General features: G+C 53.6%; 4 protein-coding genes across 6 annotated transcripts; 2 read left to right on the top strand and 2 right to left on the bottom strand.

Moving 5' to 3' along the window:
- Positions 1–25,721: 25,721 nt before the first annotated feature.
- LOC310923646 (class I histocompatibility antigen, F10 alpha chain-like) lies at positions 25,722–29,281 on the top strand (the record flags this gene model as incomplete). 2 transcript variants are annotated; one of them, XM_083885567.1, is made up of 8 exons in its annotated part: positions 25,722–25,806; positions 26,819–27,082; positions 27,427–27,702; positions 27,961–28,233; positions 28,312–28,419; positions 28,518–28,553; positions 28,673–28,705; positions 29,236–29,281. In XM_083885567.1, exons 1-7 carry the CDS (start codon positions 25,740–25,742, stop codon positions 28,684–28,686), a joined length of 1,038 nt encoding a protein of 345 aa, XP_083741693.1. In that variant the 5' UTR covers positions 25,722–25,739. The 2 variants fall into 2 exon arrangements, with proteins under 2 accessions (XP_083741693.1, XP_083741692.1); XM_083885566.1 differs by lacking the exons at positions 28,673–28,705; positions 29,236–29,281 and having other exon boundaries at positions 28,312–28,622.
- Positions 29,282–37,298: 8,017 nt separating this feature from the next.
- LOC310923649 (uncharacterized protein) lies at positions 37,299–47,033 on the bottom strand. Of its 2 annotated transcripts, none has more exons than XM_083885570.1 (2): positions 46,834–47,033; positions 37,299–38,588 (listed from the first exon to the last, which is right to left on the bottom strand). In XM_083885570.1, the coding sequence occupies exon 2, from the start codon at positions 38,559–38,561 to the stop codon at positions 37,641–37,643; it is 921 nt and encodes a 306-aa protein (XP_083741696.1). In that variant the 5' UTR covers positions 38,562–38,588; positions 46,834–47,033; the 3' UTR covers positions 37,299–37,640. The 2 variants fall into 2 exon arrangements, with proteins under 2 accessions (XP_083741696.1, XP_083741695.1); XM_083885569.1 differs by lacking the exon at positions 46,834–47,033 and adding an exon at positions 39,346–39,440.
- Positions 47,034–47,298: 265 nt separating this feature from the next.
- On the top strand, positions 47,299–48,939 carry LOC310923648 (C-type lectin domain family 2 member B-like). The gene is made up of 5 exons (XM_083885568.1): positions 47,299–47,605; positions 47,971–48,066; positions 48,168–48,346; positions 48,444–48,544; positions 48,655–48,939. The coding sequence occupies exons 1-5, from the start codon at positions 47,488–47,490 to the stop codon at positions 48,767–48,769; spliced, it is 609 nt and encodes a 202-aa protein (XP_083741694.1). The 5' UTR covers positions 47,299–47,487; the 3' UTR covers positions 48,770–48,939.
- Positions 48,940–50,516: 1,577 nt separating this feature from the next.
- Positions 50,517–55,017, bottom strand: LOC310923645 (class II histocompatibility antigen, B-L beta chain-like; the record flags this gene model as incomplete). Its single annotated transcript, XM_083885565.1, has 4 exons — positions 54,914–55,017; positions 54,255–54,447; positions 53,478–53,653; positions 50,517–50,533 (listed from the first exon to the last, which is right to left on the bottom strand). The coding sequence occupies exons 1-4, from the start codon at positions 54,996–54,998 to the stop codon at positions 50,517–50,519; spliced, it is 471 nt and encodes a 156-aa protein (XP_083741691.1). The 5' UTR covers positions 54,999–55,017.
- Positions 55,018–69,356: the final 14,339 nt, after the last annotated feature.

Raw genomic sequence — 69,356 nt, 5'->3', positions numbered from 1 at the left:
TGCCCAACATGGCCCTCTGGTCCGGTTTTCATGTGGGAGGAGCGATGGTGGCGGGCCGTCCGACTGGGGAGAGTTTAGCGTGGGGTGGCCCATCTGGCTGCATTTAAAGCACACCATCACATTAGCTATTGCGGTCTGAATGGCTGCCTGGATTTGGGCTAAATGTTCTTCTTTCGCGACATTGTTAATCATGGCTGTGATACTCGATCCAGCTGATAACGATTGCAAAATTTCTTTAGTAGCCAAATTACATTCCTGGCGTAGACACTCTGCTACAACCGGGCCTTTTGCCTCCATGGGTAAGGCCAAGGAGTCGACCGCCGCCTGGAGTTGGTCCACAAATTGGGTAAAACTCTCACTCTCACTTTGTTTTATTGGGGACCATGGCGCCAGCTTGGCTATCACTCTACAAGCCATGCAGATGGCCTCTCTGGCCGCGCGGGTGGTTGCTGCAACCTCGCCTCCCCGTAAATTCTGAGCCTGTGCTTGGGGGGTGATCATTGTCGGGTCTGTGCCCATCAACCGTTGTAATCTAGAGCCTTGCAATGGGTGATCTGCTCCGGCTACCTGGGCCAGCTGCTTTGCGCTGTTATCTTCCCACTCTTGTTTAAAAACAATCATTCCCACTCCATCAAAAATCAATTTGCATGTTTGTTTTATGTCAAACGGGAGCATATCATCATTTCCAAAGACACTATCTATGGGAGTAGAGACCATGGCAGAATTAATGCCTTTGTCTGCAATTGCTTTGACAATTGCCTGTAAATCTTTGGGGTTTACAGGGGAGTAGGTCCTTTGCCCTCCATCCGTCACTCAGACCGGGAATGCCAGGGTGGTCGGCACAGGCAATTTGTATCTTCTTCCAGTTTGTAAGAAGGACTTCTCTTTTTTTTTCCCTTTTGACTAAACCAGGGGAGATTGGATTTTTGATTTTGTCTGTGCTTGCTCCCTCACTTTCTGAGTCTGAATCTGTGGTAGACCAGCAGTCTAGTGAACCACTCCAGCTTGTATCTGAGTCAGAGGCGGAAGTCGACTTACTGGATGGTTCCAGGCTCTGATACCTTTTTGTTGGACTCCGCCCCATCTTGCCCCTCCTATGGGGGGGCTGTTCTTTCCCCCTGAGCTCGCCCCGCCTTCTGCTCACAGAGACTCTTGCCTTAAAAGGGCATGTTTTGCGGCAAGCGCCCTGATTGGGCCTCTGTCCTTTACTCACATCCCCTACCCCTCCGAGGTCAATTCTGCTGTTCCTCTTCTCCCAATTTCCTTCCCCTTTCCACTCGTGCGCGCTCACAGTTTCCGAGGGCCCCTCATTGCGACCACTAGTGATGTCTGTGCTCCGCCCTTCATTTTGCCGCTCGGCACCATTTTGTGGGGCATAAGGTGGGGGTCTGTCCCAAGTTCCTTTGGGCTCTAATTTACCTATAGCTTGTTTAAGCTCATCAATGGGCCCATCCTGCAATAATATTTGTTGTTCTATGGGCAGGTCGCGGACAGGGAAACATTCAGGGATGGGACTGAGTGAACACGAGGGCGATTGGGGCGCTCCTGCTCTTGTTAGTCACTAGACTATATAGGATCACCACCAATCATGGTTTGCGTAGTTGCCCCAGCTCCCAGCCTCGGTGTGGCAATCAAACATTTTTGAGCAGCTTTCCATGTTTCTTGCTCTTTGTAGAGCTTTTTGCAAAGCCTGCACAGCTCTCCCCCACGATTTAAGGTTCTTTGCACTACCCGAGGACATCGTATCCTCAGCTAAAGCCTTGGTGCATTTTTCCCACACTTCTGGGTGGAGTATATCCACCGGTCGGTCAATAACACCAGTTTGCAAAAGCCTAGTAACGCCAGAAATAAAATCTTTAGGCTTACAATCAATACCCTATTGCTTATGTAACTGCAGTATGACCTTCGCAAGGGCTTCCATCCTCCTCGCTGGTCTGGGAGCGTTCTCCCTTGCTGGGCTGGTCCAGGCACTCTGGCCCCCATTCACCCGTCCAGTCAAACTTCCCGGGTTTCGGCACCACTTGTTGCCTCCTCCGAGGTGTGGCGGCCTGGGTCAGGAACAGCACGGCAACCACCCCAGGTTACTTGGGCCAGGAGCTCACAGACACCAATGTGGTGGATGGCAAATGGCGTTTATTCTCAAGTTGCATAACAACACATAACCTGTGTTCATGTCGTCACTTCCACTTGCTTACATAACTAGCCTGACTGTTGGCTAACTTGACATAACAGACAGCAACACTTACGGGGGAAGGGTGGCCCTATCTTACTGTACAGTGTGATATCTTCCGTCTGCTCGTCCCTGTCTACCACACTGGAGAGGCTGTCCTCTTCGTCACCAGGAGCGCACCCTAAGGCTGCTACAACTGGAGGCACATGGCGTGCCAAAAGTTTTTCAGGTCCATGGGAAATCCACCAGGGTAGAAAACTCCTCCACAGGGAACTCAGGGAACGCTCACCACGCTACTGTGACTTTGGTCTGCTCTCTGGCTGCCCCACGTTGGGAACCACTCTGTCGCAGTGCCTGCCTGTGTCGCTTGCCTTGGCCAGCCCTGGCACCACGGCAACACAGGGGGTTCTTCAGCGGGAGCAGAATCACAGCTATGGCGCGAGTGAATGAAGAGATGGGACTCTCCTGAGGATGAAGCAACTGGGCTTTATTGAAGGGGTCCTTCACACAGGGCCGTGCCTCAGAAGAGACCCCGAACACCTCAGTGCAGCAGCTTAAAAGGGTAGGCGTAGCTCAGGGCAGGGCAGAATATGGGACCAATAGGGAACAGGTAGGGAGTGGCTCAGGGTATAACAGACACATACAACAACAAATCATATAGAATTAGGAGGGGAACTCCTGGATCCTGTCCAATCACATACCACGTAACCGCACACATGAAAGGCAAACCGAAACAAAACGCTGATCACGCTTAAAACCGGCCAGGCCACCAACCTCGGAACCGGGGTGCCACGCAGAAAATAAAGCCGGTAGCAAAACCTGACAAACTACCGATGCATAAACGAAAAGGGAAAAAGACCAACAAAACGAACACAAATCCCCACTGGAGTGCAATCTTCCCAGGGAGAGGCAAAACAAGCACCCCCCCACAGGGGCCACACGACCTAAGCTGTTCAGGCTGGAACTGCCTGATGGCTCCCTAAAGTGTGGTGCAAAGCCCCCTAAAGAGGCGCAGCGCCATGAGACTGAGTCTCCCAAACGTGCCCACAGCAGGGCGACACTCACCTAAGCTCTGGTGACGTGGGTTGAAAGGCGGCATGTGGGGGGCTCCTCCACCGAGGAGAACTTCCCTGGTGCTGGAAAGCTGCTCTCCTCTTCTGTCAGGAGCACACCCTACTAGAGGGCTGCTTCTACTGGCAGCATGTGAAGTGCCGAAGGCTCCGGAACGCGCTGGAGCGACAGTCTCTCAAAAAGCCTGGAGCATGGGGTCCGTCGATTCACGGGCCAACCGTGTCAGCCCCCACGCTGCTTCGGTGACAGGAAGTGGCAGCCCCACGTTGGGCACCAATCTGCGGCGGTGTGTGTCCTCCAACGCTCGGCCAGCCCCGACACGCCCCCACAGGATCTATAGTCAGTGGGATCTTGGCTGCCCACCAGTCCTGCCACGATGGTAGAGGAAGAAAGACGGGACCCTCAAAGGCTTAACTAGAACTTAGGTTTATTGGGCAGGAGGGAGGGAGCCCTCACCCGAAGACCAGTGCCTCAGAGAGACCCTGAATCTCAAGGGGCAGAGGGTTTTATACAGTGGGTGGAACTCAGGGTGGGTAGACATACAACCAATGGGGTATAACTGGGGAGTGTCTGCTGACATAACATGCATTGGCATCAATCAATGAACACGAGGTAGGAGGGAAAAGCTTGCAACCCAGCCAGTCCCCAGAGATCTCCCATTGAAGCTTCTGGACCTGGGGGACAGGTCCTGGAGTGACTGACAGGGTAGGAGGGTTTCCTAACGTGATGGACAGGTACCCAAGGAGGGAAAGGCAAACCAATGAGGGGCTGTATCTGGGGAAGGCTGGGGGAGAAGCTTACAACTTGTAACAAAAGGGGAACTAAAACTAGAACTGCACTGAACCAGGGTACAAAGAACAACTGTCTTACAATAAAACTCATTATGACAGTCACACCACCACAGGGTCTCGGCCGCCCGGTGTCACTGAAGGAGCCACAGCGAGGGACGGGCGGGGCGCGGCCCCATCGAACCCCTCCAGCTCCGTGACGAGTGGTGACCCCGCAGGACTGCGCCAGGGCCGGGCGGAGGCGGCAGCCGGAGCTGGGGAAGCGGCTTTGAGCGGCGGAGACGAGCGGGGTGTTCCCAACCAGCTCCACTCAGCCCTCGGGCACTGGGCTGGGGCCGCCGCGAGCTTTTCAACCCTGGCCACCAGTTCCACCACCTCCTCAGGCCCAGGAGCCCAGAAACCCCGGGAAATCAATCCCAGGCACTAAAAACCCTTCTTGTGCACAGTGAGGGCCATGGAGGGTCCTTATGAACTCCCATCCCCTCAGTCCCCCCCGGGCACCGCGGGGCATTAGCGCAGCTCCCGCGGCTGTCCCGGCACCGGCTGCTGCCACAGGGCACGGGCTTGTCGCACTTGGGTATTAAACAAATTTGGGGAGGAGGAGGACAGCCTCAGAACCCAGGGCTTTGCCCTCGGGAACTTGGAGCTGCCCGAGGGGGATAAAGGATTCTCTGCACACACCGATGCCCCCGGCAGCGGCTCTGCCCCGCCAAGAACGGGGCTGTGTTTGGGAGAGGTGGGATGGCTGGGATGGGCTCTGCAATGAGACAGCCACATGTTGGCATGAAGAGCTTGGGGCGATGGGGTTACTGAGGAGCTTTTGGGGCACCTTCCAGTCCTGAGAGATGAGTTACTGGCAGGGGGGAGACACCTGGCTCTGACACTGGAGTGGGGCCCTTGTTAGGGAAGGATGTATGTTGGGGCTTAGATTTCTTTTTTTTTTTACTTATAGAATTCTTTCCCATGAGTTGCTAGAAGACTAATTACTGGGTACTTATGGGTACTTTAACTTCTGGGTGCAGAACAGAGGGGCCAAAGGAGAGCACTTGTAGCACCTGGCTACACTTTTTTTTTTCTCTGGCAGTTTCTCTCAAGGGGGAAGATTCTTCGAGTTTTGAGGCAGAAGAAGAATGGGGGCTAGGGGCAGCTACATCGTCTCTTGCTCTCGGCTTTCAGAGAGAGGACGGCCAGGCTGCTGCTTGCTGTGGGAGGAGTTCACTGTAGCCACTAAGTCTGGTCCTGGGAAATCTACCACCATCTGCTCGTGTGCCCAGGAATTCTGAGCTCACCTCCTCCTGTCCTGCTGGAGCTGGGCCAGCCGTGCCCCTCCATTGCTGCTTCTTCAGTGCTGCTTTGAGGCTTTTCTCTATGCTGGTGGCTTGCACCTCCTGCCTGCTGAGACCTTCTGCATCTTCATCCACAGCTCTGGAGTTCCTGATCCATCCCTTCCATCCCTTCAGCCACAGCTCCGCAGTTTCTGATCCATCCCTTCCATCCCTTCCCGGCTCGGACAAAGCCGCCATTCCCGCGCGCTCCCCGAGCCCGCCCCACAGCGCCCCCTGCAGCCGCGGGGGGATCATCGCACCTGCCCCGCCCACCGGGAGCCACCAGCGCCCCTGCTGGCCGTGCCCGGAACTGCACCAAAGGGGAAAGTGCCGCGCACAGGGAAGCTGTTCCTGGGTTCTGCTTCTGTTTATTGTTAATGCTGTGCTTGGTGTTGTTTGCCTGGTTATACACACCAGTAAAGAACTGTTATTCCAATCCACTTACCTCTGCATGAGAGCCCCTTTATTTCAAAATTATAAATTGTGAATTAAATTTGAATTAAATTGTAATTCGGAGGAAGAGGGTTTGACTTTTCAATTCCAAGGGAGGCTCTGGCTTTCCCTGGCAAACACTTGTCTTTCAAACTGAGACAACACCATTCTCTGAGTTAGTTTTAATATAAAAGTTAGTTATAATAGTTATAATATAAAAGCATTTCAGCATTGTGCAGTCTCTGTTTTAATATTTTGCTAAGGCCTACAACATAAAATCATTTATTGCAGTGCCATTTCTGTAGACTATACAGTGCACACATAAACTGATAGGTTATGTTTCATCAAAAAGGAGCTGAAAGGAATTATAAATTGTAGGGTATCAAAATCATTGTTATCAATAACAATATGCAAAAGTCTATATATAAATGCAAAAGCCAGTATTTTGTCATTTATGTTGTCATTTCTATTGTAATTTATATTGTCATTTCTACTGTAATTTATAACCCGGGTCGGCTTCCTCTCCTGCAAGGCACTGAAGGGGGCTCATTCACCCCCTGCCCCCACGTCTCTGAGTGTCCCCAAGTGTCTCTAAGCATCTTTGAGTGCCCTCAAGTGTCACCACTGACGTCACCCTAAGAATTCTCATCAGGATTTGGGGTAGTTTCAGTCAAAATTCCCAGAAAATTCCCCAAATTTGTTTCAGACACCACACAGGGAGGGGACGAGTGACACCAGCGATTCCCCGATGGCGTCACCGCCCCGATGACGGGACGTCGCTGTGCCCGCAGCAGCCTCGGGATGTTCTCGATGGCTCTTTGGCACCGCTCGGCCACCGGGGCCATCGTGTGTCGGGTTTTTGGGGTGTCCTCACTGAAGACAAGGGCGATGGGCAGTTGTAAAAGCAAAGTCCTTTATTGCACGGCTAAATCAGCCTATGGAGGCAGAGGTTGTCACAGCTCGAGCCAGTAAAGTCCCCATGGACCCAGCAGGAGCGGTGGTGTCTTATCAGCACCAGTGTGCAGGAAGCCTTCTCATATAAAGTTTCATAAAATAAAGAACATAAAGTTTCTGATACAGACTGGCACGAGACCAGCGTGAAATGAGCCCCCTGAAGATGTATCAAGCCTGAGGGTTGGCCTGAAACGTCCCAGAGTGGCTTCATAATATTTGCCAGACGGCTCTTCAAGTGTGTTTTGTAATGCAAAGGTTTTAACAAAAAAAGTTTTTAAGAAAAGACAAAACATTTTACAAAAGATAAAATGACAAACAGTATGGAAACAAAAGCCAAGCACAGGTGTCAGAGAAGCCTCTGACCCCTGGCTAAGACACCTCAAAAAGCACCTGAGCACCTCTGAGCTCGTTCTCAAGTATAAGATGATAAAGGAGGGACAATTTGCCTTGCTGCCAATAGAAGCAGCCACAGGTCCTGGGAAACATCTCCACAGCCCAACCAGTGCCCCTGTGCTGGCTCTGGGCCAATGCCCCTGAGAAGGGCACAGAACTTTCTAGCTCGGCTTCCTTCTATGTTCAAAGGTAAACCAAAACTTTTTTCCTTAAATAGAATAATTTCCTGGGGTGTGGAAATGCATTCCTACAAGTTTCTAAGTCCCAAGCAGAAGCAGCAACAGCAGCAGTGACAGCACCCGTAGTCTGTGTCCCCTGAGTCTTATCAGCGTATATATATTTTTATATATATCTATATATCTATCTATCTACTGTCTTATCAGTAGCAGCCACAGAAACAACAACAGTGGCACTTGTGATCGGTCTCCCCTGAGCCTGCTAGCATTCTCAAAGCAGTGCATTTTATTCTATTTTTGGCCAAACAGGTTGAAACAAGAGTCCTGTATTGCCTTGTTGGCCCTATCCTGAGCTAAGATTGACTTGCTACTACATTTGTAGTATCTTATATAAATTCTACTCACGTAGCTCTGTCTGTTCTATCCAGGAATGTTTAGCAAGGCTACATTGGTTTTGTTATGATTAGAATTTAACTAACTTTGCAAAAAGCAATGCAGCTGAACTTTAAACTAGACTTTAGGTCTTTTTCTTGCTAACTGATCCAGGCTCTTATTTGCTAAGGCACTTAAAAATCCTCTATTTATTTAAAACTAAACTTTCATTTCTACCTCGTGTGTGGATTTATGTATTTTAGTTTCTCTGAAGGTTCTAACTCAGTCCTCACATTTCTGGGCACTCCAGGGCCTGTGTGGATTTGGCCCAGGGGGATTTATATGCCAGCATCTCCCCTCTCTCTTTGAGCCATACAGACGCTCTTGTTTGCTTTACTGATCAGTTGTCAAATGCACTGGAGCAAACAAGGCACCATTATCAGCACAACTATGATGATGATGATTAAAATGTATAGACCCATTCTCAAAAGCTCTTTCATCCTTCATGTTAAATTCCATTTATCTAATAGACTATCTATCCAAATCCCATCATCAATTCTAATGTTTGATACACCTTCTTTAAGTTGTATGCTTTTATGAATAGATTCTGAGAGACCAGAGAAATCCATACACCTCCCTTCAAAATCTTCACACCCATGTCCACGTGCTACAGAGGGAAAGTCAATTGTGACCCTGTCTACCATCTTTAACATCTGTTAACACATCACTTAATGCAAGGGAGGTATTGAATTGCTTACTCAGCCAACACCCCAGTCAATCCAGTTGCTTTAGTGCTACTGTTGAACTGAGTTGTGCTAATAAAAGAGATGCTGAGAACCTTTTTCTAAAACCCCAAGGCTGAAAATTACCTTTGCAGTCCAAATTGCATTGATGGATAAGCCTGTTTCCTTTTTGTCTCATGATGGCAAACATTTGTGCATCAGGTGTTAGCAGAGTAAGTCTCCCCAAGCTCCACGGCCCACCTGTGATGTGTGCTGGAATAGCAGGCCAGGCTCTGTTTCCACAAATGAAAAACATTCCCTGTGGGAACTGAAAGGGGCTATCATTAAATGCAGACTGAACTAAAGAAGTATGGTTACACCTATTAATCTCATTTTTGTATACAGAGTGCTAAGGACAAACATCCTTAACCAAAAATTGATCTTTCCCTGTAGAGTTAAATCTGGCATGAAAAAATCCTGTTTACAGAACCAAAGATCTCCAATGCTTCAGGTTCACGAGATGCCTCGGGAAGGTGAAGAACCCACCAGTTCCATGCACCTACTGGGGACCAAAAATCCCATGTGGATGATCCTGGGAGTGTACCTTGAATGGCTCTGTCAGTTTTCTCTGGAACTGGCCAAGCACCCACTGGCACACCAACTAGACAGGTGGAAAATGGCTTTTCTGGGGTTGTATTGGACAGACACACGGTATCTAAACCTGATGCACTGGCTAAAGTCACCCAGACATTGGTTTTAGGTTGACTAACTGGCAAACTTGCATTACTAAAAGCAAGCAAATTACTAAAAGCAAGCATGCAAAAACGCATAACATTTGATTGAACCCCTTATTTCCCTTAAACTATTCTCTAACAAAGGGATTCTACAACATTACAGATCCCCAAGTGTTGGTCTTTGGTTGATCGACAGGTAAGGTTGCATTGGTGAAGGCAAACAAAATAGGAAGATATAAACATGATACCTGATTTAACTTCACACTGTTTGATTTAAGGCACTTTCTTTTTCATTTTTAATTTCCAAGCACATCTTTCAGCACATTCCCTTCTTTGGTTCTTCCACAATTTTCACCCAGGACCGGCAAGATAGAAGGCAATTAATTATTTTGTTTGCATTCAACTCAGCAAATCTGAATCTCTTTTGATTATGTCAAAAATTCCCTCCTACATTCCTCCCTAAGAATAGGAAGATGGGGGCTGTTTTCTTCATTGTGACCCACTGCAACTAAAAATTCAATGGCCTTGTGCTTTGTTTGGGATTCTAAATCATAACACCATGTACACCACACTTGTGCCAACAGAGCTCTACGATACCAACGATTCCCACACTTTTTACACTGATACAAACCCCAGGGTTCACAGATCTGGCACGTGGGACAAAAGATGTCTGCCATCAGCTACAGTCTCTGTGCTGTTGGAGTCCAGGGCATCCCTCTGGGTGCCCTGGGAAGTCACAGACCTCGGTAGAGAGGCCTGGGACCCAAAAAAGAGGGTCTGGGGTCTGTGCAGGGGGGTTTGCCTGGCACAGAGCCCAGGAAGACACAGTCTTTGATCTTGGTCCATGTGAAAAACATCTAACACAGAGAAGAATTGCAAGTCACAAATGTGTGACAGAGAGTAGTGTAGTTATCACTGTGCAGAAGATTTTGTAGTTATGGATTTTTAGAATGTAGATGCAAAGGGACAAGATGGTGGTTTTAGGGCGGTGCCCTGGGTTCTTCTTCTTCTCCCTTGGCATCCATCTTCTGCAGTGACATGGGCACAAAGTAGTTTCAGTGGATTGGATCAAAGTAGACATGACCCTGTTAGTATAGGTGATAGACATTGGCATAGAATTGTAAACAATGGGTACGTAGTTATCTGTATAAGAGGTAGCGACCTCCCATCACAGAGGGGAGTCGCCTTGTGTCCGAGCTGCTGAGAACACCATGGCCGGACACAGGGGAGTCGCCTTGTGTCCGAGCTGCAGTGGACATCATGGCCGGACACAGGGGAAGGGGGAGTCACCTCGTGTCCAGGCTGCTGTGAACATCTTGGCCGGACACAGAGAATTGTAAGATAAGAACTAATAAACAACGCGAGAAACCAGAAAACCAAGACCTTGAGACTCCTCAACATTCTCGCGCCGAACACCGAGCACCGAGCTCAGCACAGAACACAGAGACACAGAGTCAGACAACAGACCCTAAATCCTTCAGAGGTCCAGAGGGAAAATCACTCCCTTCGTGCCCACACGAACCACCAGCCAGCCTTGGAATCTCGGGTGAGGAAACAACCGGATTAAAACCCTGAGATGTGCAGCTCACGTCTGCGTGCTGCTTCTCTGCTCTTGGGGTTGTCAGCGTGTTCCTGTGCTTGATTTGGCTTCACGTTCTCCACTGGAATCCACCTGGGTCCTGCACCTGCAGAAACACAACTTCTTCTTCACCTTCTTCTTCATGGGTTTGGGTGGTTTCTTTGATTGGTTCATAAAGTCCGCATTGCAGACCTCAGGGGATGGGTCATTGGGCCAGAAATAGAAATAATTTGAGTGTCACTTTTTCACTGGATGATTTGTCCTTGGAAACAGCGGGTAGAGATAGACTCTCCATTTTGTGTTTAGTGTGTTAGTGTGCAGAACTCACGGCCTGTGAGGCTGTAATGCAGATAAGAATTAATAAAATCCTGAGCCCAAACACCAAAACTGAGTCTCCCGTGCTCCAATCCCGGTGCTGGCAGAGGCTGAAAAGAAGCCGGAACCTCGGCAGGGCTGCTCCCCATGGCAGGCTCACGCGGATGGTGGGGGTGCTGAAAGCCTCTTTGGCCATGCTCAGGGGTCACCCGCCCCCACAGCTCATGACTCCTGCTGTGGGGGGGCCACAGGGACCCCGCCAGTGGCACCCTGGGGCCGCGCACCTGTCAGTGCCAGGGGGTCCCTACGAGCCCAGGTAAGTCACCAGCAGGATGGAAGGGGCCCCTCAGGGGTTCGCTGGGACCGGCCGCGGGGCCGTTCTCGGGTTTGGCGGGGCCGGAGCGGCTGCAGCTCCTTTGCATCTCTTTGTGGTAAAACCGTCCAGTGGTACCTTTGCAGTGGTTCTCCTCTATTGATGGCTGGAACCAAAAAGACAAATCGAGGAACATCCTCTGGATGCAGTGGAGTGTTGAAAAAACAATCTTTTAAGTCAATGACAACAAGGGGCCAGTCTCTGGGGATCAGTGAAAGAGAAAGAAATCCAGGTTGTAAATGCCTCATGTCTTCTATCACTTTGTTCCTCAAGTCATGAAGCAATCTCCAGGAATCAGAGAAGTCTTCTTGTGAATAACAAACACTGGGGAATTCCAGGCACTATTTGTGGGTTTGATGAGGCCTTTTTGTACCTGTTTGCTCACTAATTTTTTGACTGCATTCAATTTTTTTCTGTTCAAGAGGCCACTGATCTATCCAAATGGGCTGATTGGTTTTCCATGATAACTTAATAACAGTAACCTAATGATGAGTGGCAGGCATCGCTGTGGTTTCAATTAAGAATCCACTTCCATCTTTGTTCTCCACTGGGACAACACGTCTCTCCCCCATACTGTTAAGTAATCCTCCACCACGTAGGGACGGATGTCTGCTGTCTTTCCTTCAGGACCTGTGACAGTAATCATGGATTCACTTTGCTTACATGCTGTAGCTCCTCCAAACCCTCTGAGAAGACACTCAGGTGGCACCAGATTCCAATCTCTCGGCCAAAACAAACGAGAAATTGCAGTGACATGTGCCCCTGTGTCCAGCATGCCTGTAATCTTAACTGTTTTATCACCGTATGTCAGACTGCACTCCAGCTCTGGCTCTTCATTGGTGACATGTTTTACCCAGCGGACATTAGGTGCTGGGCTAAAGCCCTCAGAAGGTGTTTCTCTGTATCCAGCTCCCTTATTTATATTCATTGGCCATGCAATAGCAATAGCTATTGGTGTTTTTGGTTGAATTACCACTGGAGCCTTGTGAGCAAGAGCTAAAACCCTCAGCTCTTTGTTACAATTTGCTGAAATGACAGTTGGAATAACTGAAAGCCCAAGATCTCTGTTACTGTTCTGGCCTACAATTAGAAAGTCTTGTCTTTGCTTTGAAACACCAGTAACTGCTACGGGAAGGCATTCATGGCAACAGGATTTAAAAGAATATATCAATTTGGAAGTTGCCAGTTCACATCGTGTCCCTGGGCGTAATAAGTCGGGGTGGCTTGGGCGATGGCTGGTGGTGTCACAAACTGCCCCTGGCTCGGGTTTTCCCCAGGTACCCTCAGGTTGTTCAGGTGTTCCCGTCACTGAGCTGCCATTACATGTTTTGCCACACGACGGCGCTGTGCGCTGTTCTGTGCACGGCCCCGGAGTGTCCCCGATGGTTTCTTGGCACCGCTTGGCCACCGAGCGGCCACCGGGGCCACCAGGGCTAACGGGGCCACCAGGGCTAATGGGGCCACCAGAGCCACCACAGGGACTCGAGAGGAGGTTGTGGATGTCCCCAAGTGTCCCCATCAGGTGATCCATGTCCAGGCAGGTGCTGCCCTCCCACAGCCACTCGACCTTGACCGCCACAGCCACTAAGTCCTCGTGGACATCAGCGGACGCCTCCTTTTCCTTCAGGGCCAATTTGATGTTTCCCAGCCGCTGCTGCAGCATCCAGAGGGACTTGAAGGCTCTGGAAGACAGATCCACCAAGCACCCCACCAGCGCCCAGGTTGCCTCTGCCCGCTGTCTCCTCTCGGTGGCCACCCCCGACTGGCTGAGAGTCACCATGGCCTTGACCACCTCCACCACCCGGGCCCTGTGCGTGTAGAAACGAGGCCAGCTCCCAGGCCATTGATGGCTGCCGGGTCGTGTCTGACAGAATGTTCTTAACTCTCCTCCAGCCGGCAGTCTCGTCCTGCAGGTCCCCAGCCTGGGCGGTGGCCTCGGAGGTGTCCCCGTCCTCCCAGGTACGGAGGAGATCCATGGCCTCCTCCAACAGCCACATTGAGCTCTCCCAGACCAGAAACCTCGACTCCTGCCAGGCTCTGGCCACGGCTCTCACATCGTCCCAGGTGGCCCCCGGGGTTGTCACGAGGGCGGCCATGGCCTGGGAGGTGACATCACTGCGCTCCAGGGCGTCCCGGAGGTGCCAGATGAATTTCCTCAGGGTTATGCGGAGGGACTCTGGGTACACGAATGGGCTCCTGTCCCATGGCACGGTCATGAGGGTCGCCAGCTCGCCCACATCAGCCACAACAGCCACCAGACCCTCCAAATCCTGGTGAGGCGACGGGGAGGTGACAGGGACTTTGTGGCCTCCTGGGGTGGCCCCTGTGCCCTCCCTGGAGGGCTCAGCTGTCCCCTCTGTCCCTTTGCCACCTTCTTGTCCCCTCTGCCAACCCCTGCCACCCCCTGCTGTCCTCTCCTGCAACCCCCCCACTGTCCCCCTTGCCCCCAGTCCTCCCAGGACCCCCTGACACCCAAAACCCCTCTTGGAATCCCCCAAACCCCTCCAGGACCCTCCCAACCCCACCTGGGACCCCCCGAACCCCCAGAACAAAACAATTCTGCCTGGCACACCCAAAACCCCTCCTGGGACACCCCCCAAACTCCCTCAGGGCCTCCCCAACCCCACCTGCGACACTTCCAAACCCACCTGGGACCCCCCAAACAACCCTCCAAACCCCACCTGGGACCCCTCAAATTCCCCCAAACCCCAATAGGGCCCCCCAAACACCCACAGGACCCCCAAAACTCCACCTGCAACCTCCCAAATCCCACCCAGGACCCCCTGAACACCCAGAACCAAACAACCCCTCCTGGGACACCCCCCCAAAACCCCACCTGGGACCCCTCAAAATCTCCCCTAGGGCCCCCAGAACCCCCCGTGTTCCCCCCTTTCTCCTCCCACCACCCCACACTAGGATTGTCACACCTTGCAGCCATCCATGATCGCTGGGGACACGGCAGGGACGCCTCGGGGACACTCTGGGGACACTCTGGATGTTATAAATGCATATTGTATGACTGGCTTTTGCAAATATTAAAATGAATACTATATCTGTTATGTTAGAAAGTTATGCTGTATTAATATAGTCTCTTTCAGTAGTGCAATAAATACAGTTTTTAGGCTATAGCAGATGCTTTTTGTAAATAATTTAAAGAAAAGTGGCAGAGGCAATTAAAAAATTCCTCACATCATCCTATCTTCATAGAGATAACAACAATGACACCAAAGAACTCCAGAAGGAAGAATTTACTGCCTCCTTATTAAGGGATTTGCTACTTTGTGGAGCCACTGGAAAGATTTATTTGCAAGAAAGAATGGTGGGGGAAGAGAAATTACAATTAAACCTTTTTAACTAAAGTCCAAAGAAGGGTTTAAATCATGTCCAAAATTTATGAATATGCAATAACCTATGATATTGAAAGGAAAGATCCTTTGTTAGCCTGTGTGCCTTGGTGTGGGATGCCAGGTACCCAAACGTCTGTAATCTCTTTTGCTTCATATGCCTCTTATTGTCCTATTTTTTATTATTACACTTTTAAAATTTTAACAAAACTGAGCCATGTTTTTCACAATTTGGGGGCTCAGTTCAGGATATTTACCTCGTCTCTGACGCCCCAGGGGATCCAGAGCAGGAGGGGCCCAGCTGATTTTAGCAGCCTTGCTCTGCTTCCTCTGGTGTAGATTGGAGATCACAGGTTAAATACCCCCAGGGCAAGGGGGAGACAATAAAGCAAAAGGAAAAAAAGGGATAAAGAAGCTCTGGAAGAAGCCGTGGTATTTTTGCTCCATAAAAATCTTGTGCACAAAGACCTAAGAAAGAAGAAAGGACTGTGAGTATTTCTTAGGGGAGCAGGTTACGGGGTGTGAGATGTGAGTTTGAGACGTGGACTGGGGTTCCCAGCTCTACAAAGCCAGTCTGGAGCTCCCTGAGCTGCGTGTCTGTCCTTTGGCCAGAGAGGAGCCAGGACGGAGGCGAAGCCAGAGATGAAAGGACTGAGAGAGACCCCGGGGTGGGGACGGGGCCCCAAAGAAAGGGGCTGGGCCCCTCTGAAGGAAGGGAGCTGGGGGTTTGCCAGTACAACCCACTGAGAAACAGGATAAAAAGGAGGAGGGGCCCTAAATATTTTTTTTTAGCCAGGTTGAGGGTTTAAAACTAACCCCAAAAAACCCAAGAAACTTGGGCTTAGAAGTTGCTGAACTGAGGTTTGAAAAAAAAAACAAAAAAACCCAAACAAACAAACAAAAAACCAAAATAAAACAAGAAATTTGTGCTTAGAAGCTGCCAAATTGAGGGTTTGGAAAAAAAAAAAAAAAAAAAAATTCGGGCTAAGAAGCTGCTGAACTGAGGGTTTTGGGAAAAAAAAACAAAAACAAAACAAAACAACAAATTTGGGCTTAAAACCTGCTGAATTGAGGGTCTGCGAAAAAAAAAAACAAACCCAAAGCCAGGAAATTCGGGCTTAGAACCTGCCGAATTGAGGGTTTGCAGGGGGGGGAACCAAAACAGGAACTTTGGGCCTAGAACCTGCCGAATTGAGGATTGGAGAAAAAACGTATTTAAAAAACACCAAGAAATTTGGGCTTAGAAGCCGCCCCGCCCTCCCCGGCCCCACCGCCCGCCCCAGCCCCGGTGCCGGCGGCCGCCCCGCCGTTTGTATCGGCCGCACCGGTGGCCGCTCCGCCCGGGGCTCCCCCTGCGCCGGCCCCAGCCCCGACCGCGCAGTCTGCGATCGCTGCCCCGGACATGCCGGGGGATCTGCCCGCCCCAATCCCGGCCGCACGGCCCGCGGCAGCTCCGCCACAAACCCCGCCCGGCCCGGCCCGTCCCGTCCCGTCCCGGCCGCTCGGGCCGCCCATCCCCTGACCGCTTGTCCCGGGGCTGCTCCGGCCGGCCCCGGCCCGGCCGCTCCGCCCGTGCCGGGAGCATGCGCAGAGACTCCGTGCTCAGGCTCGGCCGCCGCTCGTCCTCTCGGTGGTTCCGGCAGCAGCTCCCGCCTACGCCCCCCCACGCCTGGAGGACTCAGCCCCGGGCCAATCCCCGCCCCCGCCCCGCCCTCTCCGGCAATCCCAGCACCCCCCGCGCTGGGCACCGTTGCCTTGGGAACCGCCGCTCCCGCTGGGCGGGGCCGGTTTCCTTTGAAAGGCCAAATCCCGAGCCCGCGGAGCCACAGCTCGGCCACGGGAAGGGCCTGCGGGACGGGCAGCGCGGGCTTTGGGCAAACTTTCCCCGCTCCTCCCGGAATACAAGTTATACAATATGCGGGTGATCCCTCATTATCAGGGGAAGCTGAAGGTGAAGTTGGGGAGGCTGCCATAAAACTTCTGAATTTTCTGGGGGGAAAAGGACTCAGAGTATCAAAGGGGAAACTGCAATTTGTAGAATCTGAAGTGAAATATCTCGGGCACTTAATAAGCAAGGGCAGCCAAAAGCTAAACCCCGAGAGAATTGCAGGAACTTTATCTTTCCCCCCTCCCTCTTCAAAGAAGGAAATCAGAAATCTACTCGGATTATTGGGATATTGTAGATTATGGATTGAAGGCTATACACAGGCAGTCACATTTTTATATGGAAAATTGACAGAGGGAGATAACATAAAGTGGACCAAGGAAGATGATGATAAATTAGAAGGACTGAAGTCAAAACTGGCCTCAGTGCCAGCCTTGAGCTTACCCTCATTAGAAAAACCCTTTCATCTGTTTGTGACTGTGGAAAGTGGAGCAGCTCATGGAGTTGTGGCTCAGGAGTGGGGAGGAGGGAAGAGACCAACAGCTCATTGATCAAAGGTGTTGGGCCCAGGGAGCCACGGCTGCCCAGAGTGTGTTCAAGCCACAGCAGCTGCTGCAGTTCTGGTAGAAGAGAGCCCCAAGCACTCCTGGGGGTGAACTAATTGTGTGTGCACCTCATGCAGCCCAAATGTGTTAAACCAGAGAGCTGAAAAACGGGTAACAGAGTCTGGGGTGCTGAAATAGGAAGCAATCCTGATAGACAGTGATGGCTTGACATTAGAAGTAAACAAAAGTTTAAATCCAGCTCAATTTTTGTATGGAGAACCAAAAAGTAACCTAACACATAATTGTTTAGAAATTATCCAATACCAAACTAAAGTATGAGAGGATCTCAAAGAGCAAGCCGTTTCAGAGGGGAAACAATATATGTGGATGATTCTTTCAGGTGTTTACAAGGAAAAAGGATGTCAGGGTCTGCTTTGGTGGATGGGAAAAACATGCAAACCCTGGAAAAAGGAAAATTACCTTCAAACTTGTCCGCTCAAACTTGTAAACTAAAAGCTCTAAAAAGGTCACTGGAATATTTAGCCAGTGAGAAAGGAACCATATATACTGATTCAAGGTATGCTTTTGGGGTAGAACACACCTTTGGAAAAATTTGGGAAGAAAGAGGATTACTTAATTCAAAGGGAAAGGGATTATTGATACATGAAGGACTCACTTTAGAGGTTTCAGAGGCATTAAAACTGCCTGAGGAGATTGCTGTAGTGCAAATTAATGGACATCAAAAGGGAATGACCTCGGAAATAACAGGAAATAATTTGGCAGATCAAGGAGCTAAGGATGCAGCAGAGAAGGGGATCCAAAGGGTTGTGTTAATTTTGACCTCAAATAAGGAAGAATTAGAAACTCCAAAGTTCAGTGAAACAGAAGAAAAGGAATTAAGTAAAATAGGAGGAAAGCCAGATGAATCTGGGAAATGGAAACTTCCTGATGGGAGACAGTTACTTAACAAGCTGCTCACTAGTTAAATATTACAAAACGTGCATCAAAAAAAATCATTGGGGTTCCCAAGCTTTGTGTGATCATTTTCTAAGGAATTATGGGTGTATTGGGATTTTTGGATTGGCAAAACAAGTAACTGAAAGATGTATAATCTGCCAAAAGGTAAATAAAAAGGTAATGAGAAAAACAACATTAGGAGGTGGGGAGTTAGCTCTCCGACCATTTCAAAGTGTCCAAATAGATTTTACTGACCTTCCCCAAGTACAGAGATGGAAGTTTTTATTAGTGATAACAGACCACCTGACTCATTGGGTGGAGGCTGTTCCCACTGTCAGAGCCACAGCCAATGTGGGATGTAAAACCCTTTTGGAACAAATTATTCCCAGGGATGGAATGGTTAATAGGATAGACTCGGACAGAGGAACACATTTCATGTCAAAAATCTTACAGCAAATAACTCAAGGCTTGGGGATAAAATGGGAATTACACATCCCATGGCACCCACAGAGTTCAGGCTGGGTAGAGGCAATGAACCAAACTTTAAAGAGAACTTTAACTAAATTAATAATTGAAACCCAAATGTTGTGGGTAAAATGCCAACCTTTGGCTTTATTGAGGGTTCAGACCCAACCCAGGCCAGACCTGGGAGTGTCACCTCATGAGATGATGTTTGGGTTACCCTTTCTGACCACCCAACATGACACAGCCACCTCTGACCTCGGGGAAATGGGTGTTAAGAAATATGTCAACACAATTGCAAAAACCCTTGAAAATTTACAGTTAAAAGGGATAATCCCACAAACCACACCTTTAGACTTTAAAATCCACAACATCCATCCAGGGGAGTGTGTACTGGTGAAAACATGGAAAGAACAATCTTTAACTCCAGGATGGGAAGGTCCTTTCCAGGCATTGCTGAGCCTGAGGCTGTGACCCGGAGCAGGGAACGAGGGGGGATCCAGCCAGCAGCACCAAAGGACCCCTGGAGGAACCGAAGGAATGGACTGTAACATCCAAACCAGGGGACACCAAATTGACTCTTCAGTGGGGACTGGGGGGTGATGAACTGGGAGGACCCGAATGATCCAAGGGAGGTACAAAGAATCAAACCTAACTGGGAAATAAGGCCAAGCTTCTATCAGTGGTTTCAAGTGCAGCCTGGACAAGTTCTGAGACACCTCTGACACCCTCCTTGGGGAGGAATGCTTCCACTTCAAACAAAAAGAGGAGCAAGACTGTTTCAGTCAGAGCATTCTCGTATTTTGGCCTTAGTCTGTGACTTACACAAAGGAAAAGAGGAATTAAAACCTCCATCAGGGTCATACCATATACCCTGTCTGATTCATCACAATAACAGATATGCTAGCTGGGTTAAATGTAAATGTTTAAATTATAAAAAAATTGCTACTGTAATTCACTAAAGTGACACTCTTATTGTATGAAGTGTCAAGTGCCAAATCTATTCCCTACCCTGGTAAGAAATAAGAACGGTTGAAATGGTAATTTTGGTCTGTGAATGGGAATTACTAGTGCCTGTTGAGTGGGAAATACCTGAGGAACAGTGGGAAAACTACAGTTAAAAAGTGTCACAAACGTTTTGCCTGGAAATTAACAAAGAGGAATTGACAATTGACAGTTGAAATAGAGGACAAGACCGGGTGGCCGCTGTACTGGCCACCAAGAAGATCATCTACTCCTGCTGTGGATACAACCCCACAGGCCTGGGAGGAGGGGGGATAAGCCATACAGGACCTCTGTTATTCCTTTTCCTGTCACTCATTTTCTGTCTTTTCCCTTACAGGACACCAGCAAAGTCATGTCACAGGTGTTACCGAAAGCTGTACATGGAAAGACACAGAGGTTTCTTTTTTATCCCTCACACTCATGTCAACAGCCACTGTTATAACCCATCCAAGTTGGTAATTGTGTGCACAATGGGAAAAAATATTGGACTGCAGAAAACTTGGGAACAAGCGGTAACAGGCTGGGAACTGAATGTCCAAAAGGGGAGAGATGGATTTGTTTCACATATACAATTGGGAATAAAATCCAGGATTTGGTAAACGAGCAACTGGCAAGCAGAAAGACAAAGCCAGCACAGCAATCTAACTCTGCAAATTTCACTACAAGGTTTGTATACAAAACTGGAGCAGCAACTAGGAAAAGAAAAAGATACCTTGAGACTGGGGAAAAATCTGTTTGTGGAATTGGGGGAAAGGATAAGTGAGGAACTCAACATAACCGACTGCTGGGTCTGTGGAGGGGCTTTGGTGTCAGAGGAATGGCCATGGAAAGGCAGTAGCTCAGGCCCGGTTGAACTCCTTAAGTGGAACCAGACAAATACAAAAGGGGAAAACCAGCCAGAAGGGTGGATTTTAAGCTCAACAGCAATAGGGGAAGAATGTCTGGAGCACTGGGAAAAATTTCATTAAAGCAGTAGGAAATAATCCCTGTAAAAGTTATAAACTTAGCAATAGAACTTTCACATGGTGAATCCCAGAGGAACCAACTTGGTATTGGACTCAAAACAAAATGAAAGAGGGGAATTGTAGATATAATAACAAAGTTGGAATTTTTTGATGTAATGATAGAGGAAAAAAATCCTTATTTTGGGATCTCAGAAATATCTAAATTTTGGGAGAATATAAATTGACAGGGAAATGATTACTGGAAAGCACCAGATGGCTTATTTTGGATATGTGGAAAGAGAGCACACCCAAGACTCCCCTCTAGGTGGAAAGGGAGCTGCACTTTGGGAACTATACAACCAGGATTCTTTCTTTTACCAGGATCAAAGGGAGATCAATTAGGGATACCAGTTTATGAGGACTTAAAAAGAAATAAAAGGGATGTAATTGGAGGATTCCAGAAATGGGGGGATGATGAATGGCCCCCTGAACGCATATTGGAAACATATGGGCCAGCCACCTGGGCACAGGATGGGAGCTGGGGACATCAGACCCCAATTTATGTGCTGAACCGCATCATAAGACTCCAGGCTGTTGTAGAAATAATAACAAACAAAACTGTTCTGGCGTTGGAATTAATATCAAGTCAACAACACCAAACAAGGGCCGCAGGATATCAAAATAGGTTAGCTTTAGATTACTTACTAACTGAAGAAGGGGGTGTTTGTGGAAAATTTAATACATCAGATTGTTTGAAAATAGATGACAATGGGGTGCCATCCTGGATATGGTCAATGATATCAGAAAAATAGCTCATGTACTGGTTCAAAAGTGGGAATCAATGCTAAAAACCAGCTGATGGGATAACTATTGGGAATAAAATGGCAGAGAAAGCTAAGATTTTTGCTTTTATGTGCTACTGCTGTTCTGATATTTCTCCCTTGTTTGATCCCATTTTATTTGGCTGATCACAAATGTAGTTCAAGGCCTGCAAGTAGTAACAATGCCCACAGACCCAAAATTGACTACATCTGGAACAGCACAAAAGATCATGGTACTAAAGAAACAAAACAATATAGAAGACTCCTTTAAAAAAGCAAAATTGATCTGTGAAAAAAATGAGCAAATAATGAAGACCAGAAAACAAGGAATATTGTTCATGCCAAATGAGTTATAAAAAGAAAGAGGGAGGATTGTTATAAATACATATTATATGATTGGCTTTTTCACAAATATTGAAATAAATACTATATGTGTTATGTTAGAAAGTTATATTGTATTAATGTAGTATGTTATAAATGTATATTATAAAGTTGGCTTCTTGCAAATATTAAGGTGAATGCTATATGTATAACAACTTTGCTGTAAGGATATAGTTTTTATTTCTGCTGTTAGCAAAACTTAAATATGGTAGTGGGATGGCTGATATGGAATTGTGCCTGTAACTGGACGGCCTGTTTGGTTGGGATAACATCCAGCAAACATGTGATGGGGCCCCTGCTGCTGACGTGCCAACTATCAACACCTGTGGGAGGTGGGGACTAAGGCCCAAGCTGGAGGTCATAATGAAGACACAGCCCAGAAACACACATGCTCTAAAGAGGTGAACCCAAGCAGGGGCCATGCTAAACAGTTCCTGGAATATGGAAACTAGTTTGTGGAATTCAACAGACAGATGCAATAGAAAGGGTATTTAAAGAAGCCTCTGAAATAGCAAGGTGTTGACTGGGCTGAATGCCAAGTCACCCAGCTGGCCCTACTTTGTTTTTTCTGTCTCCTAATTGTCTTATTTTTTATTAGACCTACTTTCTTAAAATTTACCAAGAAAGTGAACCTCGTTTTTCACACAGGGACACTCCAGATCTGTGTCCCCAGTGGTCTCTGGTGTCCCTTGGGGACAGAAAAGGGTCTTGGGGGCATCTGGATCCGTGTCCCCAATGGTCCCCAATGTCCCCTGGGGACTCAGGAGGGATATAGGGACAGCTGGATCCATGTTCCCAAGGAAGGGAGAAGGGACACGGGGACACAAGAGGGACATGGGAGCACCCAGATCTGTGTCCCCAGTGTCCCTTGGGGACAGAAAAGGGTCTTGGGGACACCTGGATCTGTGTCCCCACAGGGTCCCAGTGTCCCTGAGGAACATGGGAGGGACATGGGGACACAGGAGGGCCTTGGGGACATCTTGGATCTGTGTCCCCAAAGGTTCCTGAGGGACATGGGGACACAAGAGGGTCTTGGGGACATCTCAGCTCCATGTCCCCAAGGGTCCCTCTGTGCAGCCCGGGGGGGTGACAGGGAGGCGACAAGGACCCACCTGGGGTGTCACTGGTGGCCGAGGGTCCGGTGTCACTGGCGGGGCTGGACTGTGCTACCTGAGGGACAGCTGTGACAAGAGGGACATGGGGAGGGGACATCAGGGCCACCGGATGGCCCAGTGAAGCCATGGACTGTAACCAATGATATTCACTCAAAGGTGTGTGCTGGAGGCATGGACAAGATGGAGGCACCAATCAAATAACATGTGGTGGTGTTAACATTCATTTTAGAATGTACAAATATAATTTAATGTAAACAGTAAACAGCTTCTGCCAAATCATATTGGTTGGTTGTCCAGAGGTCCTGAGCTCCCGCATGTTGGTGACCCATGACGTGGGTCAAAGTCGGTGTTTCTGTGAGTCTTGTGTATGCGTTCCTAAAATCGTGCATTTTTATTCTGTTTTTAGCCAATTAGGTACTGTCCTGGGTTGCAGTGTAGGATGTAAACAAAGTATTTATTCTATCACGATCTCCATGAACTGTTAAACCAGGTGGGGCAGTGTTTTCCCAGGCCCCTCCTTTGGGCTCTTCTGCTCATGGCCCATCAATGCCTTGCCCAGGACTCACAGGGAACTCCCTCCAGGAGCTCTCTCTGTTTAATGGGCCATCAAGGAGCCACTGCACGACTCCTCATCCCATTGGGAGATGCTCCCAATGCCCAGGGGGAGGAGCCAAGCATTCCCACCTGGAGAGAATCTGGGGTTTGGGACAGTACAAGCAGCCCTGACCCACTGGATTCCCAGAGGACCAGAGCTCCCAGACCTTTCTACAGGATCACTGCTTCAGGAAGAGCACTTCACCTGGACTGCTCCCACCATCCTGCTCAGGTTGTATTCTGACTCTGTCCGTGGTCTTTTGTATTATTGCATTTATTTTATTTTTTTTTATTTTACCTTTTTTACCTTTCTTGTTATTAAATTGTATTTCTGACTTGGACCCTCTCACTCATTTTGCTTTCAAACCACGACAAACACACTACAAAAAGAGACTCTATTAATACAGCACGAATTTCCAACATAACCCATAGAGTTATTCACTTTAATATTTGCCCAAAGCCAATCCTATAATATGTATTGATCACAACCCGAAGGAAAGGGAGAGGAGAGAGGGCGAGAGGAGCGCGGGGGTCCCGCAGGGCGCGGCCCTGGAGGGTCCCAGATGGATCCCTGAGGGATCCCGAGGGGTTCCAGGAGGGGATCCCGGGCAGTTCCCTGGAATTCCCCTTTTCCCTCCCCCCGCGCTCCCTCGGGCACTTTGGCGTCTCCCAAACTGCGCCGGAGCCGCGATCGGGGGCGGCTGCGATGGCTCCAGCGCTGGGGCTGGGGGGCTCCTGGGGCTCCTGGGGGAGCCGGGGGGCGACGGGAGTGGGACTGCCCGAGACCGGGACCCCCCTGAACCGCCTTATCCGGGCACGGGAACGCCCTGAGCCCCATTTTGGGTCCTGGGGTCCCCCTCCATCCCCTTCCCCAGCACCGGGACCCCCCTGCACCCCCTTGTTGGGCACCGAGATCCCCCTGAACCCCCATTCCTGGGCACCAGGACCCCCTTGAACCCCCAATTCCGGGAGGGAAACTCCCCCTGAACCCCCATTCCCGGGCACGGGGACTCCCCTGTCCTCCCTTCTCCAGCACCGGGACCCCCCTGCACCCCGTTATCCGGGACCGGGACCCCCCCGCACCCCCGTCAGTGCTCTGGGACCCCCCTGCAGCCCCTCCGCGGCCATCCCGCATTTCCCAGAGCCCAGACCCGCCTTTTCCTCGGCTTTTGGACCCCCAGATCCCCCAAATTTCTCCGTCCCCCCAGTTCTCCATTCCCGGCGCTTCCTGGAAGGGGGTTCCAGGGGGTCCCAGGGGGTCCCAGCGGAGATCCAGTGGGATCCAGATGAATTCCCTGGAATTCCCCTTTCCTCCCGTCTCACTTTCCCCAAACTGCGTCCCCGGGATCCGCTCGCCTCTCCCAGCCCCAGACCCCCCTTTCCCTGACCCAGGGACCCCCTGGACCCCCATTTCTGCCTTTCCCAGCTCCCAGACCCCACTGCCCTCAAAACCGGGGACCCCCAGACCCCCCAATCTCTGCATCCACCCCCTGCGCGTCCTGTGGGGGGTCCTGGGAGGTCCCGGGGGGATTCAGGGGAATTCCCAGGGTTTCCTCTGTCCCCTCCCCGCGCTCCCCCCGGTCACTTTCGCGTCTCCCAAGCTGCGGCACCGGGACCCGCCCGGGGATCAGTGACTGCCCCCGGCCCCGGGACCCCCCTGACCCGCCATTCCCGGGCACGGGGACCCCACCGCACTTCCATTTCTGGGCGAACCCCCTTCCTGGGCACAGAGACCCCCTGAACGTTCATTTCGGGGCGCCGGGACCCCCCTGAACCTCCATTTTCAGGTGCCGGGATCCCTGGAACCCCAGAATCCGGGAAGGGACGCCCCTGAACCCCATTTCCCGGGCACCGGGACCCGCTGCATCCCGTTATCCGGCACCGGGATCCCCTTCAGCCCTTCCCGGGCCTCCCGCCCTTCCCAGACCCCAGACCCGCCTTTTTCTTTCACCTTTGCACCCCAAGATCTCTCAAATTTCCGTGTCCCCCCCAGTTCTCCACTCCCGGCGCTTTTAAGGGGGTCCCAGGGGGTCCCAGGTGTTTCTCAGAGGGCTCCAGGGGGGTCCAGCGGGGATCCAGAGGGATCCAGACGAATTCTCTGGGATTCCCCGTCCCCTCCCTCGGTCTCTTCCGCTTCCGCGTCCCAACCCGCGAGATCGGGATCTGCCCGGCGACCGGTGACGTCACTCAAACCCCGGGCCGCAATTGGCGAGTGTGAAATAGCGGCGCCAATGGCGGGGCGGGAGGCGGCTCTGGGGGCGGGGCCGCAGCGGAGCAGCGCGATGGCTCCAGCGCTGGGTCTGGGGGCGCTCTTGGGGCTCCTGGGGGACCCTGGGGGCGCCACGAGAGGTGAGTGGGAACCCCAAAACCGGGACCGCCCTTAACTGCAACTCCTGGGCACCGAGACCACCGTGAACATCCATTCCCGGGCACAGGAACACCCCTTGACCCCCAGTTTGGGTCCTGTGACCCCCCTCCATCCCCTTCCCCAGCACCGGGACCCCCCTGTACCCCCTTATCGGGCACCGGGACCCCCCGGACCCCCGTCAGTGTTCTGGGACCCCCCTGCACCCCCTTTTCGGGCATCCCGCTTTTCCCAGACCCCAGACCCGCCCTTTTCCTTCACCTTTGCACCCCCCAGATCCCCCAACTTTCCGTGTCCCCCCGTTTTCCGCTCCCGCCGCTTCCCAAACGGGGTCCCGGAGGGTCCCGGCCGTCCCAGGGGTCTCGGGGGGGTCTCAGGGGGATCCAATGGGATCCAGATGAATTCCCTGGAATTCCCCCTTTCCCCCGTCCCCTCCCCCAGCGCGTTCCCTCGGTCTCTTTCTCTTTCCCGTTGCCCAGGCTGCGCCTCCGGGATCCGCCGCCTCTCCCAGCCCCAGACCCCCCTTTCCCTGACCCAGGGACCCCCTGGACCCCCATTCCTGCCTTTCCCAGCTCCCAGACCCCACTTCCCTCAACACCGGGGACGCCCGGACCCCCCTTTCCTGGGCACAGGGACCCCCTGGATCCCCCATCCCGCCTCTCCCAGTCCCTTCCTTGAACCTTGCACCCTTCCCGGCTCTCCCGGTTCTGCTTCCTGACCCTTGGACGCCCCCAGACCCCCCAATCTCTGCATCCCCCCAGTTCTGCACCCTGTGCATGGGGGTCCCAGGGGGCCTGGGAGGGTCCCCGGGGCTCATGGAGGGTCCCTGGGGGGATTCTGGGCACTGGGACCCCCCTGAATTTCCATCTCTGAGCACAGGGAATCCCCTGCACCTCCTTAACCTGTACCAATCTCCCCCTGCATCCCCTCTCCCAGTTTCCCCTTTCATTGATCCCTGACCCCTCAATGACCCCCCAAATCTCTGTGTCCCCCCAGTTCTCCACTCCCTGCGTTACCTGAATATGGTGGTGTCAGAGCCCTCCCTGGGGATCCCCCAGTACATGGAAATGGGGTTTGTGGATGGGATCCCCATCACACGCTACGACAGCGAGCGGGGCCGGGAGGAGCCACTGACACAGTGGATGAAGGATGGAGCTGAGCTGGAATATTGGGATAGGAACACCCAGATCAATGTGGGGAACCAGCATGTGGCTGCTGTGGACCTGGAGACAGCGCGGGACCGGTACAACCAGAGCAGGCGTGAGTGGGGGGATCTGTGGGGCTGGGATGGGATCTGTAGGTCTCGGATGTGGATTCACAGGGCTCTAAGGGGCTGAGATGGGGATCCATTAGGATGATATGGGATTTCCTGTGATCCATGGGCTTTGGACATGGATCCATGGGGCTGAGATGGGATCTGTGGGGCCAGGTTGGGATCCCTGGGGTTCCATCCCGTGGGGTTGGGATATGCATCCATGAGGTCCAAGGGGCTGGGATGAGGTTCTGTGGGTCTCCATCAGACTCTGGGTCTCCATAGGGCTGGAATGGGGCTCTGTGGGGCTGGGACACAATTCCAGGGGTCTCTGTGGGTACAATCCCCCCAGGTTTCCACACCATACAGCGGCTTAAGGGCTGTGACCTCCTGTCTGACGGAAGCGTCCGTGGATCCTACCGGATTGCCTATGACGGGCGGGATTTCATCTCCTTTGATCTGAGATCCGGGAGATTCGTGGTGGCCGACGGCGCTGCTGAGATCACCAGGAGGCGCTGGGAACAGGACGGGACCATGGCTGAGATACAGATGAATTACCTGAAGCACGAGTGCCCTGAATGGCTCCGGAAATACGTCAGATACGGGCAGAAGGAGCTGGAGCGCAAAGGTGGGTGGGAATTTGGGATTTGGGAATGGAGGATTGGAGAACACAGTAATTTCTGTTGGAATTCCATGGGTAGATGTCACTCCCATCCCGTTCCCATGGAATTCCATGGGTAGATGTCATCATCATCCCATTCCAGTGGGAATTCCATGGGCAGATCTCACCCCCATCCCATTCCAGTGGGAATTCCATGGGCAGATCTCACCGTTATCCCATTCCCATGGAATTCCATGGATGCACCTCACCATTATCCCATTCCAGAGCCCCCTGGTGTCCATGTGTCCAGAAAAGAGGAACACGGGACGCTGATCTTGTCCTGCCACGCCTACGGATTCTACCCCAGGACCATCGCAGTCAACTGGATGAAGGGGGATGAAATGTGGGATCAGGAGACGGAGTGGGGCGGGATCGTTCCCAACAGCGACGGCACCTTCCACACCTGGGCCAGGATCGAGGCGCTGCCGGAGGAGCGGGAGCAGTACCGGTGCCAGGTGGAGCATCCCGGAATGCTGGAGCCCGGGATCTTCGCTTGGGGTGAGGCTGGCAATGTGGGAATTGGGAATTCCCAGATGGGGGTTCCCCTTCCCCTCCTCACCATCCCGCATTTCCCAGAGCCGACATCTGGTGGGAATCTCACCGTGGTGGTCACTGTGTCCATCATCGCTGCCATCCTCATCCTCACTGTCCTCATTGGATTCATTGTCTGGAAGCTCCAATCCGGTAACACACGGGATGGGGGTCGGGAAGGGGCACGGATCCACCCGGCACCGTTCCAGGAATCCTGTGCCACTGACGCTGATCCCACTGTTTTTCCCCAGGGAGGAGGGACAGGGATGGATACAACATGGCAGCCAGTGAGTCCCAGTGGTGGATCCAGCTCTGGATCCCCTCTGTGCAGATCCCAGGATGGATCCTGGGGTTAATCCTGGTGTGTGATCTGTGCTGGAATCTCATGGATCTTCTCTTTCTGCAGGAAAAGATGTGTGAGCCAACGGCTTGACTGCAGGTGTGGAGCAGGATCAGGGTGGGATTCCAGAGGGAGACTGTGGCAGGATGGACAGACTGGGATCAGGGAGGGATTGTGGATCAGAGCAGGGGTCCAGAGCAGGATCAGATGGAATTGGAGAGTGGGATTGGGGCTGGATTCTGGAGCGGGATCTGGTGGGATAGATGGGGCAGGATTGGTGTGGGATGGATGGAGCAGGAACAGGGCTGGATTCTAGACAAGAATCAGGTGGGATGGAATGGAGCAGGACTGGGGCAGGAGGGACGGGGTGGAATCAGGTGGGATTCTGGATCAGGGCAGGATTCCAGTGGGGGATCAGTTGGGATAGATTGAGTGGGATCAGGTTGGGATTCCAGAGAGGGATTGGGACAGGATGGATGGGGTGCAATCAGTTGGGATGGATGGAGCAGGATTGAGGTGGGATCAGGTGGGATTCTGGAGCAGCTCCTGCTCTCCATGGGCTCCAGCCAGGTCCATCCTGTGGGATGGGGACAGGGACAGGATGACACTGTGACCCTCTCTCATCCCAGCAGGAGTCACTGCCTGAGCAATCCATGGAGCTGGATCCAGCCCCTTCCTCTTCCCAGGAAAGCCAAGAGCTGCCAGCAGAGCTCATCCTGCTGCTCCCACCCACCCCACAGCTCTTGCTAACAGATCAGTTTCCTGTTTTCCAATATTTCAAAGCCCAGATATTCCCAATGCAAGAGCCCTCTTGCAAATATTATGAAGCCACTCTGGGAGGTTTCAGGCCAACCCTCAGGCTTGATACATCTTCAGGGGGCTCATTACACGCTGGCCAAGTGGTAGACTGTATCAGAAACTTTATGTTCTTTGTGTTATGAAACTTGATGTTCTTTATGAAACACTCTGTTAGAAGGCTTCCTGCACACTGCTGCTGATAAGATGCTGCCCCTTCTGCTGGGTCCATGGGGACTTTACTGGCTTGAGCTGTGACAACCTCTGCCTCCATGAGGCTGATTTAGCCGTGCAATAAAGGACTTTGCTTTTACAACTGCCCATCGCCCTTGTCTTCAGTGAGGACACCCCAAAAACCCGACACACGATGGCCCCGGTGGCCGAGCGGTGCCAAAGAGCCATCGAGGACATCCCGAGGCTGCTGCGGGCACAGCGACATCCCGTCATCGGGGTGGTGACGCCATCGGGGACATCGCTGGTGGCATTTGTCCCATCCCCATGTGGTGTCTGAAACAAATTTGGGGAATTTTGACTGAAACTATCCCAAATCCTGATGAGAATTCTTAGAGTGACATCAATGGTGACACTTGGGGGCACTCAAGGATGCTTAGGGAAACTTGGGGACACTCAGAGACGTGGGGGCAGGGGGTGAATGAGCCCCCTTCAGTGCCTTGCAGGAGAGGAAGCCAACCCGGGTAATAAATTACAATAGAAATGACAACATAAATGACAAAATACTGGCTTTCGCATTCATGTATCAACTTTTGCATATTGATCACAATGATTTTGATACAGTACAATTTATAATTCCTTTCAGCTGCTTTTTGATGAAACATAACCTATCAGTTTATGTGTGCACTGTATAGTCTACAGAAATGGCACTGCAATAAATGATTTTATGTCCTAGGCCTTAGCGAAATATTAAAACAGAGACTGCACAATGCTAAATTGCTTTTATAGTATAACTATTATAACTAACTTTTATATTAAAACTAACTCAGAGAATGGTGTTGTCTCAGTTTGAAAGACAGGTGTTTTCCAGGGAAAGCCAGAGCCTCCCTTGGAATTGAGAAGTCAAACCCTCTTCCTCCAAATTATAATTTAATTAAAATTTAATTCATAATTTATAATTTTGAAATAAAGGGGCTCTCATGCAGAGGTAAGTGGATAGGAATAACAGTTCTCTACTGGTGTGTATAACCAGGCAAACAAACAACACCAAGCACAGCATTAACAATAAACAGAAGCAGAACCCAGGAACAGCTTCCCTGAGCGCGGCACTTTCCCCTTTGGTGCAGTTCCGGGCACGGCCAGCAGGGGCGCTGGTGGCTCCCGGTGGGCGGGGCAGGTGCGATGATCCCCCCGCGGCTGCAGGGGGCGCTGTGGGGCGGGCTCGGGGAGCGCGCGGGAATGGCGGCTTTGTCCGAGCCGGGAAGGGATGGAAGGGATGGATCAGAAACTGCGGAGCTGTGGCTGAAGGAATGGAAGGGAGGGATCAGAAACTGCGGAGCTGTGGCTGAAGGGATGGAAGGGATGGATCAGAAACTGCGGAGCTGTGGCTGAAGGGATGGAAGGGATGGATCAGAAACTGCGGAGCTGTGGCTGAAGGGATGGAAGGGATGGATCAGGAACTGCGGAGCTGTGGCTGAAGATGCAGAAGGTCTCAGCAGGCAGGCAGTGCCAGCCCACAGTGTACAGAAAAGCCTCAAAGCAGCGCTGAAGAAGCAGCAATGGAGGGGCAGGGCTGGCCCAGCTCCAGCAGGACAGGAGGAGGTGAGCTCAGAATTCCTGGGCACACCAGCAGATGGTGGTAGATTTCCCAGGACCAGACTTGGTGGTTACAGTGAACTCCTCCCGCAGCAAGCAGCAGCCTGGCCGTCCTCTCTCCGAAAGCCGAGAGCAAGAGACAGCGTAGCTGCCCCCAGCCCCCGTCCCTTTCCTGCCCCAAAACTCGCAGGATCTTCCCCCTCGAGAGAATCTCCCAGAGAAAAAAAAGAAGTGTAGCCAGGTGCTACAACTGCTCTCCTTTGGCCCCTCTGCTCTGTACCCAGAAGTTAGTTTAAGTACCCATAAGTACCCAGTAATTAGTCTTCTAGAAACTCGTGGGAAAGAATTCTGTAAGTAAAAAAGAAAGAAATCTGACCCCAACATACATCCTTCCCTAATACGGGCCCCACTCCAGTGTCAGAGCCAGGTGTCTCCCCCCTCCCAGTAACTCATCTCTCAGGACTGGAAGGTGCCCCAAAAGCTCCTCAGTAACCCCATCGCCCCAAGCTCTTCATGCCAACATGTGGCTGTCTCATTGCAGAGCCCATCCCAGCCATCCCACCTCTCCCAAACACAGCCCCGTTCTTGGTGGGGCAGAGCCGCTGCCGGGGCCATCGGTGTGTGCAGGGAATCCTTTATCCCCCTCGTGCAGCTCCAAGTTCCCAAGGGCAAAGCCCTGGGTTCTGAGGCTGTCCTCCTCCTCCCCAAATTTGTTTAATACCCAAGTGTGACAAGCCCGTGCCCTGTGGCAGCAGCCGGTGCCGGGACAGCCGCGGGAGCTGCGCTAATGCCCCGCGGTGCCCGGGGGGACTGAGGGGATGGGAGTTCATAAGGACCCTCCATGGCCCTCACTGTGCACGAGAAGGGTTTTTAGTGCCTGGGATTGATTTCCCGGGGTTTCTGGGCTCTGGGGCCTGAGGAGGCGGCAGAGGGACCCGCGGCCGGGGTTGAAAAGTTCGTGGCAACCCCAGCCCAGTGCCCGAGGGCTGAGCGGAGCTGGTTGGGAACACCCCGCTCGTCTCCGCCGCTCAAAGCCGCTTCCCCAGCTCCGGCTGCCGCCTCCGCCCGGCCCCGGCGCGGTCCCGCGGGGTCACCGCTCGTCACGGAGCTGGAGGGGTTCGATGGGGTCGCGCCCCGCCCGTCCCTCGCTGTGGCTCCTTCAGTGACACCGGGCGGCCGAGACCCTGTGGTGGTGTGACTTTCATAATGAGTTTTATTGTAAGACACTTGTTCTTTGTACCCCGGTTCAGTGCAGTTCTAGTTTTAGTTCCCCTTTTGTTACAAGTTGTAAGCTTCTCCCCCAGCCTTCCCCAGATACAGCCCCTCATTGGTTTGCCTTTCCCTTCTTGGGTACCTGTCCATCACATGTTAGGAAACCCTCCTGCCCTGTCAGTCACTCCAGGACCTGTCCCCCAGGTCCAGAAGCTTCGATGGGAGATCTCTGGTGACTGGCTGGGTTGCAAGCTTTCCCCTCCTACCTCCTGTTCATTGATTGATGCCAATGCATGTTATGTCAGCAGACACTCCCCAGTTATACCCCATTGGTTGTATGTCTACCCACCCTGAGTTCCACCCACTGTATAAAACCCTCTCCCCCTTGAGATTCAGGGTCTCTCTGAGGCACTGGTCTTAGGGTGAGGGCTCCCTCCCTCCTGCCCAATAAACCTAAGTTCTAGTTAAGCCTTTGAGGGTCCTGTCTTTCTTCCTCTACCATCGCAACACGGCAGGGCTGGTCAGCACTAAGATCCCACTGACTATAGATCCTGTGGGGGCGTGTCGGGGCTGGCCGAGCGTTGGAGGACACGCACCGCCACAAGACTGCGGTAGACAGGGACGAGCGAACGGAAGATATCGCGCTGTACGGTAAGACAGGGCTACCCTTCCCCCATAAGTGTTGCTGTCTGTTATGTTATGTCAGCCAATAGTTAGGCCAGTTCCATAAGCAGAAGGAAGTGATGACACAAACACAGGTTATATATTGCCATGTAACTCATGAATAAACACCATTTGCCGTCCACCATATTGGTGTCTGTGAGCTCTTGGCCCGAGTGACCTGAGGTGGTCGCCGTGCCGTTCCTGAACCAGGCTGCCACACCTCGGAGGAGGCAACAGACCCCTCGGTGCTGCCCCGACCAGCCCTCGGTTCTGCTCTTTTAGTGTCGGGGAGCGGCCACTGCCAGTGCGGTTTCTGTTATTTTTTATTCTATTCTCTACTGCTGCTGCTTCTCGCCACTCTCGGTGCAGTTCTTCCATGACACGGGCGGCGCGGAACCCTCGGTGCGGTTCTTTTCTTGTATTTTATTCTATTCTCCATGTTCAATTCTATTCACACCTTGCACCCGCCTTGGCGCTGCCCTTCTGCTCACACCCGGCAGTGCCCATCCCACAGAGCGGCTCTTCAGTGACACCGGGCGCCAGGGAGCCCCCAGTGTAGTTTTTTATTCTATTTTACTCTATTCTCTGTATTTTATTGCATTCACCCTCTGCCCGTGCTTCGGTGCAGCTGCTTCAGACACGAGCAGGAGAGATGCACTTGGTGCAGCCCGTTGATTGCATGTGAGTCACTTCTATTTTAGCCTCTCCTTTCATTCCCACCTCCCCCGTCTCGCCGAGCGACTCCTCCATGGACCCGGGGCGGCACAAACCCCTCGGGGCGGCTCCAACAGGGCCCCGCCCGCCGCCGCTCCCCGAGGCCTCCCCGCTGCTCCCCGGGGATCGGACACCGCAGGCGGCCCCGGCTCCTTCCTCTTCCTCTTCTTCCTCCGGGCGGGATTGAGCCCCCGCCGCCGCCCGGCTCCTTCTGCCGCTCCTGCCCGGCACGAACCGGCGGTGCCGCTGACGGGGCCGCAGCGCGGCTGCCCCGGGACTGCCCCGCGCCTCAGGGCCGGGCCGAGGAGTGACCGCACGGCTGGGGAGGGACCCCGCTGGACAGGGCAGGGTCTGACCCCATGGACAGATCCCACGCCACAGCAGGGCAAGGCTTCCTGTCCCTAAAGGGGGAAGCAGCGGCACAAACTGACCGTAACTCCCATCCCTTCTCCCTGCACCGCTGGGCAGAGGAGGGAGGGAACCGGGAATTGTGGTGAATTTTCACATTCGTCGTTATGAAGCAGAATCACAAGTGGAGCTCCTCCTTCAGCTTCAAACGGGGGACTCCAACTTGGGCTCTGGGATTTCCATAACCTCAAGGTGTTACTTGGTACTGGACACTTTAGTTTAGGCAATATGAGGCCCTTCTGCAGCAATGTCTCTCTGTTTATTGTCTATTTCCCCCCAGCCCTTGTCCCCCTCCCGGAGGTTTGCAGGAGGAGCCGTCCCACAGCCCTTCCTGCCCCGGCACCCGCGGCCGCTCCGGTGCCGTCAGGCCCCGGCTCCAAGGGAAACCACAAACCCCTCTGGAAATAAACCCGCTCTGGGGGAAAACCCTGCAGGGGGATTGAATCCCACAGACAGCCAGGGCTGAGACTTGGAGATTCCAAATGCTCCAAGGGGCCGGAGGGAACCGCGCTGGGGCCTCGGGGCCTCCCTGGCGGCACCTCCGAGACCCCCGAGCAGAGCGACCCCTCCCGCCCCCCAAAATCCACAGGTTTGGGTCAGCTGAGGAAAAGAGCTGGAAAAAGGGACTGGAAAGGGGGTGGACCCCGAGGGGACCCTCAGCCATCGCCCCAAAAGGAAGAGTTTTCTTCAGGAAAGCTACAGGAAAATCCAACAGAAACCTGGAAGAAGCCGGGGATGGGGAGGGGACTCGGAGCCCAATTGGGGAGAAAAGTTTAATTGGGGCAAGGAAAGTCTTATTGTGGGGAGAAAATGTGAATGGAGAGGATTTGAATGGGAGGGGATGATCTGAACTGGGGAGAGAAAATGCAGTGGGGGAGGATCCCCCAGCCCTCGGCTGTGCCCTGAAGGGGCTGCCAGAGGTTCCCCTGCTCCGACCCCCCAGGCTGGGGATGTGGAGCTGCCGCTGCACCCCGGGAATGTCTCAGGATAGAAACTCCATTCAAGCTTTCATGGTCCCAGTCACTCCCAATAAGATCCCAGTTGTCCCCAACATGGTCCCAGCTCCTCCCAGTCATGCCCTGTATGGTTCCTTTCACTCTCAATCCCTCCCAGTAGGAGTCCAGTATGGCCCCAGACACTTCCAGTATGAACCCACTCACTCCCAGTCACTCCCTCTAGGATGCCATTTGGCCCCATTGTGGTCCCAGTTGCACCAAGCATGATCCCAAAATGAGTCCAGTCACCCCCAGTATGATCCCAGTAACTTCCAGGCATTCCCAGTATGAGTCTGGTTTGATCCCTGTCACTCCCTGTATGATCCCTGCCATGCCCAGATCCTCCCAGTATTATTCCAGTCACTCCAAGTGTGACCTTGTCAGTCCCAGTACGATCCCAGTATGATCCCAGCTGCCCCCTGCATCTTTCCAACTGCGCCCTTTCACCACTGTTACGGTTCCAGTCACTCCCAGTATGATTCCAGTCACTCCCAGTACAATCCCAATCATGCCCAGTATATGCCAACAGCACCAAGTTGCTCTCAGCATGTTCCCAGTAGTCCTCAGTGCGGTCCCAATAAATCCCAGTATGATCCCTTGTGCCCCAATTCTGGTCCCGCTGGGTCCCAGCCCTGGTATATCCTGGTGTTCCAGTCTGTCCCAGTCCATCCCAGCCTGTCACATTCCATCCCAGTCCCTTCCCGGCAGCCGCCACTGTTTCCCGGATCCTGCGCCCCCCCGCACCCCCCAAGAAGCTGACGGGGATCGGGGGCTTCGTGTTGGGCTTCGTCTTCCTGGCGCTGGGGCTGGGCCTCTGCCTGTGCAAGAAGGTGAGGGGGGGTCCCGGGGGTCGTGTCCCCCCTCCCCCAGAGCGTGTGTGCCCCCCCGGGGCCCCCCAGCCCAGTGTCACCCCCTTTTCTCTGCCCACAGAGCTCCTGAGCCGCCGGCGGCCGCAGCCCCTCCCCATGGCCTTGGGCCCGGCCGGGACTCCCCGCTCCGTCCCCGAGATGATTTTGGGGGCCTCGTGTGTCCCCCCAGCCCCGCTGTCACTCTGTCCCCACCCAGCTGCTCCCAGTGTTCCCAATAAAGCTTTGAAGTTTGCCCTGGTCTCGGGGAGCAGCTGGAGCAGCTGCCCCAGAACCTCCCCCAGGGTCTCCCAGCACAGCCAGAGCCGCTGGGCCTGGGGTCCCCAAAGCCCTCAGCAAGCCCCAAGACCCTCCCAGGAACCCTCAGCTCCCTCAAACCCAGCATCCCCCACAGCCCCTGCAAGTTCCCCCCATGGCACCGGCCATGGCCATGGCCCCACATGTCACTGGCCATGTCCCACCCTGTCCTCACCCGTGGCTGTCTCCCCACAATGTTTCCATCCCTGTCATTGTCCCCCACGTCCTCATCTGTACCCGTGTTCCCCCCGTGTCCCCATGAATGACCATGTACCCCCCAAATATCCATGTGTCCCCATGTCACTCTCCATGTCTATGTCCCCTGTCATCCCAACCATGTCTTAGTTCGATGTCCTTATTTTTACCACAGTGTTGGATATTTTAAATGAAGAGAAATGAAAAGCAAATGAAGGCCAAAAGAAAAGGATTTCCCTGTCTGTGCCAGCTGAGGATCCACATGCTTAGATGGGAGGGAAGTACCATTTTTGGAGGGGTTTCCACTGCAATCTCCAAAATCTCGGTCTTTGCCCCAGATCATCACCACTTGGCTGTGGAAGACACTCTTGGGCAATAGGAAATCAAAATCATGGAATCCCTGAGGTTGGAAAACACCTCCAAGACTATCCAGTATTTATTGATGCCCCCATGTTGGAGTTGAGACGGCCATGAACTCAGAGTGCTTCAACAAAACTTCAGAGGCCTTCAAGTATCAGCACCTTGTTATCTAGAAGTTCCTCACACCTTTTCTATGTAGCAATCCTCCAGGCAGCTCCACACAGCTCAGGCTCTTTTTCTCCTTCTTCTCTCTTTCTTTGGCAGTTCCAGCTCACTGCTTCCTGTCCCTAGAAAAGCCACTTAACCCTGTCTGTCCCTCATGCAGTGGCTCACCTTATCTGTCCCTTGCCCAGCCTCCTGTCCCTTCCTCCTCACAGCACGGCCAGGAGATGCCAACTGACTCTCTACCAACTCACTCACTTTTGTATCACACCCATAGCTGTGAGGGCAAGGCTGTTCTCACTCTTCAGTAATTAACACAGCTGCAATATATAGGGGCAGGATTGCCCTTAGCACTACATCTGTCTCCCCATACCCCCAGAAGACAGAATTGAACACAAAAGATTTTCTGGGGTTGAAAGACAACAAGTCTGCTCCCCCCAAGGAATTCCCAATGTCCGTCTGTGTCCCAATGGATGTTCCTGTCCCTGTGTTCATCCAGGTGCCCACAGGGAGACAGGAACCAGTGCAGCCCCCCCAGCCAGGTGTCTTCCCAACACGGATCACCAGGACCACGGATCACCAGGGCTCTGCCCAACGGGGTCACTGGGGACCATCCAACGCCGATCCTCCCATGGGGGATGGAGCTGGAGCAGCGCACGAAGCTCTTCCCGCACTCGGGGCACTCGCGGGGCTTCCCTTATGGTGCCTCTGCTGGTGTCTGGTCAAGTTAGAGCTCATGGAGAAGCCCTTCCCACACTCAGGACACTCGTAGGGCCTCTCCCCGGTGTGGATGCGCCGGTGCACAGTGAGGTGTGAGTTGCGCTTGAAGCCCTTCCCACAGTCGGGGCAGCGGAAGGGCCTCTCCTCTGTGTGAATCCGCTGATGTTTGAGGAGATCAGAGCTGGTCTGACACCTCTTCCCACACTCAGAACACTCGTAGGGCCTCTCCCCAGTGTGAATCCGCTGATGTTTGAGGAGATCAGAGCTGGTCTGAAACCTCTTCCCACACTCAGGACACTCGTAGGGCCTCTCCCCAGTGTGGACACGCTGGTGCTTTCTCAGCTCCGAGCTCCATCCAAAGCTCTTCCCACATTCCCCACACTCATAGGGCCGTTCCCCAGTATGGACTACCTGGTGGCGCATAAGGTTGGTGCAGCTACTGAACCTCTTCCCACATTTCCCACACTCAAAGGGCCGTTCACCAGTGTGGATCTTCTGGTGCTGGATCAGGTGGGAGCTCTGGCTGAAACACTTCCCACACTCCCCACACTCATAGGGCCGTTCCCCACTGTGAATCTTCTGGTGCCGGACCAGGTCAGAGCTCCAGCTGAAACCCTTCCCACATTCCAGGCACTTGTGGGGCTTCTCCCCTCCATGAGGCTTCTCCACCAGCTCTGAGCTCTGGCTGGATCTCCGGCCGCCCTCCTGGCACAGGGCGGCTCTTTCCTCCTCGCAGCTCCCTGGGCTGGGTTTGCAGCCCCTCCTCCTGCGGGATCTCCAGGGCTTTTCCTCCTCCTCCATCTGGGCACTCCTTGGCAATGAAAAATCCTGGTTTGGGGAAAAAACAAATGGAGAGCACCTTAGAATGGGGGTTCCTCCTTCCCCAAGTTATTCTCAAGAAGTCAGTGGGCACCTTGTGTCTGTGAAAACCTCCAAAACACCAAGATTCAGCCCAAAAGTCCTCCAAACATCAAGACACAGGTAAAAAAACTACCCAAACACCAAGACTCAACCAAAACCGCTTCTAAAATATAAAGATTCAGCCCCTTGCAAAAAACCAAAGCATCAACATTTAGCCCAATAAAGCTGAGAAACATCAAGATTCACCCCCACGAAAATCGTGGATCCTCCTCCTGGTCACCTGCTGCATGTGGGGGGGGCAACACTCCTGGGGCTGGGGGGAGGCTGCAGGTACAGGGAGGGGTGGAACCTTCTGCTGCCTCCTCCTCCTGCTCCTCCTCCTCCTGTGTCCCTACTCCTTCTAACACTCCATTTCCTCCTACTATTCCTCTTTCTCCTGCACAATCCCACCTTCTCCTCCCATGAGCATCCTTTGAACATTTTGTTCTTCAACCCTGCTTCTCCTTCCCTTCCCCTCCTGCCCCAGGCCCAGCACCCACTGCCAGCTCCTTCTTCCCCCCCAAACCCACAGCATCCCACCGGAGGGGCACGGATGGAGCTGGGGCAGCTCGGGCTGGGGCAGCGCTGGGCTCTCGGCCGCTCCTGCCCGCACTCGCTCCCCACTGCAGCCGCTCCCGCCACGACAGCGCGGGGGGACTGAAGAGAGAAACAACAAGGATGACACCTCACCACCTGAGCCTGGGGCTGGACAACTGGGCTCCAACATGCAAATGGACCAAAACAGCAAAGTTTAGGACTTCGTGACCAGTCGTCCATGAGGAGACCATTTCAAGTCCACCTTGAGTGTAGCCCTGGTCAAGCTCCTGCCCTGCCCAAGGTCTGCCCTAAAGAGCTTTCAATAAATATCTGCTTTATTCTCTAGCTCTGTCCAGTCTCTGTTTCAGGCCAGCCTTCCCAAGGCATCATTCTCCCAGAGGTAATTAAGGACATGGACAGCCAGAGGGGCAAGAAGGGAAGTCCAGAAGGGATTTAGACAGCAGGGGATGGATGGTGTTGGTGTGCTGGGAAGGGTGAGGGGGAAGGGGAGGGTGCAGGATTACAGTTAAGGCAAGAGGCAGCAGGAGGAATCTCTGTGGTGAGAAAGAGGATGATGGAAAAGAGCAGGAAGAGAAAAATACTGAGGACTGGGACGTTTTCAAGCAGGGTGTAATGCTCAAACTCTGGGAGCTGATGCAGATGGTTTGTAGCCCCGGTTGGCAGGAGAGGCAAACAAGGAGGTCAGGATCCCAGGGGGTTTCTCTGTGCTGGGGAGCGGCAGGAGCGGGCGCAGAGGGGCGGCACCGGGAGCACGGGCTGGGGGCCTGTGGGGAGCTGCGGGGCCGGGCCGGGCTGTGGGGCAGCCGGGGCTCAGCGCCGGGCGCTGCCTGACCCCACCACCCCCCGGGCAGGGCCGGCACTGGCCCCCGGCCCCCAGGAGGCTGCGGGACGCCCCGGCCGCTGCCCGGCCCCGTGGAGCTGCCGGCCCTGCCCGCCGGGGGAGCCGCCTTTGGACACTGCGGCACCACAGGCACCGGCTCTGGGATACGGGCTCTGCAGGGCACGGCCAGCACAAGCACCAGCGCCAAGGAAGGAAGGAAGGAAGGAAGGAAGAGCTGGGAAATGTGCATTATCCCTGCAAGGATCCAGATCATCTTTGAAGGATCTTGTTTGGGCCCTGCAGAAAGGAATGATTGTGCAGAAAGCTCAGCAGCTGTCAGAGGATGAGCACCCACAGGCACTCAGGGGGGCTGCACGAGGGGCACAAGAAGCCCCTGCAGCACTTGGGCACAAAGGCACAGCAGGTGAAGGCAAGAAGGGAGCAGGAAAAGGCCAAGCTGAAGGCAAAGGCCATGGCAGAGTTTCCACAGCCCCTGAGGGATGAAGCCCAGGGCCCAAGGGGGCCCCAGCACCGAGGGGACGGGCTCGGCCACAAGCACCTGGCACAGGCATTGCCCTCCTCGGCAGGGGAGAGCCCACCCAAACAGCCCCTGCCAAGGAAGCAGGGATCCATCTGCAGCCCACAGGGACACTGCAAGCACACACAGCAGCACCCTCAGCAGGAGCAAGTCCAGCCCTGCACGGACATGGATTCCTAGGGCTGCCACAGCTCCCATTACACCAGGGACCCACCACACTGGAGCCCTTGACAACATTCAGCCTGGGGCTGCATCCACACCAGGCCTTTCCTCATACACACAGGGGCCTCTCCACCCACTCTCAATCTCAGACCTAAGGGGGGAAAATGCCAAAAATGTCTTTGATTATCCAGGGGACAAGTGGGAAAGATGAGGGGGGGGGTGTTTTATTCAACCACTATTAGCAGATGCCAGGGATGGGTTTGAAATGCAGGAAGTTTTATTTGCTCCTAATTGTGATTGTAATTTACTGGGAAGGCCTTTGATGGCTAAATTGGGAATGCAAATTAATATTGTAAAAGGTGATACAGAGGCCAGTTCTCTTGTACCTCTGTGTCAAATGTCTGGCAAGGCCTGTGCTGAAGTGAACCCACAAGTGTGGGCAGCCCCAGGGAAAGAGGAAAATTAGATTCCCAGCCTCTCCAAATTACTCTGAAGTAACCAGCACTGTTGGGAAAGATGGGACAGGAAGGACTTATGGATATGATTGTCTGGCAAGAAATACTGCAGATGAAAAACCTGTGAGTGCAATAGAAATGAAAGCCAGCTTTGACATGTAGGCACGGGAGGCAGGAAAACGGTGATTAGCTGGAGATGGGTTGAAGGGCAGAAACAAAAGGACTCAGGAATGCAGCCTTTCCACTCTGCAAGGGATCAGGGCAAAAGCAGATAAGAAAAGTAGTCTTTAGAGTTTAGAATATAAAATGACATGGTAATATAGTAGTTCTCATAGGCTGCATGCAAAGTTTGTAGGTTTTGGATCTTGCACCGGTTGGTCACTGTGAATTAGAATATTCAACACAAAAAGAGAGAGAATGGATTGTAACAAGGTGCCCTCTCTCTTGCTCTTGCTCTCTTGCTCTTTCCCCCCACGCTCTTGCCCCCTCTCTCTTATCCCTGCTGTCTTATCCCTTCCCCCACTCTTACCTCACTTCTACCCCTGAGCTCTCTTCTACCCTCTCTCTCCCCTCTCTCTCTCTCGGGGCTTCCCTCCAGCCCAGGCTGGTGGCTGAAGGCAAAGCCCTCTTTACCCACCACCCTTGTAATAAAGCCACGTGTTTCTAGAATATCTCAGCTCTGCAGAGTTCCTTGTCCCTGCCGTCCACGGATGTCACTACACAGCACGAGTGGTGTCTAAAAGCAAAACCCTATTGCAAGGGAGTGTTATATGTGTGTATTATAAAATTGGCTTTTCGCAAGATGTGTGCTATATGATTAATAACATAGTAAGGATATAGGATATAAGTTTATTTCTGCTATTGGTAAAAGAAGATTAGATACAATGGGAGTAGTTGATGTAAGTATGCTTAAACTGTCTGTTTGGTTGGGATAACATCCAATGAACATATAAAGAGGACCCTGCTATTGATACACCAACTATCAGCATCTCCCACCTGCAGAAAGCACGGACCAAGGCCCAAGCTGGACGCGATAAAAAGGACACAGCCACGAAACACGCATGCTCTAAAAAGGCGGACCCAAGGAGGGGCCATGCAAAACAGCTCCTGGAATATGGAAACTAGTTTATGGAATTTTATGAATATTCATATATCGATATAACGGGAAGGGTATTTAACGAGTGTCTCTGAGAAAGCAAAGTGTGGACTTGGCTGAATGCCGAGTCACCCGGCTGGCCGTACTTGGCTTTTTTTATCTCCTAATTGTCTTAATTATTTTATTAAACATAGTTTTTTAAAATTACCAAAAAGTGAACCTCGTTTTTCACAATTGGGAATTGCAGGACCTGGATTGAGGATTCTCTGCTCCAGCTAAAACATTGGATGACTTTTTAACCCCAGACAAACTCGGTGTTATGGTTTGAACATGGGAAAGGGAACAAGACTTGAGAAATGTAAAAAACCCCCAAAATTATTGATGCCCCAGCCATGGCTCCTCCAGACTCAGAAAATGAACTGGAATTGTATGTGAGTGTTAAACAGGGCCAGGCCAAAGGAATTCTTGTGCTAAAATGTTTAACCCAGTGGCCAGAGTGGCCCCACTGTCTGCAGAATTGTGCAGCCACAGCTTGAATGGGACCTGAGGCCTGAAAACTGACAGCACAAGGATCTCCTGTTGTCCAAGTCTGGCATCAAGTTCAGGCTTTGAGAACCAAAAGAGCAGGGCTGGGTTATTCCAGCAGGAAACTTGTTCAGTGGCACAGGAGGATTTAGAAGTGAGGACAGGGGAAGGGTTTAACCCAGCCTCCTGTTGGAACAGCCTGCACAGGGGCTGGGGAGAAACCCATGACTGCACTGAGGTGACAGAGCTCCAGAGCCAGGCTGGGAGAGATTGATGAGACATTCCCTGGCCTCAGGGAGAAAAGGTGTTTCTGGATGGGGCTCCAAGGGCAGCAGAAGGGAAAAGAGTTACAAGACGCTGTTATTTAGGAAAGGGAATCAGACAAAGCACAGGTTACCCCCCACATGGTCAGCTCAACCGGCAGAGCTGTGTGTGCCTGTGAGAGCCTGGGACTGAAATGCCCTGAGCAGGAAGGCTGAAATATCTCCTGCTGACACCATGTCACCCAACAGGGGGCCAAAGGCAATTCTGACTTCTGCAGTAATCACTGGATCACTTAGAAAGCTATTTCTGAAACAAATAATTCCAAGAGAAAGGATTGTGGAAGCAATAAACTACAATAGGGGAACTCATTTTACAGGAAAGATCCTTCAGGGGGTTCTGGCAGCTTTAGGAACACAATGGGACCTCCACAACCCCTGGCACCCCCAGAGCTCAGGTCAGGTAGAAAGAATGAATGGGGAAATAAAGAAACACCTTTGGAAGCTGCTGACAGAAACCAAGAGGCCACAGGTGGGGCTTTTGCCATTGGCTCTGGCAAGAATAAGAGCCAGATCCAGGGCAGATATTCAATTATCTCCCTTGGAATTGATCTTTGGAATTCCTTCCCCTGGCAATTCTCCACCTAGTGCAGGCTGGAGATAAGGGATGTGTATTTAGAGCAGCCTGTGGCCAGAATCCTGTCTCCTGTGAAATCTCTCCCACTGGAAGCTGGGCTGGCACAGACCCTGCCTTGGGACTTTGCTGTTCACACCATCCAACCAGGACATGGGGCCCTGCCTGAGGAGTGGGAAGAAGCACCACTGGGGGCCAAGTGGCCCATCCCAAGTGTCCCTGAGCACAGAAACAGCCCCAGCACAGCTCAGCACGGGGGGACCCCTCACCCTGGGCTCAAGGGCTCGGAAGGCCCAAAGGAGATTTGGACTTCCCGGCTGCAGGAGGAGGATGGGAGGCTGCTGATATGAGAAATGTACATGCACGTGAAAATTCAGAATTTTGGGAACATAAAATGTGCTTCAACAGGTGAATGGGAGAACAGAAATATTTGCAGCTTATTTAGCAGTTTTGTACAAGTAGAGAAACAACTTGTGCCAGAACACACAGGAGTGTAACTTGTAAGGAAGGACCAATTAACAAAATACACAGGAATTTAGTTTCTAGGTTAAAGCCATGGAGATAAGATTTATATTATTAAAACTCAGTAAAGAGGGACTTAGGTATTATGAAGACCCAATAGAACAGAACCAATTGATTAAGAAACCAGCAAGAACCAGGCTCCTGATTTTGGCCAGGACAAACTGTCCTGGGAATTAGCATTACCTGACAGGGCAATACATCCTCCAAACCAGGGGATATCTCCTGCAAACCCTGTGCACCTGCTCAAGACAAGGTCCAGGTTTAAATACACGTTGATACCACAAATCCACACCTCACCTGCCCATTCCCTGCCTTCTCTCATTCGTGCTCTAATTAGAGCCCACCCGTCCTGGTGGTTGTGAGCTGGGGCCTTGGGAGGAAGGCTGAGTCTTCCTCAGGCTGATCTTTGCTTCAGGGCAGGTGCAGTGGAGGTTTGGCTGTTTGTCAGGTCACTTTGCTCTTGCCAAAGATTAGGAGCTAGATTTTGCTGGATTTAAGCCACAAACTCTGCTTTATCGATTTTTGACAAATACCTGCTTGTGAGTTTCGGTATTATACATCTTACCTGTAAGACTTCTACCTTTAACTACCTAACAAGCAAGTTTAATAGCTAATCTTCTCAGTACAAGCTGCTTCGCTACTTCCACAAAATTATCAAATGATAATTCGAAAATTCTGTATTTTTATATTCATAAACGTTCTCCATATCAGTTAAAAAAAAACCAAAACAAAACAAAGCAGATTGTGGGGGGGCACATGTGAGTCATTCAGTGGCTGCTCTGGAAGAGAAGCTCCATTCCAGGCAGCCAGGAGAGGAGCTTTAGAAATGCAAATTAACACTGCTGGGGAAAAGTGGGGACAGTGCACCAGGCTCTTCTTGCCTGCGGGAGGAATTGGGCTGATTCCCTCTGCCCCTCAGCCCAAGCTCTGCCTGCTTGCACAGATGGAATTGGCACAGCCAAAGGCAGAGCCCACAGGGAGGAGATCTGACTCTGCAACACAAATTGCTTCAGCTGCAAAGGGAAACAGCCAGTGGAGAATGGTGTGAAAACTTCACTACAACAAGTGGGGGGAATCATCCCTCTCCCCACTCCAACATGTGCTGGCACTGTCTGTGTCACACGGGGAGCATCAGACCACTGGGCTGTTTGTGCTACCACAGGCTCAGAGAAATCACTTGGGAATCCAAGTCTGGGATGATTTAATTAGAGAAAAGAGATCAATTGATGCAGCCCTGGCTGGAGGGAGCCCCCAAAAATGGGGAAAAGATGGACGGCCACCACAACAAATCCTACAACACCCTGGACCAGCCCCTGGGAACCCAAACCAATTCACATCAGGAGCCAGAGAACACATTGAGCATTTCAAAGGCACAATTAGATTACAAGATGTCCACGAAATAATAACCAACCAGACAGACCCAGCTCCTCAGTCTGGCCCACCAATCCACTCAAACCAAGAACACAACATTTCACCACGGGCTGGGATCAGATTATCTGTGAGCAGAAGGAGGAGGACAGGGTGGAAAATTAAATGACTCAAGATGCTGTTGACAAACAGATGACAACAGAAAAGTGGGGAAACAGAAAACAAAGGAAATAAGAAAGCAGCTCATGTTCCGGTCCAAACGTGGAAAGGATGGGAATGGGACACGGTTTGGTGGCTCCCTGGCACAGCAGGGGTTAAACGAATGCTCTTTCTCCTCTGTTGTGCTACAGCAACTCTCATCTTTGGGCCCTGCACCACACCTTGCTGAGGGCAGCTCATTCAGCAGCTGAGCAAGGGGATGCAGGTGGCAGCCAGGCCTCCTGAGCCACACACGGCTACAAAAGGACAGGGAACGAGCTCACTGACAATAATCCCAAAACCAAAGAGGAGCCAGCAAGAAAAAACAGAGTCAACGAGTGAATCTGCTTGGAGACAGGGCCGGGGACTGGGAGATAAGGGAGCAACGGGAGAATCCATCAGTTTCAGAAAATGTTCCTCATTGACACGGACTGTGCTCAGCCAAGGCCCTGCGAAATTCCTGAACACCGAGAAGAAGAACAAAGACTGAGCAGAGCCGGGAATATCGGATGTTCTACAAAAGGGGGGCGCATATTAACGAGGACATGCAGGAGGCGGATCGGGAAGTCGGAACTTTCCAAGGACCTTCGCCACGGGGCAAAGGGACAGGGAGATGCAGGAGGGAAAATCAGGAGAAAAAGGAGGCCGCGTCCTACAACAATTGGAGAGACCCCCCGGCAAAGGCCGCACGGCCTCTCCCTTTGTTCAGGAATAAAGTCACTTTTACAGGACTCCTCGGGCTCCTGTGGGGACACAAACCTCTGGCCACCTCTGGGAATTTTCCCGCACAGCCCCCCCGGGGACAGGGTGGCCACCTCCGTCCTCCCCACAGGAACCGGGACGAGCCGGCGCTGCTCCGGCAGCGGCTCCTGCCGAGGCAGCGGCGGGAAGGAGAGCGCGGGCAGCCGCTCCCGCAGCGCCCTCAGGCCACGGGGAACACGGCGCCGACACGGCACAAGGAACCCGCCGGAGCCCCCTGCCGCCCCCTCCGCCCGCAGCCAGCCCCGAGCCCCGGCAGAACCGAGCGCGGCTCCCACCTGCGCTGGGGCCGCCTCCGAGCTCCGCCAGTGCCGCCTCACCGGGCTCCGGCCGCTGCCGCCGCTCCCGGGGCCGGTCCCGGTTTCCAGAGTCGCTCCGCGCTCCGGGGGCCGATCCGAGCATGGCGGAGTGGGCGGGCCGGGATCGTCCCTCAGCCCAGCTCTGACCAATCAGCGCGCGAGAAGGAGACGCGGCGGGAGACGTCGGCCAATGGGGAAGAGGGGCGGGCTTGGCGCGCGGCACGGAACTGCCGCGATCCCGTCCTGTGATTATTCCATTGTTTCCCTAATTTGAAAAGTCGGATGTGAAACTGGGCTGGGATGTCCCTCCGGGCACAGCGCCGGGGTCTTTCCTCAGCCACCTTTCCCGAGAAACCGCTGGAGTTCGGGAAAACAGCCGGGGCCGTTCCGTGCAGAGCGCCAAGCCGCCCGTCCACCTGATGTCTCCCGCCTCTCCTCGTGTTCCACGCGCGGATTGCTCAGAACGCGGGTCGAGAAAGGATCCAGCTCCGTCCCACTCCGCATTCCGGAGCGTGTGCGGGCCCGGGAGCGGCGGCAGCGGCCGGAGCCCGGTGAGGCGGCACTGGCGGAGCTCGGAGGGGGGAGCAAGAAGCCACTTGTCCTAAGCAGGAAGGGGCCACTGGTGGGTGTGCAATGAATGAAGATGTGGAGAATGAGCCCCGCTCCAGTACTGGGAGGGTGAAGAAGCCCCTGAAATGCCAGAACGGATCAGAAGCTGAGAACATACAGAAGAAACCCCTACAGTTTCTGTGTGAGTGCAGGGCCCGCGCCGTGGCCTGTAGGGAGGGGACAGTGTCACCCCACAGATGCACAGGGCTGGCAGGGCTGTGGCTGTTTCCAGGGCTCTGGAAGAGCCCTCCTGCTCTGCTGGGCCCCCGCAGGGGCCGGGACCGACACCCCCGGCTGCCCCCGGCGCTGGGCAGTTCTTCTGGCCCCGGCTGTGCCCTGGCCCTGGCTGTGCCCCTGTCCCTTGTTTCTCTTGCTGCCAGCTGAGTGAGGGGCACACAGAATGGGGGATCCCTCCTGTGTCCCCCGGGTGTTGGGTGGGGGGATGTGAGGGCTGGGCATGCTCAGGACAGCCCCGTCCTCACAGCCATGGACTCTTTACTGCTGCAGGTGAGAGGTTCAGATCCCATCCCAAGGTCACCCTGGTGCTGACTCTGCTCGTGATGCTGGTCCTGGCTTTGGTGCCGGCCTTGGCTGTGCTGTCAGGTAAGGGAGGAGCAGCTGCCTCAGCCCAGCCCCTCGGGGCACAGCAGGGTCCCTATTGCCTGTGGAGGGGAATCCTGGACCTTCTCCTCTTCCCTCTGCAGGGGGAAGACAAACAAACATTGCAGCTTTTCCTGGCACTCCGCTGGCCTGTCCTGATGACTGGGTCGGGTACCGCAGGATCTGCTACTTCCTCTCGAAGGATCAGCACACCTGGGATCAGGGTCAGGCTCGGTGCTCTGAGCTCGGGGCCTCCCTGGCCGTGCTCAGGGATGAGGAAATGGTGAGTGAGGGGCTGGGGGTGTGGGGTGTCCGAGGGGGGCCTGGGGGGCTCCTGGGCTGGGGGTGCAGATCTGACTGCTGGTCTCTTCACTTCCCAGGAGTTCCTGTCCCGCCCCAGCCGGAAGGTCAATCTCTGGCTGGGGCTGCGCAGACGGGGGCAGCAGCTTCAGTGGGAGGACGGCAGCAGCTTCAACTCCTCGTGAGTCCCAGGGAGCCGAGCAGGGCCTGGGGGATGTGGGCAGGGAATGGGGGCATGGGAGCACAATGTGTCCCCTGTGTTGCCAGCATTGTCTCTGCTCCTCCTTGCAGGGTTCCTGTCCTGGGCGATGCAGAGTGTGTTTTCCTGGCTGAGAATAAACTCAGGAGTGTGCCCTGCTCATACCTGATGCCCTATCTGTGCAGCAGAGCCCAAACTCGGCTGTAACAGGGGATGGACAAAGCACCTTCTCTGTGCTGGGCAGTCACAGCTTTGCCCTTTCCCAGACCCTGGGATGTCCTTCCTCAGGCACAGTGTCTGCCTTGCACTGACCCTCAGGGTCACCTCAGTGCCTGATCTCATGAACATCTCAGTATTTTGTCTCAGGGTCACCTCAGTGCCTGGTCTCCAGGAGATGAACGTGCAGGAAGATGAGGTGATGTGGAAGCTGAGGTGTGGCTGCCTGGGCTGGGGCTGGGGGTTTCTTTCTCCTGGAGCCACTCCAGTACTCATCCTGTTTCTCTTGCACTACACATTTATACACTAAGCCTGTATATATATGTAGATATAACACTGTGGAAACAGGTTTCATATACCTTCTTCTAACACTATTTATACACAGATATTTCATATCTATACTGGTATAACACTGTGAATACAGGCAACAAACAAGTGCAATGTACAAACAGGTACAAACATGTGAATGTGACTGTGGCTGGGGCAAGGTGCCAATAATGCCAATGTGTGATTTGACCCCACAGGCACCAATACCTTAAGGGTGTGACTCAATCCTTGTGGGTCCATTCCAATTCAGTGGAATTCCATTCCATCCCTTCTGTGGGATGTCTCTTCCTGACCCCCATCCGTTTTTAAGGTGCCACTGTTGCTGGTTTTGTATTGCTTATAATTTTGGGGTTTCTTATTAAATACTTGTCAAGCCCCCGGTGTCCCTGGTGTTCCCTCGGCGCCGGCAGCCCCGTCCCTTCCCCGCTCCCCCTGCCACGTTCCATCCCGGCTGGCGGAGCCTTGGAGCTGCCGCGGGGCTGCCTTCTTTTTTTTTTTTTTGCCTTTTTTGCCCAATTCTCACCATTTTTTCAAAAGTTTTGGGATTTTCATGGGGATTTTTTTGGAAATTTTGGGATTTTTGGGATTTGGGATCTCTCTCCATCCCCCTCACGACACTGTCACTGTGGATCCCTATAAAATTTGGGATTTTTATGGGATCTTTACGGGATTTTTGCCATTTTTGCCCCATTTTCCCCAGAATTTTGGGCATTTTTTGGGAATTTGGGATTTTTGGGACTGACCAAAGACCAGCATGTGCTCCCTGATGACGTTGGCACTATGGAAGGCCCCAAACTCCCCAAAATTTGTGATGTTTAGGGCATTTTTATGGGATTTTCACCATTTTTGCCGCATTTTTTCCATTTTTAGGAAAATTTCGGGATTTTTTGGGATTTTTTTTGTAATTTGGGGATTTTTGGGATTTGGGGTCTCTCCACATCCCCCTCACTACAGCACCACCACAAATCCCTATAAAACTTGGGATTTTTATGGGATTTTCACCGTTTTTTCCATAATTTTGATATTTTTGCAGGGATTTCTTTAGGAATTTCGGGATTTTTGGGGGGAAACTGTGGGTTTTTTGGGATTTGGGGTCTCTCCACATCCCCCTTGCAACAGCGCCACAATAAATTCCTATAAAATTTGGGATTTTTATAGGATTTTTATGGGATTTTCGCCATTTTTGCCCCATTTTCACCGTTTTTGCGGGGATTTTTTTAGGAATTTCGGGATTTTTTTGGGATTTTGGGATTTGGGGTCTCACCAAAGACCAGCATGTGCTCTCCGATGACGTTGGCACTGTGAAAGGCCCTTTCCTGGGGTCCAGGCTGGGCCCCCCAGGCCCTGAATTCCCCGCGGGCCCTCAGGGGGCTCCAGTGCCGCCGCTTCAGGTGGAAAACGTCAGATGAGTTCACTCGGACACTGAAACTGGGACACAAAAATAGCCAAAATCAGAACAAATTTACACCAGGAAATGAAAAAAAAAAAAAAAAAAAGAATTTTTTACGAAAAACTTGAAGGAACGGGAAAAACAATTGAAAAAATAGAAAAAAAGAAAAACCGAGAAAAAATGGGGGGAAAAAGAAAAATGCCAATTCCTACAAATGCTCTCTCAGCCTGGCAGTGAGCAAAGCAAAATCAAAAGGCAAAAAGCAGAGGAGGTGCACATCCCCCAGCCCAGTCCACCCGCATGCGCATGCTGCCACACCCTTCCCAGCGCTCCCGGTGCGCCCGTCCAGCCCGGAGCAGCCAGCGAGGGCTTCAGCTGGGACGGCAGAGAGGCGCTGCTGGGAGCGACCCGCCTCACTGGGCTGGGCTTTGTTCTTCCCCGCCTCACGAAAAAAGATTTCTGGAGTTTTCTGCCAGAAATCTCCCCCCTCCTCCACTCAGCCCAAGGGCCTTGGGGCTTTTCCCTTTTTTTTTGGCGAAATCAAAGCCATGCGCTGATGCTCCTAATTAGGGCCGGGAGAACTGAGGGCTTTCCTCGGAGGCGGTGGCAGCGAACACGCAGGGCTGGGAAAGGCGGGCCGGGAGGTGCGGAGAACTTTGTTTGTGTTTCCAGCTCAATCCCGACTCGGGCCCGGGCCCGTCCCAGGGCGGTTCCTCATCTGCGGCTTTCCCCTCCCACAGCCCGGGGGCGGGGCCTGAGAGCGCGGGGCGGGTGTGGGCCGTGTGCACAGCCCGGGCCTCGCTCGCCGCCATTGGCTGATTGTGCCGTCACTGTTGTCTTTTAACCCCAGAAAATCTTTTGTGTTCAATTCTGTCTTCTGGGGGTATGGGGAGACAGATGTAGTGCTAAGGGCAATCCTGCCCCTATATATTGCAGCTGTGTTAATTACTGAAGAGTGAGAACAGCCTTGCCCTCACAGCTATGGGTGTGATACAAAAGTGAGTTAGTTGGTAGAGAGTCAGTTGGCATCTGCTGGCCGTGCTGTGAGGAGGAAGGGACAGGAGGCTGGGCAAGGGACAGATAAGGTGAGCCACTGCATGAGGGACAGACAGGGTTCAGTGGCTTTTCTAGGGACAGGAAGCAGTGAGCTGGAACTGCCAAAGAAAGAGAGAAGAAGGAGAGAAAGAGCCTGAGCTGTGTGGAGCTGCCTGGAGGATTGCTACATAGAAAAGGTATGAAGAACTTCTAGATAACAAGGTGCTGATACTTGAAGGCCTCTGAAGTTTTTTTGAAGCACTCTGAGTTCATGGCCGTCTCAACTCCAACATGGGGGCATCAATAAATACTGGATAGTCTTGGAGGTGTTTTCCAACCTCAGGGATTCCATGACTTTGATTTCCTATTGCCCAAGAGTGTCTACCACAGCCAAATGGTGATGATCTGGGGCAAAGACCAAGATTTTGGAGATTGCGGTGGAAACCCCTCCAAAAATGGTACTTCCCTCCCATCTAAGCATGTGGATGCTCATCTGGCCCAGACAGGGAAATCCTTTTCTTTTGGCCTTCATTTGCTTTTCATTTCTCTTCATTTAAAATATCCAACACTGTGGTAAAAATAAAGACATGGAACTAAGACATGGTTGGGATGACAGGGGACATGGAGAGTGACATGGGGACACATGGATATTTGGGGGGTACATGGTCATTCATGGGGACACGGGGGGAACACGGGTACAGATGAGGACGTGGGGGACAATGACAGGGATGGGAATGTGGTGGGGAGACAGCCACGGGTGAGGACAGGGTGGGACACGGCCAGTGACATGTGGGGCCATGGCCATGGCCGGTGCCATGGGGGGAACTTTTAGGGGCTGTGGGGGATGCTGGGTTTGAGGGAGCTGAGGGTTCCTGGGAAGGACATGGGGCTTGCTGAGGGCTTTGGGGACCCCAGGCCCAGCGGCTCTGGCTGTGCTGGGAGACCCTGGGGGAGTTCTGGGGCAGCTGCTCCCCGAGACCAGGGCAAACTTCAAAGCTTTATTGGGAACACTGGGAGCAGCCGGGCGGGGACACAGGGACAGCTCTGGGCACGGGCAGGGGGGACACACGAGGCCCCCAAAATCATCTCGGGGACGGAGCGGGGGGTCCCGGCCGGGCCCGAGGCCACGGGGAGGGGCTGCGGCCGCCGGCGGCTCAGGAGCTCTGTGGGCAGAGAAAAGGGGGTGACACCGGGCTGGGGGGCCCCGGGGGGGCACACACGCTCTGGGGGAGGGGGGACACGACCCCCGGGACCCCCCCTGACCTTCTTGCACAGGCAGAGGCCCAGCCCCAGCGCCAGGAACACCGAGCCCAACACCAAGCCCCCGATCCCCATCAGCATCTTGCTGCGGGCGGCGTCCGGCGGCATCTCTGGGGGGACAGAGGGGTCGGGACCCCCCAAAACCTCTCACAGACACCCCAAGCCCCTCCAAACTCCCTCTCAGTCTCCCCCAGCACATCCAGGAGCCCTCGAAACCTCCTCCCGATCCCTGCCCGCCCTCCCCACCGCCCACCAAAGCCCCTCCTGGCCCCTCTCACCAGCCCACAGCCCCCTCCCGCTCGCCCCCCACCACCCCACGACCCCCCCAAACCTTCTCCCAGTCTCTTCCCAGCCCCTCCACGACTCCTCCACACCCCTCCCAGTCTCTTCCCAGCACAACCGACCTCAGCCCCAGCCCCGCTTGCCCCTCCCCCAGCTCCTCCCAGCCCCTCCAGCCTCACTCCAATCCCTCCCACTTCCACCCGCCGCCCCCAAACTCCCTCCCGGCGCCCACCAGCACCCCCGGGACCCCACACCCCCCTCCCCAGCATCCTCCCGACTCCTGCTCAGCCCTTCCACAGCCCCCAGCCCCTCTCCCAGGTTCAACCAGGATCTCTCCAGTTCCCTCCCACTCGCTCCCAGCACACGCCGGTGCCTCTGCCAGCCCGGCCAGTGGCTCCCCCGTACCCCAGTGGCGCCTCAGGGGCTGCTCCAGGCTGACGTGCTCCACCTGGCACGTGTAGCTCAGCCCGCGCCGGGGCGGCCTTTCCAGCAGCACCAGCAGCTGGTGGCTCCAGTCCCCGTTGGGGACCACGTCGGTGGCCACCACCTGGCCCGACAGCTCCTGCTGGCCCTCGAACCACCTCACCTGGATGTGGGCGGGGTAGAAATCCATCACGGAGCACAGCAGGCCTCTGGCACTGCCGGCCTGCGAGCTGGAGGGCAGCAGCGAGATGGAAACGCTGGGGGGCACTGGGAGAGAGCGGGGACACACTGGGATCAGCTGGGGGCCACTGGCAGAGAGAGGGGAGGGGCGGTGTGGGCTTGGGAGGGGCTGGGAATGGACTGGGAGGAACTGGGATGGACTGGGAAAGACTCAGATTGACTGGGGGTGACTGGGAGTGACTGGGAACGGACTGGGAATGGACTAGGAGGGACGGGGATAAGGTCGGATGGATTGGGAATGGACTGGAGGAGTCTGGGCATGGACTTGGACGGACTGAGATGGACTGGGATAATCTCGGGGGTCCCGGTGAGGGACAGGAGGCCCCGGGGATGGGCCCAAGGAGGGCTGAGGGTTCTGGGGTCATTCCCAGGGAGGGTTTGAGGGGCTCCAGGGTCACTGCCAGGGCAGGGCCCGAGGGGACACGCTCTGCCCCACGCTCACCCCTGCGCTCCACAGTGAACAGGGCATCAGTCTTGTAGTTGTGCCGGCAGTACCTGTCCACTTCACTCCGAAAATACTCAATTTTTTCCGGGTCGCTGTTCCTGTGCCGGGCCTGTTTCTCTCCATCCGGAGTGAGCCCCACAAAGTGCCCCACGTCGCTGTCGAACACCACGTCCTGCTCCCGGTTGTAGATGCTCCTCGCCACGTACCTCACCTTCTCCGTGCCGTTAATGAAGTGACACTCGTACTTATACATCTGCTGGAACACCCCTGGGTGTGCAGGACACAGGTCAGGGGGTGCCCCCCCAGCACCCCCAGAGCTCCGGGGCCACCCCGGATCCCCACCCCGCACCCCCTGTGCCCCACGGCCGCTTCCTTCTTTTACCCTTCCCCCCATTTCCCCTTTACACATCCGCTCCCCTCCCACCTCCAGCCGCACCCAAATTCACTTTTGGGGTCCCATTCCCCCCTTTTCCACACTTCCCAACCTTTTAAAAATAATTCTCTAATTCCCATCGCCTCCCCCGCTCAGTTTAGATGTCCCACCCTCCCCTTTCCCCCCTTTCCCACCCTTTTCCACCCTCTCCCACCCCTCCCTCACCTTCCCCCGACCCTCAGCCCCCGCCGCTCTTCCTTTCGGGGCTCCCCTCCTCCTCCTCCCTCGCTTCCATTCCGGCCTCCCCCCTTTGCCCCCTTTGCCCCCTTCTCCCCCCCTGCCCCACCGCCCCCCGCTCACCCGAGAGCTCCGCGCCCGCAGCCGGGGCCGCTCCCAGCACCACCAGTGCCCCCAGTACGGCCCCGGCTGCCGCCCCTCGCCCCATGGCCAGCGCCGGGAGGGGCCGCCAGCCCCAAACAGCCGCGCTGCTCTGTCAGCACCAGCCCCGAAACAGCGCGGGGTCATTAGCCACTCGTTCTCTGATTGGTCGGGCGTGGTTTTGGACGCCTTTTCATTGGCTGGAGGTTTTTTGGGCACGGTCCGATTGGCTGGAGGTGTTTATTGCGCGCTCCGATTGGCCGGTTCTGTTTCCGACCCGTTTTTCAGAAGTTCTACCCAGCAACTAATGAGTCACAAGCAATAAGAACTCTGATTGGCTGGAATTTTTCAGGGCGACCTTTTTTTAATTTTTTTTTCCGGCAAGTCCCGACCCGCAGCGACGCCGCGCTCCCATTGGCTGAGCGCTTTTTGGGGCGCTGCTCCCCCACTCCCGCTCCCCCCAGTTCCCGCCGCTTTTCTGGCACCGGCACCGGCCCTTCCCAATTTCCCGGGATCCCGAGGAGCCATGGATGGAGCGCGGAGCCTCCCCTGGCTGCTGCTGCTGCTGCTGGCCCTGACCCTGCCCGGAATTTGGGGGGTCCAAGGTGGGGTTTGGGGGGTCCTGGAGCCGCGGGGTTGGGATTTGGGGTTCCCGGGATCTTTGGGAATGTGGGGATGGAGGGGGTTAAGGGGGTCCAACCCTGGGATTGGAGATTTCTTCGGGATTTGGGGGGATTTTAGGGAAAAACTTTGACCCATGAGGGTTTTTTTTATGGGTTTTCCTCGCTTTTCCGAGGTTTTGGGGGTTTGGGGGTGGCCGAATTCTGGATTTCCCAAACTGAGACACCCAGAACTGGGCACGGCACTCCAGGTGAGCCCTCACCAGTGCCTGTGGGTTTTTATCTTCTTTTCCTTGTTAGAGCCGGGGTTTAATTGAACCAGAGAGGTTGTTTCATGTTTGGACTCAGATGTTAATTAATTCTTATCTTTGTTACAGCGTCACAAGTTGTGAGTTCTGGCTAACTAAGTGAAAAATGGCTCCATCTCTAACTCTTTCCAAGATCTTTTAAGAACAAACTCTCCAATCATTAAATGATATCTAAATTATTTTTACTTTTAACCCAATAACCAACAACCTGTGGTCTACAATACTGATTTTTCTACATAATTAAAAGATATAACCCAAACCCATGAATATGAAGGAATAAGAAGGTCAAAACAAAGACTGAGCCTACACCCTAAAACCTCCATTTTTTAAATATATATTGGTATATTCTAAAAGCTTAAACTCTACTTTTTCCATTGTGTGAGACCACACAGCTCCATTCAAACTGCACACCCACACTCCCAGTGCCATCCCATAATTTGGGAAGCCTTTTCCACGGCCTCAGGTCAAATGCAGAGTTTTCCTGGGGGGTCAGTGCCTGTCAGCACAGAAAGTCTGAAATTCTCATTCTCCAGGGCTCCAAGCAGTGCCGAGCCCAGGGGCAGAATGAGCTCCCTGCTCCTGCTGGCCACACCACTCCTGATCCAGGCCAGCAGCCCTTGGCCTTCTCGGCCCCCAGGGCACACTGCTGGCTCGTGTCCAGCTGCTGTCCCCAGTGTCCCCAGGTCCCTTTGTGCCCGGCCACTGTCCGGCCACACCGTGCCCAGCCCGTGGCGCTGCAGGGGTTAATGTGGCCAAAGGGCAGGACTGGGCACTTGGACTTGTTAAACCTCATCCTGTTGGGCTGTGCCCGTCCATCCAACCCTTCCTGCTCTGCTCTTCCTCCTCCTCCTCGGACATGGCCAGTGACACTTGGGGACATGGCTGGTGATGTGTGGGACATGGCCAGTGACACATGGGGACACAGCCAGTGACACGTGAGGACAAGGCCAGTGACATGTGGGGACAAGGGCAGTGACACGTGGGGACACGGCCAGTGACACGTGGGGACATGGCCAATGACATTTGGGGTCTCGGGGAGGGTTTCCTCACCCGACATTCTGGTTGTTTAAAGTTCTTGGCCCTCTAAAAGCCCCAAGTCATGTTGGTATAAAAAAAGCAGAGTCCTCAAGGTTCTGTTTTCAGATTTCTTGTGATGTTTATTAATTGGTATCTCAGAATTTTCTCCTCTCCCAGCCGAGATCTGGACAGTGGCTGGGACATGATGGGACTGACCATTGATGGAACGTCACCTCACATTTTGACAGATAACTATGTGTAGGTTATTTACTATTTTGTACCAATGCCTAGTGCTCACACTAAAAGGGTCACTTTTACTGTTTTGTACCAATGCCCAGGGCTCACACTGAAAGGGTCACTTTTACTCTGACCCAACCCACTCTCACTCCCTTGTGCCATCACCACCCCAGGAGATGGAGGACGAGGAAGAAGGAGAGGGACACGAGGTACCACCCAAATTCCACCATTTTGTCCCCCATTTACTTCTATCCTAAGAGTCCTAAAACTACTGAATTTTGCATCTTCTACTGTGCTAAACTACTATTTTCACTTCCTGGTGGTTTGCAATTCCTCTCTCTGTGTGGAAGCCCCTCCCATGGACTAAAATCAAACCTGGTGTTCTCCTGGGCTGTGCCAAGGTCTCTAAACCCCCTGGACTGGCTCCACACCCCCTTTCCAGGGCTCAAATTCCCTTTTTCGGGTCCCAGCTCATCCAAGGGGGTGTCCTGGACTCCAACACGTGGGGACAAGGCCACAAAAGCCAGCCAGAGCTGTCCCCCTCCAGACCTGCACCCCAAAAATCCCCAAACTCGGGGATTCCTCCCAGGAAAAAGCTGCCGGGAGGGGCCAGAATGGAGGGAAAGGGGGGACGGGACCCCCAGACTGGGCAGGAGGGGCCTGGGAACCCCAAACCCAGCCCGGGGCAGAGGGTGGGGATTGGGGGGAAATGGGGAAGGGCTGGGAGAGAGGGGGGAAAACACGGGCAGGGACCAAGTCCTGGTTTGGGCTGTTCTAATCCAGGCCCCTCTACTGTAAAAGTTCCGAGTTAGGGACAATCCTGGAGCTGTTTCCTGATAAGAAAATAAACCTACGGAACAGAAAGGAATTTAAACCTGAAAGAAGCTCCAGGACCAGAGACACAGGAAGGTCTCCACCCTGTGAGACACCATAAATACAAGCAGCAACCTGGGTCCTGACTGCTTTATCCCAGCACAGGGTGAGGGCACCCAAAATTCAATCAGTTCAGGTTTCGTCCACTTTCTCAAGCCAAACATTGGGCACCAAAACAAATGGTATTTGTCCTGGTTTAGGGCAAAATTTGGGAAGAAACTTCTCAATGGGGTACTTCTATAAAGCAAATTCTCCTCAAACTGGTTTGGTAAAAGATTTCTGTGGAGAAAAGTGGAAAAACCATAATTATTTAACAAGCAAATTATTCACTTTGTGTGAAAAAAATTAGTATTAAAGAGTGGAACAACGTCCTGCTGTTCTAAAGACACAGAAAATTCAGAAAAGTCCTTGTGTGGATCAGAGAGAGACAGAGAGTCCTTCCTGTGGGTGTGTCCTGGTGTTCCCGGGCCAAACAATACCTGAACAGCCCCAATAAACCTCTGCCCTCAGATAACTAAAGAAAACCCAAACTAAAAGCAAAGGAGAGCTCACAGCCCCGTCCGTGCCACAGACAACACAGTCCAGGAGAAGGGAAACTGAAGTCCTCATGTCTGTGATTTGAGAACAAACGCCTGAGACGTTCCAACACTTCTCCTTCTCCCTCCCGTCACTGTCAGATGTGGATTGAAAATTGAAAAAAATATTCCTGGGCTAAAGGGACAAACGGGGATAGAACTGAGCATCATAAAGTCACCCCAGGGCAGAACGGCCAAAGAGTGGGTGAGGGGTCTGGGACACCCAAGTTGCATTGGGAGGGGTCTCGTTCCTTCTCCCTTCTAATCCTGCCTCTGCCTCCTCTTCTCTCCAGTGCTTCTCCCGCTCCTTCCTCCTCCTCCTCCTCCTCCTCCATCCCTTCTCCCGCTCCCCCCGGGCCCAGCGCCCCCCTTTGTGCCCCTTTTCCCGCGGGAGGAGCCGCGATGGAGCCGGGGCAGGTCGGGCTGGGGAAGCGCTGGGCTCTGGGCCCGGCCTGGGCGCCTCCCCCGCGCCCCCTCCCCAAATTCCCCCCACCAGAGCCTTCGGGGGGTTCCGGCGCCTTTTGGGGTTCCCTGGGAGCCGCCTTGGGGTTCAGGAGCCTCCCGAGGCCCCCCCAGAGCCTTGGGGTGACACGGGGGGACACACGGGGGTCCCCATTCCCGATCCAGCCCGGGGCCGCCTCTGCCCCCCCAATCACAGCCCCCCCCAAGTCCCTCCCCAGAGCCCCCCACAAACCCCACCGGGCACAACTGGGAAGCTTTGTTGGGAACACTGGGAGCAGCCGGGCGGGGACACAGGGACAGCTCTGGGCACGGGCAGGGGGGACACACGAGGCCCCCAAAATCATCTCGGGGACGGAGCGGGGGGTCCCGGCCGGGCCCGAGGCCACGGGGAGGGGCTGCGGCCGCCGGCAGCTCAGGAACTCTGTGGGCAGAGAAAAGGGGGTGACACCGGGCTGGGGGGCCCCGGGGGGGCACACACGCTCTGGGGGAGGGGGGACACGACCCCCGGGACCCCCCCTCACCTTCTTGCACAGGCAGAGGCCCAGCCCCAGCGCCAGGAACACCGAGCCCAACACGAAGCCCCCGATCCCCGTCAGCATCTTGCTGCGGGCGGCGTCCGGCGGTATCTCTGGGGGGTCCAGAGGGGTCAGGACCCCCCAAAACCTCTCACCCGCACCCCGAGCCCCTCCAACCTCCCTCCCGCTCTCCCCTACACCACCCACCCGCCCCTCCGACCTCCTTCCGATCCCTGCCCGCCCTCCCCACCGCCCACCAAAGCCCCTCCTGGCCCCTCTCACCAGCTCACAGCCCCAAACCGCTCGCCCCCCACCCAGGCCCCACCAAACCCCCCCCAAACCCTCTCCCAGTCCCTTCCCAGCCACACCAGGCCTCACGCAGACCCCTCCCAGTTTCTTCCCAGCACAACCAACCTTATCCCAACCTTCGCTTTCCAATCCCCAGCCCCTCCTTCCAGCCCCTCCAGGCTCACCCAAATCCTTCCCACTCGCTCCCAGCACACTCCAATCCACCTCCCAGCCCGGCCAGTGGCTCCCCCGTACCCCAGTGCCGGCTCAGGGGCTGCTCCAGGCTGACGTGCTCCACCTTGCAGCTGGTGGTGACCCCATGCCGGGTGTGGTTTCCAGCAGCACCAGCAGCTGGTGGGTCCAGTCCCCGATGCTCCACTTTGAGATCCCAGGGATCCCAGGGCTCCCTCCTCTACAGGCCCATCCCTTTCCAGCCTGCCAGGGGTCCCCCAGCTCTGGGATCACCCCTCTCTGCTCTCCCCACCCTGAGGGTCCAAGGGTTTTCCCTCCTCTGCTCTCCCAGGGGTCCCCAGGGCCAATGTCCTCCCTCTGCAGATCCCAAGCGATGGCCACGTGGACCCCCAAAGATCTCCCCAAGGGGCACCTGCACACACCCATGGGGACCTCCCTGGGGCACCTCTCAGGGACGCCAGGTGATATTTGGGGCTCAATTCCACAATATGCCAGCTCCAAACACACCCCAATAAAAAGACTCTCTCAGGGAACCCTCGGTAGATTTGGGACCAAGTTCCCCTCCCTGCTCACGTCATCGCGGGATGCTGTGGGGGCCATTGTCCCCTGGCCGGGGGTGCTGCGGACACAGGGGCACTGGAACCTCCTGCTTCTCCTCCTATTCCTGCCCCTGCTCCTCCTTTTCCTCTCTCCCTCCTGCTCCTCCTGCTCCTCCTGCTTCCTAATCCCACCTCCTCCCCAGTTCCTGCCCTCCATATTTAGAGTGGAGAACCTTGTTTGTTTTCAGAACTAGAACAAAGATCCCAGATGGAAGGAGCCTTGCTGGTTTTAGTCAGAAGCATCAGTGATTAAAGGTCAAGTTTCCTTTGGCTTGGTCTCGTCCTTGCTCGTCCTCAGTGTTCAGGCTGGGCTTTGGGGTGTCCTTGTTTGCTGCATTTTCACAGCTCCTCTTGGATCCTTGGGGCAATAGGCTGTGCCCTGGGAGGATTCTTTGTGCTCCTTTGTGACACAGGAGAACCTTCCAGGCGGTGTTTGCGTGACCCGCTGCTGTGATGTCACAGGAGCACGTCCCCGTGGTGTTCCTGTTGCTGTGGGACACAGAGGCCGCAGTGTCCAGAGCAGCTCTGGGCGCCTGCTCGTTGCTGGAGGATCCTCCTGCCCGAGGCATTCTCAGCAGCCAGCCCAGCCCCTGACGGGTGTCCTTCTGTGCTTGCAGGGGTACAGTCTGCAGACGTGTGCAGCGCAGCCAAAATGATCCACACTGTGCTTGCTGCAGTTTGCACTCTGTACTCTGTGGCTTATTCGGGGTATTTCTTAACCCACTTGGCACGTAAGTCGAGGCTTTCCCTTGGTGCAGCATCTGTGCCTTGGGTTTGCTGTGTGCTTTCTCTTCTTCCTCTGGAACTGAGTTGACTTTGTAACCAAATTGCCCCAAAGACACCATTGGTTTGGGAGAGCTCCTGCCAGCAGCTGCAGCTGAAAAAGGGGATGTCTGTGGGCAGTGGGGTGTGCAGAGCATTTGCAGTGAGGCCCGGGGGAGCTCTGTGCTCTCAAGGGGAGAGTCTGTGGCAGTGGAGCCTGGAACTCCCTCCGTTTGCTGGCCCAGCCAAGAACTGACACAGCCCAGTATTTTGTGCTGTTCTCTTTCTTGCTGTGTGAAGGGACTGTGGCTCCTGGAGGGATGCTGTGAAAGCAAAAGGCTCTCTTGGGGTTGCCTTGCTCTGTGGCATTTCCCAGCACAGGCACTTTTTTTCCTAACAGCATCTGGTTCACGTTCCCTCTCCCATTGCAGGGCACCTCACACGAGGATCTCGAGCAGCTCCTCCTTTGGTGAGTTTGAAAGGAACCTTTGATATTTGGAATTGTGCAGCAAGGTGTGAGCTCAGCGTGTGGCAGCCGAGTGCAAGCCTGGGGGGCTGAAGGAAAGCTCCTGTCGGTGTCTCTGCAGCAGCAGCAGCAGCAAAGGGATCCCCGGCAGTTTCTCCTTTTCTGTTGAAGAGCTTTTGAAGAGCTGCAGGTCTGGTTTTGCAGGCAGAAGATGCTTGCTGGCTTTAGCCATGGTGGAACATCAAATTCCCAACAATAAGTGGCAATGTCAACTTTAGCCCATTGTTTGTTTGAACAGCTCAGAACCGTTTCTGCTTAGTGCAGCTGGATGTGTAGCTGAGGATAAATAAGGTGATAACTGAGACAGAACTTCCCTTCCCTCACGCTGCCCTCTGTCCACAGGGCACAAAAGCAGCATCAGCCCCTCCTCTGGTTCCCTCTGCTTCCAAAGAGGAGGCCAAAGAGGAGGAAGACAGCAGTGAGCTTCCCACTGTTCTGGGGGATGGTGGTGAACTTCCCTCTGTGCCGGGAGACGACCGTGAACTCCCTGCTGTTCTTGGAGATGAGGGCGAACATCCCACAGATTGGGAATACAACATCGAGGCTCCCGCGGCATGGGACAGGGACAGTGGACATCTCCCAGCATGGGACAGGGACAGTGGACATCTCCCGGTGTGGGAAGAGGATGGTGGACATCTCCCAGCATGGGAAGAGGACAGTGAACATCCTGTAAGTTGGAAAGATGATGGTGAACCTGCAGCGTTTTGGGAAAAGGATGGAGAACCTGCAGCGTTTTGCGAAGAGGATGGAGAACCTCCCTCTGCGTGGGAAGAGGACACTGAACCTCCCTCTGCTGAGGAATCCTGGGCTGAACGTTCTGACAGCAGCACAGCCCTGCAGGCAGAGGAGAGAGGGGAGTGGTGCCTGAGGCAGCTGAGTACGTCTGCTCTGTTCCTGTGTGCCCGAGCAGGGGCTGTGTGTGTGTCTCAGCATCAGCTGCACCCAGTGTTGCTCTGCAGCTGAATGTCACAGAGTCATTGATTGTCCTTCCCCGGCTGAGAACAAGGGCCCCAGGGAGTGGGGCCCCATTCTGGCTCTGCTGCAAGGTGGGGTCTCCATCTGGGAGGGAGCGTCTTCCATGTGGTTTCTTTCAGGGAACACCGTGAGCGTGGGGGAGCCTGCAGAGAAATACCTGGAACTGGAGCAGATTGGCCAAGGGTAAGTGCAAGGCAGTTACTTCTACACCAGCAGGGCCCAGGTATTCTGCTGGTGCAGGATCAAGTGAGGAGTCAGGAGAGCTCCAAACGCCTTCAGACACTGGGGTATGATCCTGCTGTCTCTCAGTCCTGACCAGAATTGATAACTGTGGTCAGATGGCACCACCAAAGGCCCCTGAGGCTGGCAGTGTCCTGCCTGCAGCAAGGAGCAGGACCTGGGAGATCTTCTGTCCCTGGACTGGGATTGCCTAAGAGAGCAACTCACCAGCTGGTGACTGTCAGAAAACAGCTCTCAAGACGATTTCTTTCAAATATTTTACTTCCAAAAATATCCACTGGTCGGGATTATCAGTATAATGGTTTACAAACAGAAACCAGAGATGAACTAAGAAGGGCTCTTTTCAGCACAAGTAGCAGACCCCATACATTCAGTAACAGACACAGAGCTGCTGCCCTTGAGGGGAAAATGCATGATGCCCTGATGGCAGGGCTCTTGTGGATCCTGCAGGTCTTAGGCAGGAAATGCAAAAAGATGAAATACATTCTTTTCTAGTTCCTTAGACACCCAGCACCCCACCCTAGGGTTTGAACTAAAGGAATTTGTCGTGGACATTTGGGATTTGCTCCAGCACTTTTCCTTCATGTTTGGCCTCAGCTTTCCCTTGCACACCTTGCATGGCAGAGGACTGGTGGCTGCTGCGTCGTTGTTTGAAGGGCTGACGCACCCAGGTGTTTTCTGAATGCTACAGGCAGAAGAGATCTCCTGTCTGGGCTGACCTTCACTCCCAGGGCCTAAAGCACTGCTTCTTTCTTCTCTGCTCTTTTGTCTCCAGGGCTTTCGGGGCCGTTTACAAAGGACTCGACAGGGCCACTGCAGGAGAGGTCAGTGTCAACACGCCCGGCACGTCCGGCAGCTCTCGAGGGCTTTCCCCTCTGCTGGGAGCTGTGGCTGGAGCTTTGGGGGCCCAGCAGAGCTTTCCTGCACAGGCTGCTCCTCTGAAGGCAGAGCAGGGTCAGCCTGCAGAGCACAGCTGGGACAGACTTGGAGCTTCTGGAGTGCCCAAAGGAATGCAAGGAGGGCAGCGGTGTCTGTCAGAGCAGGACACGCTGCCTTGGTCTGCACATCTAAAACCGTGAACGCATCAGCTGGTGGAGACTGAGGCCCAATTTATCTCCATCCCAGCCTTGGACAGGAGCACTGTTTAGCAGTTTTTCTATGCTGAGTTTTATCTTCAAAGGATACCTCAATTCCTAATTAAGGAGAGATCCTGCTTGGGATTTTAGTTTGAGGTTTTAGTCCTACTGCAGCTGTTCACAGAGAGAGAGAGAGCAATGAGAAGATGGATGTCCAGAGCAAAGCTCTCTCCTAAACCCTGCAGTTGTGTTTGGGTCTGGTGTCAGTGACAGCCTGTGACAAGGATCATCTGAGCAGTGGATGTGTGTGTTTGCTTTGTTATGCAATCCCAAACAGAGCAGCTGCATTTGAAATCATGACCAAACCCCATAGAATTGCTAAAGGGTTCCCAGCTATTTTGCTCAGTTTTCACAGGACCAGAATTACCTCCTGCTTGCAAAATGTGTTTGAATAATAATGAGCATCACCTTCATCATTATAAGAGTGGTGGTAAACTAGGGCCATTTGAGAAGAGTGTAGGTGCAGAGAATGTTGTTAGAGCTTTGAGGCTGAGGGACCATTTCTGCAGAGCTCCCGAGGCCAAATGTCTCTGGCCATGTGTCCTGCCAGCAGCCCCCAGGAGCAGAGCCATGGGCTGTGGGAATGGCACTTGCTGAGCTCTGGTGTCCCATCCCAGGGCAGTTTGGCACAGCCCGGCTCCGTCGCTCCAAAAAGTCTCGCCCCGTGTTTGCTGTGGCCTCCTGCCACAGACTCCTCCAGTTAAAGGTCTGCAATGTCCCTTCAGGTGGCCATAAAGAAAATCAGTCTCAGAGGGCAGAACTGGGAACGAGCTCTGAATGAGACCCTGGTCCTGAGGGACAAGAAGAACCCCAACATTGTCAACTCTTTGGACAGGTGAGTGTTCAGGTCTCATGCCGTGCACGGGCCCTGCATTGATCTTTCCTGGCATCCCTAGTCTGAAGCCTGTTTTGAAAAAGCCTGACCCGGCCATATCTTCCCAAAGCAACAGCCTGGCAGTTCACTCCCTCCATGTGATTTTATTGCTTTGGTGTTTCCTTCAAGTTGACCCTATTTTCTGTGTCTTACAACAAGTGCTGATAATACATGGTGGAAATTATTTCCCTTGGCTTCTTCTTCCCAAATCTTTTCCATTGCTGCAGATGTCAGGAAGACCAGATTCTTGTTTCCAGAAATGCTTCATTTGCCCATTTTTCAATGGCCCTGCCTGTTTCTGAAGAGACTTTCTGCAAGGTTTTCCAAACAGTTGACCACTTTTATCCCAAGTGCTGCAGGGCCTCCCTCCCTGGATAACTCTGGAAGTTGTGTGGCCTTGCTCTGGAGTGAATGGTGGAACTGATGAGTTCAGATGCTGAACCAGCTGGGGCCAAGTGTTGTGGTTTCACATGGATCTGGGCTGTTGCTAAACTGCATTTTTCACTTGCTTGCCATCTAAAGCCTCTCCTTCTGCACAGGTGTCTCCTTCTCCTTTAGACTGTGCAGATTCCAAGGCCTGTGCACCCTGGCAGGAATGTCTCTCCATCTGATTCTGTCCTCATTGACAAGTGCCCTGGAAACAAAACCCCACTGGAGGCTTTTCCATGGGGGAATTGAGCACTGCACATTCATCTCCGGGCCATTGTGTTCCTCTTCCAGCTTCCTTGTTGATGGAGATCTCTGGCTGGTGATGGAATACATGGATGGAGGAACTTTGCAGGACGTTGTCAGACACACACGCATGGCTGAAGGAGAGATGGCAGCTGTCAGTCGGGAGGTGAGGGATCCTGCCTGTGCCTCCCATGGCTTGGACACAATGGTCCTTCCAAACAGGGCAGGGGAACAGGGGTGGCTCCACGTGGGCTCAGGGCTTTGTTTCTGTGTTGTTTTTATGAGCTGGAGAAGAAAGAGCCACTGAAAGGAATGGCCTGCCAGCATCACTGCACTTCTGTTCTTGTCCTCTTTCCTGCTGTGGGGGTACTCTGTCTTGTTTGGATTGGATTTGCTGTTCTGAGCTTTGCCTTGAATCATTTGCCTGGAGCTGGTCTGCACTGCACTCCTGGCCTGTCCCAGCAAAGTTTCTGCTGGCAGAATTCTAAACTCTTCTTTCTTGTGTGCTATATTCCAGCCATTGATTTTTACCCTGGTGTTTTGTGTTCCCTCTCAGTGTCTGCAGGGCCTGGATTTCCTCCATTCACACCAGGTGATCCACAGAGATCTGAAGAGCTCCAACATCCTGCTGGGAATGGACGGCTCTGTCAAGCTGGGTGGGTGTTCCTGGCCAGGCACGGCGCTCCCGGGGTGCGGGTGTGGGGCTCCCCAGGGACGGCCAGAGCCCCACAGGTTCTGCTGGTGGCCCTGCCCGGCCCCTGCTGCCCCTGCAGAGAGCTCAGGAGAGGAGCAGCAGTGTCAGGAGTGCCTTTGCTCTGGCTCTGGCCCTTCCAGAGGGGCGGGAGTTGGAATCTCAAGCTTCAAGGGAATCAGTAAAAGCCACTGCATGAAAGCTGAGGCTTCCTTTAAGGGTCCAATTCCATCTTTCCTTGGCTACAGCCCTGAGGACTTTTCCAGCTGGATTCAGTAGTGCATTCTCAGACTGAGAGTGGGGAATGTTTGTGAGTGGTTTCCTCATTCCAGCTGCCTTTGACAGGCTTTGTTTCTGTCCTCAGCTGATTTTGGCCTCTGCGCTCAGCTCAGCCCTGAGCAGGACCAGCCCAGCTCCATCGTGGGCACTGCTCACTGGATGGCCCCAGAAGTTGTGACCAGTTCTCCTTACGGCCCCAATGTGGACGTCTGGTCATTTGGCATTGTGACCATCGAGATGGTGGAAGGAGAACCTCCTTACTTCAAGGAGACGGGGGCCATGGTAAGAGGCAAATTCTCCAGTGTTTGCAGAGGCCTGTGAGCACAGCGTGGCCCTGCCCTGGGAGGAGCAGCTGGAGGTTTCTGCACATCGGGAGGGGAATTCCCAGAGGACTCAAACCTGAACACAGACAAATATTCTGCCGTCTCCAGCAACAATTTGCTTTGGGCTTTAAGTTGTTGCAGCTCTTCTGTCTGTGAGGATGACCTGAAAACGTGAAGCCAGTGAATCAGCTCTAATGTTATCTTGCAAAAAACCCCAAACGCGCCCCAAAACCCAAACCCAAGAAATTTACGAAGGAGTTTCAAAACCAGGTTTTGCGAGAGAAAATCCTTCCTGGCTCTTCTCACTGGGAAAGTTGTCTAACACATGAAGATGATTCTTTAACATCCCCATAGTCTAACATGTTTCTTTCCTATCCCAAGCTCCTTTCTCCATGTCACCAAGCCTGAGCTTTCAGCAACACAAACCTGTTTCTTCTCGGGCAGTTTCTGGGATGGGGCATCAGGAATGAATTTACTTGAGTGTCAGTGGCCCTGCAGAGATGCATTTGATGTGAGAACCCTTTGAAATGACACAGTCAGACCACAGTGACTCTTGAAAATGGCCTGTAAAGCTGGTATCCAGATTTGGAGAAGCAAAATGTGCTATTTCTGATGGAGGTTCCTCCTAACAAAGTCAGGCAATGAGATTGGCTCTCAAGGCAAGATCATTTGGATGCTGCAATGGCTGTGGCCGCACCAGGGTTTGGGATTTTTGGTTGGCCTAGAAAAATGAGCTGTGGAGCAGCATCTGTGGCAGGGAGGAAAGTGCCCCTGGAGCCGGGGCTGAGAAGCCGGGGTGGATGTGAGCAGCTGTGGGTGTGAAGGGAGCTGGCGGAGCGCTGTGTTTGCCTTTCCTGCAGGCTCGCGCTCTGATCCGGCAGAACGGGACCCCGCGGCTGCAGGAGCCCCGGCGCCTGTCGGCTCTGCTGCGGGACTTCCTCGAGTGCAGCCTGGAGCTGGACGAGGAGCGGCGCTGGTCTGCCCAGGAGCTGCTGCAGGTCAGTGCCCGGCGGCTGCAGGGGAAACGGCAGAGCCAGGGAGGGCTTTTCTTGTGGGGCCCTCTCCCATCATCTCCGCTCTCGCTGCTTTTCACACGCAAAGCGAGCAGAAGCCTGGCCTGGCTTGGGTTGGCAGGGTCCTTTCCAGGTCATCTGGGCCTGCTGCCCTCAATGGGCACAGACATCTTCAAGCACATCAGGTGGCTCAGAGCCCTGCCTGACCTGAGCTTGGATGTCTCCAGGGAGGAGGCACCTCCCACATCTCTGGGCACCTTCTGTCAGTGTTTCCCCACTCTCCTGGTGAAAAAATCCTTCCTCCGATCTAATCTGAGCCTGCTTCCCTCCCTTCATTAAAATCCATTCCCCTTTGTCCTGTGGCAACAGAGCCTGTAAGGAACTTGACTTTGGAAAGTAACGGTTCATTTCTTTCTTTTTGATCCTTTGGGCAGCACCCATTTTTATCATCAGCCGAGCCTCTCTCCAGCCTGACTGCCCTGATCGCTGCAGCAAAGACACTGAGGGAGCAGCAGAGGACATGAAACAGCTTTTGTTACAGTAGTTAGGACAAGTAGATAGTTCTGGTAGTTAGCTCTTCTAGTCAGTTATGGTAGTTAGGACACCCTGTTTGTTATGGTTGTTATGACACCCTGTTTAATATGGCAGCTTTTGAATAAAAACTCCGTTAAACCTCAACTCCCTTGACATGTCCCGTCCTTTTCCCTCTGCGACTCAGTTGCCTGGAGCAATGCCAGGGCAGAGGGGGCCCAGCCTTGCCCAGAGCTCAGCCCCAGCAGAGCCCTGGCAGAGCCCAGAGCAGCCTCGGCATCTGCAGAGTCAGCCTGGAAGGAGCTGCTTGGAGCCTTCTCGGCTGCAGCCAACTCTGGGTCACCAACTGTGTGTGGTGGAAAATGCCACGGGTTCTGCGGGAGGGCAGAAGGGGCCTGGGGAAGGCCAGAAGGGCCACGGGGAAGGCTCCATGCAAGGGAAAAACCTGCCCAGTTGTGGGAATACAGCCAGAGAGCCGAGCTGGGAGCACTGCTCAGCTCATGACACAAATGGACATGTCAGCATTAGGTGGCCGCAAGCCTTGGCAACCGAAAGCAGAAGTTTGAGAAAGGAATGTAAGAGACAGCGATGTGCTTGGTACAAGATGTGCTTAGCAAGCAGGACTGAGATGAGACAGCACATACCTGTGTTAGTTAGTGCGAGGCATGACTAAAGCAATGTACTTGGCAATAGTACCTGTTATATAATGAAAAGGTA

The sequence above is a fragment of the Zosterops lateralis genome, assembly GCF_965231275.1.
Source record: "Zosterops lateralis genome assembly, contig: HAP1_HAP1_SCAFFOLD_160, whole genome shotgun sequence".
Lineage (NCBI taxonomy): Eukaryota > Metazoa > Chordata > Aves > Passeriformes > Zosteropidae > Zosterops > Zosterops lateralis.
The sequence above is the reverse complement of the archived record's forward strand: the minus strand, read 5'-3'. Positions and strand labels throughout refer to the sequence as shown.

Bases quoted from the DNA above. Each gene is read 5' to 3' on its own strand.
- LOC310923649 (XM_083885569.1), bottom strand. From the start codon at position 39,387: ATGTTGGAGCCCAGTTGTCCAGCCCCAGGCTCAGGTGGTGAG. The intron at 38,589-39,345 runs GTGTCATCCTTG...TCCCCAAACCAG, and splicing joins CCCCAGGCTCAGGTGGTGAG to GATTTTTCATTGCCAAGGAG.
- LOC310923648 (XM_083885568.1), top strand. From the start codon at position 47,488: ATGAATGAAGATGTGGAGAATGAGCCCCGCTCCAGTACTGGGAGGGTG. The intron at 48,067-48,167 runs GTAAGGGAGGAG...TTCCCTCTGCAG, and splicing joins GGCCTTGGCTGTGCTGTCAG to GGGGAAGACAAACAAACATT. The intron at 48,347-48,443 runs GTGAGTGAGGGG...TTCACTTCCCAG, and splicing joins TGCTCAGGGATGAGGAAATG to GAGTTCCTGTCCCGCCCCAG.